General features: G+C 34.2%; 5 protein-coding genes and 1 long non-coding RNA gene across 23 annotated transcripts; 2 read left to right on the forward strand and 4 right to left on the reverse strand.

Moving 5' to 3' along the window:
* Positions 1-1889: 1889 nt before the first annotated feature.
* On the forward strand, positions 1890-8597 carry LOC117914584 (protein WHAT'S THIS FACTOR 9, mitochondrial). Of its 2 annotated transcripts, XR_004651293.1 has the most exons (3): positions 1890-3854; positions 7012-7163; positions 8112-8597. XR_004651293.1 is itself a non-coding variant. In XM_034829969.1 (2 exons), the coding sequence occupies exon 1, from the start codon at positions 1960-1962 to the stop codon at positions 3811-3813; it is 1854 nt and encodes a 617-aa protein (XP_034685860.1). In that variant the 5' UTR covers positions 1890-1959; the 3' UTR covers positions 3814-3854; positions 8112-8597. The 2 variants fall into 2 exon arrangements, 1 of the variants encoding a protein (XP_034685860.1); XM_034829969.1 differs by lacking the exon at positions 7012-7163.
* A 137-nt stretch (positions 8598-8734) lies between these two features.
* On the reverse strand, positions 8735-14113 carry LOC117914585 (protein FAR-RED IMPAIRED RESPONSE 1-like). Of its 2 annotated transcripts, none has more exons than XM_034829971.1 (4): positions 14028-14113; positions 10972-11396; positions 9709-9917; positions 8735-9157 (listed from the first exon to the last, which is right to left on the reverse strand). In XM_034829971.1, the coding sequence occupies exons 2-3, from the start codon at positions 11392-11394 to the stop codon at positions 9714-9716; spliced, it is 627 nt and encodes a 208-aa protein (XP_034685862.1). In that variant the 5' UTR covers positions 11395-11396; positions 14028-14113; the 3' UTR covers positions 8735-9157; positions 9709-9713. The 2 variants fall into 2 exon arrangements, with proteins under 2 accessions (XP_034685862.1, XP_034685861.1); XM_034829970.1 differs by having other exon boundaries at positions 9700-9917.
* A 3207-nt stretch (positions 14114-17320) lies between these two features.
* On the reverse strand, positions 17321-26905 carry LOC117914793 (DExH-box ATP-dependent RNA helicase DExH12-like). The gene is given in 5 exon segments (XM_034830266.1): positions 17321-20907; positions 21017-21406; positions 23423-24198; positions 24201-26405; positions 26797-26905. Coding segments are annotated over 4 exon segments (6531 nt in total). The 5' UTR covers positions 26383-26405; positions 26797-26905; the 3' UTR covers positions 17321-17724.
* A 2682-nt stretch (positions 26906-29587) lies between these two features.
* Positions 29588-43502, reverse strand: LOC117914933 (U11/U12 small nuclear ribonucleoprotein 65 kDa protein-like). 16 transcript variants are annotated; one of them, XR_004651336.1, is made up of 14 exons: positions 43235-43502; positions 38997-39068; positions 38666-38899; positions 37888-37969; positions 37555-37731; positions 36710-36901; positions 36452-36622; positions 35680-35767; positions 35387-35445; positions 33229-33294; positions 32229-32344; positions 31858-31899; positions 31471-31517; positions 29588-30100 (listed from the first exon to the last, which is right to left on the reverse strand). XR_004651336.1 is itself a non-coding variant. In XM_034830456.1 (12 exons), the coding sequence occupies exons 2-11, from the start codon at positions 39029-39031 to the stop codon at positions 31882-31884; spliced, it is 1122 nt and encodes a 373-aa protein (XP_034686347.1). In that variant the 5' UTR covers positions 39032-39068; positions 43235-43502; the 3' UTR covers positions 29588-31517; positions 31858-31881. The 16 variants fall into 16 exon arrangements, 5 of the variants coding, with proteins under 5 accessions (XP_034686347.1, XP_034686346.1, XP_034686344.1 ...); XR_004651335.1 differs by having other exon boundaries at positions 29588-30104; XR_004651340.1 differs by lacking the exon at positions 32229-32344 and having other exon boundaries at positions 29588-30357.
* A 1529-nt stretch (positions 43503-45031) lies between these two features.
* LOC117914005 lies at positions 45032-46131 on the reverse strand. The gene is made up of 3 exons (XR_004651196.1): positions 45633-46131; positions 45310-45465; positions 45032-45230 (listed from the first exon to the last, which is right to left on the reverse strand). It is a non-coding gene; the product is annotated as an uncharacterized LOC117914005 (long non-coding RNA).
* Positions 46132-46192: 61 nt separating this feature from the next.
* LOC117914004 lies at positions 46193-52352 on the forward strand. Its single transcript, XM_034829153.1, has 3 exons — positions 46193-46662; positions 47203-47922; positions 51955-52352. The coding sequence occupies exons 1-3, from the start codon at positions 46201-46203 to the stop codon at positions 52030-52032; spliced, it is 1260 nt and encodes a 419-aa protein (XP_034685044.1). The 5' UTR covers positions 46193-46200; the 3' UTR covers positions 52033-52352.
* The last annotated feature ends 4077 nt before the right edge of the window (positions 52353-56429 follow it).

Raw genomic sequence — 56429 nt, forward strand, 5'->3', positions numbered from 1 at the left:
TTGAGCTTTCAAAGTGGGATTGTCCATTCATATTTTATCAATTTAAAATTTAAAGATAAATAAAATCATTTTTTAATTTACAAAATATTAAGGAAAAATTTTAACTATTACATAAATGAATTTTAAAATTTCCTTTTTAAGGAAATAATATATTATTTTATTTATTTTTATAGTGAACTATTTTTCATACCGTATCAATAAAGTAATATAATATAACATAACAAAGATACTAATACTTCAATCATAAATTAGGACTTTTAAACTAATTACGTAAAAGCATTATAGATTAAAAATACTTTAATCATAATCATTCTCAAACGGGCTTTTAATAGTCGAAACTAAAAAAGTGAACTCTCATCTATATAAGTCACGATTGATTGTCATGCACTTTAGTATAAAAAAAGATGTTCACTCAATCTATCTCATGCGACGACTTCTTCAATCCGAAGATAGAAAATCTTTCTTTCAACCTACCATAGATAGACATTCACGATAGAAGCTTTGGAATCCATCAATTGGGTAAGTGTTTGCCCTAAATTTCCACCATGTCCTAATGTGAAAAAGTAGCCCTTCGATCTTGTTAGTATGGTAAATTTTTAGGGAAAAAAAAAGGAAACGAAAAAAAAAAAGTTGAAACTTCATGCAAATTGGGCTGAGCCTAGATTAGTGTTGTTACAGACCATTCAACATTCATTGGATATTAATTAGCACAGCCCAAGCCCAAATGCAGCCCACATAGCAAAATTCAACTCCTAACACCAGATCACTTTAATTGAATTTGGGTTGGATTGGCCCACTTAATCTACATATTTTATGAAGGTATCTCAAGTGGGCCCAACCCAAGGCCAGTCCACTAATTTTCGGTTGCATCGTTTGGGCTAGCCCATGTGAGGTTTGGCCCATTAAAAATAATCTACCTCATGCTTTCACTTTTCTTTTTATCTTTTTAATTAATCGGTGTAAGATATAAAACTTTAAACTTTTAATGAGACTAGTAAGCGTATATATGCCATGCACTTGAACCAATCACTATATAGGTCATGTTTGGTTAGTCGGATATAGAATAGGATAAGATAATAAATGAAATATTATATCATATCCCATATTTGATCAATGACGGGATATAAGTTATCCTTGATATGAAATATATTATTTATATTTTTTTTATCCCTTTCATATGAAATATATTAATCTTATACTAAGATATGTAACATGTATATCATATATATTATAAATTTATTTATTTTTATCAATTTTTTATTTTTTTATATACTTATTTTACAAAATAATTTTTTTTATTATAAATTAAATTTATGATTAAAAAAAACTAAAAAATATTTATAAAATAGAATAATATTAATATTTGATATATAAATAATTTTTATATATTGAATAATATAATATAAAAAAAATTATTCATAAAGTTTAAATATTTTAATCATGAATATTGTTAAATATAATAGAAATTTCATTTTAAAAAAATTGGAATATGATATAATTTTTATTTTAAACATTGAAAATATTGGATATATTATCTTATATGATCATGTCCATAATATATATATATATATATATATATATATATATATATATATATATATATATATATATAAATCATATGTCGTGATGTGGTAGATTATAAAACATTAAATTAATATTTATTAATGAGTTTGTGAGTAGATTTTCTTAGTTGATTAAGGGTATTTTGGGAAAGCAAAAGTTGACAAACATATTGTTATTAAACTTTTTATTATTAATTTTTAAAGATTTTAGTGAAATAAATAATAGAAAATTCTTTCAAATTTTAAATATATGTTTTTATAAATATTTCCTTGACACCCACTGACCCACCTTCGCTTAAACCCTCAAAAATCACTAAACCCTGAGGAGTCATGACTCTTACGGGGCTCTCCTCTCATCTCTGAAAAGTGAAAGCACAGTGCGAGCTCAGAAGCCCCCATGAAGTTCCTCCTCCGATCTCCGCTAAAACCCCACCACTACCACCGCCAAAGCCGCCGGAGCTTCGGTGACGCCACCATCAAACGGGTTCGAGACCGGGGTCTCGAGCACGCGGTGGAGAAAGAGAGGAGCCTCAAGCCCATGCTCAATATCAAGAACCTCATCAAATCTGAACCCTCCAATTCTGTGCCCATCTCCCTCATTTCTCAAAACAAAGAAGCGCTCGGCCTCTGGACCCGGCCCATCGATTTCATCCGCAGGTTTCCCTCCATTTTTGAGGAATTCCTTCCGGGAGGGATTAGGATACACCCACATGTCCGCCTCACACCGGAAGTTCTCAGCCTCGATGGCGAGGAGTTATCCATCTTCCAAACTGAAAATTATCGAAAACAAGCCGCGGACCGGCTTTTGAAGCTCTTGATGCTTTCAAGAATCAATAAAATTCCATTGACTATTGTTGATCGATTGAAATGGGATCTGGGTCTTCCTCAAGATTATGTGGAAACGTTGGTTCCGGAGTTTCCGGACTATTTTCAAGTCACTAGTGCGGAGGATCATTTTTCGGGTTCACGGGGGATGCGGGTTTTGGAATTGGTGTGTTGGAGTAATGAATTGGCAATTTCTGTGATGGAAAAGAAAGCCATGGCTGGCCAGGGGGGTTTTGAGAAGGGAATGGCTATTGCTTTCCCTTTGCATTTTTCCAGAGGTTTTGAGATGGATAAGAAGATGAAGAAGTGGGTTGATGAATGGCAGAAACTGGTCTATACTTCTCCATATGAAAATGCCTCACATCTTCCTCCCAAAAGTGATGAATCAGATAAGTGGGCTGTTGGGTTATTGCATGAGCTTCTTCACCTTTTTGTTCCTAAGAAGACAGATAAAGAGAATATATTGTGTCTTGGGGAGTATATGGGTCTTCGGTCGAGGTTCAAGAGGGCCTTGGTTAATCACCCGGGTATATTTTATTTATCGACTAAGACTGGGATGCATACTGTGTTGCTGAAGGAGGCATATAAGAGGGACTTGTTGATTGAGAAGCATCCACTGATGGAGATGAGGTATCAGTATATTCATCTTATGAACACTGTAAAGGAAGATAACAAGCCGATTAATGCTCCAGGAACTAGTCCTAAAAAAGAACAGAAAAATGCTAGTGATGCCAGTGGAGAAAAAAGTGAACAAGTGGAGGATGCTGAAAGTGGGGAAGAATATGAAGGTGAGCTACACAGTGATGTTGAGGAGGCTAGTGATGACGACTATGACGATGAGGATGAGGATGAGGATGATGAAATTGAGACTCACAGAGATGCGCACCAGAATGTTGCAGCCAATAGAAGAACAACTAGAAAAGTGAATTTTGATGCTAGAGGGCCTTTAAGAAATCCTGTCCAAGAAAGGTCAGGAGGAAGATTACCTGGTGCAAGAGAGGGACAAGGATACCCTGGTGCAAGAGAGGGACAAAGATACCCTGGTGCAAGAGAGGCACAAAGGTACCCTGGTGCAAGAGAGGGACAAAGATACCCTGGTGCAAGAGAGGGACAAAGGCACCCTGGTGCAAGAGAGGGTCAAAGATACCCTGGTACAAGAGAGGGACAAAGATACCCTGGTGCAAGAGAGGGACAAAGATACCCTGGTACAAGAGAGGGACAAAGATACCCTGGTGCAAGAGAGGGACAAAGATACCCTGGTGCAAGAGAGGGACAAAGATACCCTGGTACAAGAGAGGGACTTCGTTCTGGTAAAAGAGCAGAAATGTATAATGGCAATAAAGTCCATGGACGATCATCAGAGAAGTCAAATTTCCCAAGAAGCAGGGGGAGGTCATTGACAGACAAGAGGGCTTCTTTTCAGTAAAGATTAGATTCAGTTTATTTGCTGCAGACCATGTGGAATAGGTATGCTTCTAAGTCCAAGTCTCCCCTTGTTAGTTGTTATGATTTTTTCAGAATGACCATCTCTTAGGTGCAATGCATTTGACATTCATGTGCTTAAAATGCTGTAATGTTGTGATTGAGTTGTGGTAGTGTATTTAGGTTTACATCAGTGGCAGAGCCAGGGAATGATCTCAGAAGAGGCATGGTTGTGTAGTAACAAAATAATAAAATATTAAAATAGATAATAAATTAAATTTTTTTTAAATAATAATGAACAATGCATTTACTTCATATAGCTAACTATCATTTTCTTTGAAAAATTTTATATTTTGCAATATTTTTATAATAAGCTCATTATTAATGTATAATCAAGGAATCAAAAACTTTATGAAATTTTTTTTTTCACATATGATATACAAAATTAAATTATTTTAATGAAACATTAAAAAAAACAATCAAAAAAATCAAAATTGTCAAATTACACACAAAGTCACATGTTTTTGTAGTTGTCAATTCAAAGGCTTAAAAACATTTTTGTTTGTAGTTTGTGGTCATGGGCCAAGTTGTTTATAGATGATGGACCTTTACCTTTAATCAACTTTTTTGATTGTATGGGCTCTAGGTAAGGGCAAGTGAGGTTTTTTGTAGCCCCTCTTTTCTTTTGGTTCTGCCTTTATGTGTCTACTGCATACTTCCTGTATTCTTTGGGTGGTCCCTTGAGTGCCATTTTCTTTTTATTTATACTATCATGATTTTACCTATCAAAAAAAAAAAAAAAAACTTACCAACCATTGAATCTATGAAAATATCAAAAAATGTTAGTTAAAATAAAATTTAAAATTTCTAAAGCCTATTTTGAAGGATATTTTTTAAAAAATAATATTAAATTATTTTAAACCACGAATGTTAGCTATTAGTTAAGATTGACATGCATCCTAGGTTGCATCTCACTTCATTCAAGTGTGTGTGTTGTATTGTGCTTTGCGTTTAAGCTTTAGAAGACTTTTGCGCCTTAAGTGTGCCTTGCTCCTTTTAAAACTATGGAATAGGCTTGAAGTCTGAAAGCTCGTTCATATTAAATTAGAAATGAATTGCTTTTGCAAAATAGCTTTCAAGAAGGGGTTCTAGAACTTGAATTTTTTTAATTTAGATATAAAATGTATGTCTCTCCTTTTGATTAAAAAAAAAGGAAAAACTCTCCTTCTTAAGTCTTGGCTTGTGAAGCATATGTGTGGTCAAAAAATTTTGCTTAATTTTTTAAGTATTGAAGAATTTCAAGGTTGCTTACCTTGAGAACAACCCTAAAAACCCATTTTAACCATGGGTTTAGGCATAGAAATTGATACTAGAATTATTCTAGTGTTATGCAATACAGCTTCATGTTTGCATCCCCTTCTATGTGTAGATTTGACTGATGTTTGGTGTGTGTGTGTGTGTTTTGTCTTTAGGTGGAAGGATCGCTTTTTAGTGTCACTCAAAGCTGCATTTCTCCTTTGCTGTGTGGTTTGGTAGGATTAAATTGTTGATCTTGGTTTAACTGGGATTTTCCAAGCTAATGTTTTCCATGCAAGTTTCACTTGGAATTTATGGTTCATGACTTGGTCATTGCCCATCTTGTATTGTTAACTTCTGTTTATGGTGGCATCATTGTTAAGGGGGTTGTTGCTTGGTCATTGCTTTTGTAGACTTTGTGGAGTAGTTGGGGTCGGGTTAAGGGGGTTGTTGTTGGTGTCCCTCTTTGTTTTTTGTGTTGCCTTAAGGTGTTTCTTTTTATACATCCAGCGTACCTTGGAACGATTTTTTTTGGCTTTTCTTTTTACAAAATGATTCTGTTTACCTATCGGAAAAAAAAATGCATTTCTACTTGGATATCTCTCAAGCTGCATGTACATGGAACAACCTTCTGGTTTTCAGAATCCAAATTTACCCACACATGTTTGTTGCTTGAATCATGCACTTTATGATCTGAAGCAAGCATCGCATGTGTGGTTCACTAGCTTGCACATCTTTCTTCTTAAACTTGGATTCCTTGTAGTAGTTGGTCAATTGACATGTGGTATCATTTGCTCCTAGTCTATATGTTGATGACATGATTCTTATTGGGACCAATTTTTATGGCTTGTTAATGATCTAAGCTGCAAACTTGCCATTAAATATCACGAGAAACAACATTATCCTCTTGGAATTGAATTCCATTCTTCTGATTCCATCTAAATATGCGTGAGACATTCCATCTTGTGCCCTAATGTTAGGATGTAAGCCTTCATCTAGACCAATGGCTTTGACGCTCAATTTTCTACCTCAAGCACAGATCCTTTTCCTGATCCCACTCATTATAGAAACATTTTTGGGGCTCTAAAATATCTTACTTTCACTCGACTTGATTTCAGGTATGCAGTAAAATCCATGTGTCAATTTACGTATGCTCCTACTATTGGCCATTATCAAGTGGTCAAGAGGAGTGCTTGTGATGTTGGTTGCATGTTAGATTATGAAATACAAATCCTTAGATAAAAACCTTTGGATTTATATACATTTTTAGATGGTGATTGAGTCGGATGTCCTCTAACTCGATGTTCTACCTCTGGTTTTTGCATTTTTCTTGGTAGTAACTAAGAGACAACCCACTGTGCCTCAATCAAGCTGAGGCTAAATATCAATCTGTAGCTTGTGTTGCAGCTGAACTGACATAGCTACTGTCACTTCTTTGTGATATTGGTATTCATTCCATTGCAAAAAAGTCTTCTTTGTTGTGATAATCTTAGTGCTTTATGTATTATCATTAATCCAGTTTTTCCTGGTCAGCTAAACATGTTTAGCTTGATTACTATTTTGTGCGGGAAAAAGTTGCACTTAGTGATCTTATTACAAAATTGTTTGCTCAAATTCTGAACTTGCCAATATCTTCACAAAGCTGCTGTCACAAGCCTCACATTGATAACTTGGATTTTGTTGTCCACTCCAACCCAATTTTGTTGTCCTCATGATCCCATTCGAGAAGTTCAGAAGACAACATATTTTAGCCAAAACCCTGGAGATTGTGACATTTTCAATCAATTTATTAATGTATTGAAACTTGTATATTTTTCTTTGAAGGGTAATCCCTATCATTTGGATCCTTCCATACTTGTAACCATGGTTATATCATAATGAGGTTTTTTCTCCTCATTTTTTGCAGATAAAAACAAAACCTTTGCCCACTCTTAAATCCCAACTATGTGATTGGGGAGATTGGCCATCACAAGGTTCATCACATCCTGTTCTACCCTGGTTTGCTCAGCCTTCTGCCACTGTGGTCGCTCAAAGGGAGCCAACAGATTGAGTGACCATGTACGTGTTTCTTTTGTTCCTTTCCTTCGTTTCTGTGAAGGATCCTTGTATTTTCCTTCTCTCTTCTTAATAAAATTTCATTTCCTATAACTAAAAGATAAAATAATATGGGGGAAAAGAAACAAAAAGCAAAAACTGCCCCAAAGTCAAAGTCCAACATATATTTTCATGAGGAACACAGCGCCATTCTAGATATAGGATGAACACTCCTCTGGCATGAAGAATAATATGAAAATACTGCACCCCTCAAGTCTACAAATTCTACAAAAGTTTTTCTGCAAGTGGATGGTTTGTCTTGAAACTGCCAATAGACCAAGAGAACCAGTGTAAAAGCCGAAAGTCTTCCAGTAAAAAGTAGAGCGGATATGGGTGATATGAGTTGGCAGAGATAAGGGTTTAGACTAGGAACATGATTTAGGATCTGTTGCAGAGTGCTGAAATTCACTTGGTCAGAGCATCTTGAAAGATTATACTGGTGTGCTTGCTTATAATCCAAGTTGAAGGGGCTACAAGTAACCACAAGAACGATGATTTTCAGTTTGGAATCCCGGTGTGGTAGGGTTCATGTTCCTGGCTGCATGTACTGAGATGGATGTTGTATGCTAGCTACTAATCTTAAATGCGGAAACTCTACTGGCTTATTGTGCCTTCTGGGTGTTGTTTCTGGTGGCGTTTAGTAATATCTTTTGTCTGCTTCTTAACCGAAGGATTCCTCACCTCCTGGTTAAGATTCTTCTTTTCTTTAAAGGAAAATTCTTGTTCTTATGAGAGAGTTATGGGGAAATGCAGGTGCAGGCATCTCAATATAGGACACCAAAAAATGTGAAAAATTTACTAATTTTACAGTTCATGTAATCTGAGCAAACTTTATTACATCGGCTGACATGGTAGTTCATTTTTTGTTCCTGCTCTATTTATGCAACTTTGAAAAATTGCTTGATTCTGCAGGTTGGCGGGCTGTTCTGCAAAGTCTCATTTTTATCAGTTTAGCGATGCCACATCATGGTGACCTGATACACTCATGTGCACTGCCACTGTTGTTGACCGGGAAACAGACTTCATTTGTCTTTCTGGTTCTCCATCTTGTGGATGATGTGCTGCAATTCTCTGTGAAAGGCATCCCTCAGCTTCAATATCAAGAGACACAGCTTCTCTGGTTGTGGTGGGGAGGACTTTGAGAACCTTGGATAGTTTGTCTATGCACCACAGCAAACACAGTACTCAGGTCCCTCTGATCTCATACTCTCCATCCATTACTTAATGATATAATTCACAATACTAAATTTGTTGGACCTCTATTTTGTAATTTTGCCTGGGGATATCATAAACAGGTAGCTCAGCTGGAAGTCTTCCTTCTAACCCATTTCTTATTTCATGAATATTATGAGTAGTGTCTGTGTTTGAAGAGTGAACAAAGGAATGGATTTTAAGTTATTAAAAGTTTTCAACACCATAGAAAATGAATTTCAATGAAACCAAGCAGATCAGCAAGGAAGCATTCAGTTTGAATACAACCTTTACTATATGTTAATTGGCCGGTTTTACACGAGCCAGCAAAAGTAAAAGCAGAGTTCCATTGTAACATATTGCAATTTCTTTCCATATCAAACTAGGAGTTACAACATTTGAGTTTGTTCAGATTGATTAACAATATCTGTAAGTAGCAGAGAAGCTGCTGCATAATAAATAAACGGGACCATCAATCCTAAAAAGGGTAAAAGGCTGGGTTTGATATATAAGCTTTACGTAATAGTAATGGCCTGTGACATGATTCATAAAACTACATCAAGGCTTAGCAAACTTGTAGTTAATTTCAATACCCCAAACTCAGATCATCTTTGATACGCCCACTGAAATCAATTTGAAGCCAATTTGAAGATGTTGTGAGCTCTGATGTCACAAAAACCTCAGCCTCCACCTGCAGTAGCTTGTTGAAGCTTTACTTCCAACATAAATACAACTAGCTATCTAGTTCTGTGTCAGTGCTTTATGCTCTGCATTAGAATGAAAAATTTTGAACTCATGATCAGCATATTTGCAAATCTAACAGCAGTACTCACTCAGGCTCAGTGAGCACTGGTTTTGAAGGCTTTACCAAAATGGATAAACATAATACTAGTATAACTTCTTCTTGTGTGATTCTGATGCTTTTGTCAAGGTGGATGGTTTTGGGTTTTTCTAACTACATGTGCTATGTGTGAATATAGAGAAGATAGGCTAGGCTAGACGGTTTCTCAATACATGTGTTACATTAGAATACAAAGTTACGGAGATTCCATACTAATAGTTTTGGTGATGGCGTCAGTTTTAGTTAATGGCCCTATTTCAATCTTGAATTCGTATATTCAAACTCAATGTCAAAAACAATGGAGCAACTCCATTTACATGGGATGTCCAAACACGTCCTAATTTTCTACTGGGAAACTCCATGGAAATAAAAAGATCTCATAAACCAAAATAAAGACTACAGAGCTGAAATCAAACATAAACAAAACATGAATGACTGATCAATCTGAAGAAGAAAAGGCTTGCTTACCCTACTTACTGGTTCTATCTATGCTGTAAAAGCTCCTGCCTTTTAGCTTCAAGGTCTTTCAAATTGTCAACAACAACCTCAACTTTCTTTGATAAATGTTCATTATGGTTTTCAACGTCTTTCACAAACATTAGAAGCTGTTCTCTGTATGCTGATGTTAACCGTTTCTTAACCCGCAGTTCAGCAGTAAGCTCCTGGATTTTCTTATCCTTCTCATCCTACAGACATAGATGAAGAAATAAAAACTATTTGAAACAGAACTGATGTGGATGAAAGTTAGGTATGCATAAATGAAAAAAAAACTATGCCCATATACTGTGAATTTAACAAGGCATCCATGCAAGAGCACGTCTCCATGATTCAATTGATACCACTCATTAAATCTAAACCGAAATCATAATTAACTAGAAGAATCCACATATGATACATTAGATTGTAGCTTATTCTATCATATATTAGTACATTATGATAAACAAGATAATTATAGCTGGAGAAAAAAACGAAAATAAAGCATTTTAGACATTCCTCATTATATCCCCAACATTCTAAACTTCTTTGCTTCAGGTAACCATCTAAATGGGGATGCCCTCAGCACCCTGGAATAATACACAGTAAGTAGATTTTTACCCATGGAATCCCAATTCTTATGTACCACAGCAATCCATGTTCCATTACTCCATGGAGCATGCTGTAAATATGGGTCCTTTACATGGAGGTTTGACTTACTGAACATATCTGCTGAACCTGATCTTCATTTTTTAACCATTACTAGTTAATCATCCATAAAAATTCTCAACGGTTATTGGATCTTATACCCTGATGTTACCTATAAAAAAAAAAAAAAAATTCTTATACCCTGATGTCCTTGTTTTGACTCCCCTAGGCTGTCAAAAATGACTAGATATTTACCCAACACCTTTAGCATGCAAGTGATTGTGTGAATCTATGGTTGTGGGGTTTCCTCATGCCCAATGAAGGATTGGATTTATGCAGTTTCAACTATTCTTTTTTCTTTAAACTTGTGACATTTTGCTTTCTGTTTATTGGAAAGACTTCTTATTGTGTTCAATTTTTATGCAAATGATTTTTGTTTTTGCAATTGGCAGTCAGTTAATTGGTCACCTCTTTTATTGGAGATGGAATAAGAATTACCTTAACAGAATGAATGTACAAGGTTAACAGATCCTTTACACCAAAAAAAGGAAAGAACACGACTTCGCAATGATCCACTACAAGCAACAAATCCCTAACAGGAAAGTGAAGAAAGCTTACTAGAGTTGGACGACTCTTTTGCAACTGAACCACCAGAGGATGATTATGGTCCCTCACAAATTTCCTAACTATCCACTGCCCAGGCTTCTCTCTCTTCACCAAAATCATAGCTGTGCAGCCTTCTCGTCGTCTGTCTCGCTTCTGTGTTTGAAGGTGCCTTGCTTTTTTATTGTCAGAACCCCCTCTACATCCCAGTCCACGAGAGATAATTGACCCATCACGCTCTGATTTACGGGATGATAAAACTCTAGTCACAAATCCCACCCTTCTGGCATATTCATCATAGAATGCTTTGGCAGCTCCTTCTGATTCAAATAGCATGCCCTCATATGGTTCTTGAACTGTATCACCTTCAAATGAAATTAACTCCCCTCCAGCAGAAGTTTCCATTCTTCCAGTTTCATTATCTGCTGGACTTTGCATATCTATTATCACATAACAATGTTAGGCATCATCAGACAAATGCAAAAAAATTCTATGAATCAATATCATACCTTCTAACCAGACTATTTACCTATTAACATGCTACATATCAAGAGAAAAGTGCTTCATTTTCCAATAAATTCAATGGGGATAAGGATGAAATATTTTATGGTGCTTCATTTTCAAATAAATTCAATGGGGGCAAGGATGAAATCATGAAAGATAAAACTCATAATTTGCAATTCCAAAGGTCATCAGTTAAACTGCAGTGTTCATGCCACCTAGTAAATAGTCGGATTTATGCAAAACACCATCAAATTTTGTACAACCAAATAAGAAAGCAGCAAAACCTATAAAAAATAATCCATATTGAATATTTCAGTAGGATAACCACCTAACAGTAGGAAGGCAGTAAACTTCTCACCATTGAAATCACTAAATGTTTTGGAGTGTGCTGGGCAACATGATTATGTTTATTTACCAAAACAGTTGGATAATTATATTGTGGGTATCAATTAGAAGAAGATGATTGCAACTAAATTGGAATGGCAGTTGAACAAAATCAATACAAAATATAAAATATTATCATCCAAAGATTTCAGACCAATTAAAATAAGGTAAGCAATTAACATTAAATTTTGTATCAGGCTATTCGGTCATCATGAAACATTAAAATAATATTGAGAACAAGAGCTTAACCAAGGAAGGCTATGTTCCCTGCAATACCTATATTCCAATTCTTGAATTTCCTTTCAGTCTGTTAAGTTTGTCATTAGATCACAACCATGAAGTTTTTATGCCTAATTCAGCAAAGACGAAGAAAGGTGTTTTTCCATCATCTTTATGAGCCTCAGTCTCTATGGATTTCATTATCTCCATTTTGAATTGGATATTCGTTTCAAGGTCATTTGGGAGAAGCTGCTCTGGCCTATCCGAGTCAGTTGGACTCAGTCATCCTATCAAGGCCAAGGTTCTTACCCTCCAAGATATCTATTGAGATAAAGTAGTTAGTTTTGTAGTAGGGGTGATTCATTAAATGGATATTCTCTGATCCTCATGGCTCAGAGAATTATTCATCTCGCTAGAGCAGTTGTGCATCTTGCTTCTTTGGTTGAAGTGGAGGCTACTCATCATGGGGCAAATTTCAGGGTGAGGCCACTTCTCTCCACCTTAAGATGGTTAAAGCATTTTTGTGTGGCCCTTGTAATAATTCCACCCAAATCAATAACCTGATATCATGGATGTAGGAGGGAAATAATTGCATAGGATTTTTAACCCATAAATCAACAGAATTAAGCTTCTATTTGGCTGCTAGAAAACAGAAGAAAATCAAACCAAACTCCTAGTTTCACGTTTTTTATGTTGTTGTGGTCCCCACAGAGAAAAGGAAAAAAAAAAAAATCAATAATGAGAACTTCAAGATTCAAAATTTCCACTCTTCCATTCTTTTACATCTTCTCAGCAACCAACCAAGAGGATTCTAAACCTCGGAAAGTCAAATGAACAGTTTACATTCAGCCATTTCCAATAAATAACCCTAGAGAGTGATTATCTTACGTTAACAGCATCAAAATTCTTGAGTTCTTATAAATTTCAGCACAAGCCAACAGCCAAACATGGTATATTTGGGGAGAGATTCATAAAGGATTTAACTCCACAAATCAACAGGATTACCCCTTTGTTTGGATGCTGAGAAAACAGAGAAAAATCAAACATATCCCTACGCTTTTTCTACTTTTTGTTGTTTTGCTCCCCAGGAAATGGGGGAAAAAAATCAATATATCTCAGAAGTTTTATTCTTTTACTTCCAGTCTTCCATACATTTCCTCAACAACAAAATGGACCCAAAACCTCAAAAACCCCAACAGAGGTTTCTCATTCCCATGAAACTCACACATGCATAAAAATATCATCAAAAATCCAAATCTGGAAATAGTGATTTTTTCTCCATCAAGAGATAGAGAATTTTTACTCTTTTTCCTGCATTTTCTTATATATCAAATGAAAACAATTTTGTTGAGTAGTTAAAATTTCCATCCAAAAGCAACAGCTGGAAATGGCGATCTGTCATTCAGGACTAAGAAAACTTTTCATCCTTCTAATTTTCCCAGCATTTTCTCAGCAACCAAGCGGACCCAAAACTTCAGAAAGTCCAACCAGGGTCTCTCATCCTTGTGAAACAAAGAAAGAAACACACATGCAAAGAGATTCTCCCGATTTCAGAACATCGAAGCAAAACAATTTTATCGAGTTGTTGAAAGTTCCATCCAAAATCACGAGCAGGAAATAGTGATTCTTCTATTCAAAACACAGACACTTCTACTTTTTCCTGCAGTTTCTCAGTAAGCAAACGGATCCAAAACCTCAGAAACTCCAACAAAGGTCTCTCATTTCCATCAAAGAAACAAAACAAACGCACATGCAAAGCAATTCCCCCAAGTTCACACCACCAAATTCAAACAGATTCTTTTGAGTTATTAAACAAGTAATCCATGAGCTGGAGATAGTGGGTTAAGCCTAGGGTTTGAAAAATTGAATTGTGGGAGGAAAATAAAATACACTGATCCATGCAGACAATTGAATAGAGAAAGAACAACTTCAAGAAAAAAAATCAATAGTAGAAGGAGACTTACCCACTGGTTTGAAGCCTAGAAATCTTGAATTTTCTGGGGCGATTATGTCTAGAACTTCAGATAGGCCCTGTACGGAAATTTTAGCAGCAGCCTTTTCATAGTTGTGTTCATAACGTCACAACCTTCTTTATATACACCATAAGAAAAATATGAAAAATGATTTTTTTTTTTTTTTTTTTTTTTTTGTCCTTCTTGAATTTTCATGTTTTTAGAAAAGAACTAGAAAAATTATTTTTCAAATTATTGACAACAGCCACATTGGAATTCTCTATATCATATTAAGACCTGTTTTCAAAATAATTCGAAAAAATAGTTTTTGAAAACTATTATCTGATTTTAGAAAAAAATCTGGTTGAAAACCTAAAATATTTTTAACTTGTTTTAAATATTTTAAAATATATTTTAAAAATAATTTTTAAATCTAATATTTTATTTTTAATTATCCTATATGTTTGTGTAATTATTTCTTAGAACATCTTTAGAAAACAAGTAAAAACAATAAAAAATAACTAAATGATGTATTTTGAAAACACTTTGTTTTTTATTTTTAAAAACAAAAAACGAAAAGAAAAAATTTGTTGTCAAGGGGTTTTTGTTCTGTAAAAGGAAAAACTGTTCTCCAACAAGCATTAGGTTTTCATTTTTTGAAATATTGTGTGGAGTAAGTAAAAATCTAATTTGAGATTTTATTTTATTTTTCAAAAAATTTGAAAATTATTTTCTAAAAAATGATAAATAAAAGATGTCTACGAGTACAAATATGATAAAGTTCGGTGCAATTCACCGACATGATTGAGTGTAAGACTTATTTCACAGGATTGAGTATAATAGTATAATTTGCTTAATAAATAAAAATTTGATCCGACTTGGCCTGTTAATTAACTTGACTATAATTATAATTCATTTAAGTCATATTTACTTTATTTTAAAATTTAATTTTGAATAAATAAGATAATTAAATCATACCAAACTTATGGCTTATTTGGTCACATAAAAACTTTGCCTAATATAAAAAGGAACATATTTTACATATATATATATATATATATATATATATATATATTTTTGAGAATTATTATTATTATTATTTTCAAAAATTTTAAAAATAAACCCTTCTTTGATACATTTTCTTAAAAAAAAAAAAAAAGGAAAAAAAATTTACGACTTTATGGGTGTTTGATAAACCAACTTAATAGTTTAAAGTGATTTAATAACTTATTTTAAATTATTAAATAAATTAAATATGTTTGATAAAATAACTTAATGGTATCACTTAAAGTAAAAAAAAAACAACTTTTACGTAATAAGTAAAAATAATTAACTTATTCTTAAACCAACATTTTTATTTTATATTTATCTTCATTTGTCCTAATTACTTTGACCATTTTTTTATACTCGACCTCTTTTGCCTTAATTATATTTTATAAAGATAAATAAGTTAATTTGATGATTTAAAATAAATTTTAATTTAATTTTATCAAACAATATTAACACTTAAAGTAAAAATTAAATAATAAATTTTAAGTCAACAATTTAAATATAATTTAACTTAAAATAAATTTAAGTAATTAGGTAATAAAAATTAAGTTTTACTGAACAGCCCTTTTTGGAACTTTTTTTAAATAAAATAAATCAAGAAAGGACTTAAAAACTATTTTTAAAAATTTTAAATTTTGAAGTCTTAAAAAAAATCAATACCTTAATTTCTTTAAAAAAAAAAATTAGAAATTATTACCTTTTTAAGCTAAGTATTTAATAATTCTGGTACACAATTAGATTGCTAAAATTATTTTTCAAAACACTTCTTATTTCAAAAAAAAAAAAAAGTAAGGATTAACTTCATTCACATCTTTAATATAAATACATGAAACCATATTTGGTTTCAAATTTAGTAAAATAATAATCCTATAAATTTATTTTGTATTATAATTTTTTTAAAATATATTTTATGTAAAAAAAATAAAATTATGGAGGTATATTTAATAATTCTTTAAAAAACAAATTTTATAAATCAAATACATTCTACGAAACCATTCTTAAAATAATTTTAGATTTTTTATAACAAAAAACATGGTTGACAAAATTTATTTATTTTATTTTATTTTTAATATATATATATATATATATATATATATATATATATATATATATATATATATATATATATATATATTCTGAAAAAAAAATTATTTTTGAAATAAATTTAAAATATTTTCAATTATTTTAATATGGTGGAAAAAATAAAAATATAAAGTATAAAAAAAATATTTGTATTATATATAAGCTTATAATATATTTATCAAGAATAAGTAGGAAAACTATTTGTCATATTTGAAAATATATATAAACTTACAAAATATTTATTTGAAAACTATACTTTTATATTTGAGTTTTCAAATAAAATTTTATTCCTAAAAAAAAATAAAAAACCTATGTTTAATCAAGAATAATTCTATATAAAAAAAAAAGGTTCTCAAACAATTAGGTGGGGATCATAACCAGTTTAATAAATAAATAGGTAATTTTTATGTCAACCTAAGTAACATGAATTTGACCCATATTGACCTATTTAGTAATCTTGCTATTAACCTAATTATATTTTTAAACCATTTAGCCTATATTTGGCATATTTTAAAATTATTTTTAAATAAATAAATCAATTAATTCATAAACATACTTGGTTGAAACATGAATGATGTAGACATATACAAGTACTAACTTAACCTAATAATTAAGTTGATTAAATGGGTTACACGACGTACTACCTGTTTAGGTAATATACGAGTTTATGTTTTTTACATGATTATTTTGTGTCAGATTTGAATTGAGCTATGTAGTAGAATACCTAAATATTGACAAGATATAAACACTGACCCACCAACATGAATTGTCATCTCTACGATTTTGGAATAGAAAAAACAAAAGTCTATTTATGGTTGAAATGTTTTAAAAGTATTTTTTTATATCATTAAATATGTTTTGAAAATAACATTTCTTGAAGTGTCATATTTTTAATCCTTCTCCATATTCTTATAACTATTTTTTAAAACAATTAAAAAAAATATCCAAAAATATCTTCTTCTTTTCTTGTTTTGAGAACAATAAAACCATTTTCTATTTTTTAATAATCAAACATCTTTTTTTTTTTTTTTAAATTCTAGAGAATAAAAAACTGCTTTCTAAAACAATATACAAACAGGTCCTTAACGATGTTGTTTCTTATTGTCTCCCATAAAGTAATAAATTATGAATATATTTGACAAATTTTAAAAAGTGTTTCTCATTTCTAAAGATTTCCTCCAATCACTACCAAATGGACTTTATATATCAAGTGGTGCATGTAGACTTTGACATTAGCCCTGGACATCCTTGACAACAACCATATAAGAAAAATAACTTGTAAAATTTAACCAAGAAAATTTGCTTCAACCCCACAAATGGGTTTAGACTTGCACCACATCTTACAACTGCTTCTGAAACGTCTAGTTCTCGTTTACACTAACATACTGCTGCACTTCAAAATAACAACGTAACATTTTAGAGAGTCATGAGAATTTTAGGGGTAGCAGGAGCAAGAAACAATAAAAGTTAAAACTGGAATGCCATCAGATTTACTAAACAAGGTGATACCTTTTGTGTTTGGGTGCAATCGTCTCCACCAAGTTGAAAAATCCACAGCTTGTGTCACTCATTCTCTTCAACTGTCTTCTTCAGGGCCAGAAGCATCCATGACGTCGACAGAGAAGCTATATTCCTGGTCACAACCCAGATATGAGTCGCACATGAAATAGAGAGTATACGACTTCCTTCCAGCTTCTGCAGGCGCGGCAAATTCAAGTTTCACTTTCGACTTTCTCTGCAAGGCAACCCTCTTGATAGCCAGCAATTGGTTGCTTTTGGTATCACCCACGACAAGCCACCATCCTTCTTCTTTGGCTTTAGGATACCTGGGGGCATCCACTGATCCCACTTCTGTTCTCCCTTCAAGATCCCGTTCGAGCATGACTTGCAATGTGATATCATCCCCAGCCCTCAAGTTTTCACTGTCTAGCACCTCATATGTCATATCAATGTTGGGGAAGCGGTTGCAGAACCTTGCAATATCCAGCAACTGTGAATCTGACATCTGCAAGAGCTCCCGCCTCTCATCATCCTCCATCTCCACCAAATCAAAGACTGTTTCTATACTTTTGCCAGGGTTTTCCTGGCATCTTTTAGCCAAGTCCTTTGTGAAGTGTGGAAGCTGCAGAAGCATGGAATCACGCTCCCACATGCCCTGTGTCACCATTTGGCTCACCTCCATAGCAAGAAGAGCCAGGTTGAGCCACCCGTTGCTGGAAATGACATCAACCATTGCTTGAAGCAATCTACCAGCAGAAAGGAGCACCTCTCGCTGGTCCAATGCTAGATTCCCACCCACAATTTGCCGCGAGAAGTGAGCTTGAAGCAGCGCATTTGCCTTTATATGTGGATCTGTGCATTTAGGATTTTCAAAAGAGAACCTCTGATGATTAATCAACCTTCGAATCAAATCTTCCTCCCCTGGTCGTATTGGAATTTGTGCATACTCTGATGCAGAAGCGAGAATCTCAAGAAGACCCTTCATCTTTGTTTTGGAAGTCAAAGAAGAACTAAAACGCTCTATGGTAGTGTAGCTGATATAATAATATGATGCTATCATGCCAAGGTTCAACGGTGAGAGGTCCATGTCATCCTCGATTGCAACACATTTACTTGCTTCCAAATCACTCAATGTGTTCTCTACACTTTCTGAAAGGTGATCAGAAAGATGCCTGTGACTAACTCCCTGAAGATTGTAGTAGTTTGGATTTTGAGTGAGCCTCCTATACATGAATGTCCAAGTGAGATAATCCACAGCATCTTGCTTGTTCTCAATGACTCCAACAACTATTTCAGCATTCAAATTATCATGCAGGTAGTGCTGCAAATGACTTTCAACTGGGAATGCTTCATACAAGAACTTCTTGTAGTATTCTTTACGAGGGGCATGACAGAGGATGACACATTTCCCAGAATTATCTAATAGAGGTCGACTGGCATGGCCCATCATCTGTAACAGATCAGTAACTGGGTAATCAGTGTGAGCATTTTCGCGCCCATCATAATACTGGGTTCCCATTACGACCACCAAATGAGCTGACAATGGCACTCCCCAGCATAATGAACTACTCATAACACAAACCTGAATCCACCCAGCTTCAAACAGCTGTGACACAACTTCCTGATCCATACCAGTTAAGCCCTCATGCAAATAACCCACTCCATGACGTAGAGTGGCTCTCAACATTTCTTCTTGAATCTTGCCAACAAAAGGCTCTAGTTCTTCTGGAGACCGTAAGAGAAATGTAGGGTTCTCTCCACCATCTGCACTAGAGTATGTCGTCAAATCCACAGCAGTAAGTCGTACATGCTTCCTTGTAGGCACAAACACAATAGCAGGTTTTCTATTCTTGGCATGTTGCACAATTGCAGTATATGTTGGTTTTGTCATTGCTTGCATCCTCGCTTCAAAATTAGCTATATCAACTCCCTGAATGTGTATTTCCAGGGGCACAGGACGCACACCAGGAGGGAAGTTGAAAAGGCCATGAGATGTAGCCCCTATCCATTCCCCAAGATCCTTGGCATTTGCTAGAGAAGTTGACAGAGCCACAATACGGATCTTGTTCTCACCCTGACTCGCAATATATCTCATCCTAGAGACTATCACCTCCAAGACAGGACCACCTTGCCCCCCGATCAAGTGGAGCTCATCAATAATGAAGAGACTAACCTGTTGAACATGCTTCCGCTGTTTCCAGCGGCGAGATAAAGCATCCCACTTCTCAGGGGTGCTGATTATTACTTGACCTCTCTCAAGCAGTTTCAAGTCAGTTGCTGTTTCCCCCGTTAATTCAACCACTCGCATTCCAAGACCTCTTCCAAACTTCCTTTCCCAATCACGATACCGTTCCTTAGCGAGAGCTTCAATGGGAGCAATATAAACAGCACGCACTATACTCTCAGATCCTTTTTGATGGTTTCTCAAAATAGCAAACTCTGCGCATATTGTCTTCCCACTCCCTGTAGGTGCTGCAACTAAAACATTGTCATCCGTATTGTACAAGACAGTGAAAACCTGAGTTTGGATAGGATTAAAGTGCTTAAATTCTTGATAAAGGGCTTCATATGATGGATTTCTTAATGCAGTCACAGGCAGCGGTTGCAAATCCAACAGCTCTGTTGGTGGTGGATACTTTTCTGGTAAAATAAGGTGCCTAAAGGAAACAGGCAAAACAGACTGTGACCCAAGCCATCTGTCCGACACAACACGAATGAAATATTGAGGAGGCAATGGTTCATAGATCGGCACTGTGAAGTTCAGAGTGTGGACTTCATCAATATACTGCTTCTTCATCATAAAATACTCATGATGAAGAATATATTCCCCATCATTATCTTCCACAATAACCCAAAAAGGTTCCACAAACCCATGGACTTTATCCTCCCACTGAAAATCTGGTGTGATAGTGAGCTCCACCCTAAGAACAGTACGAGTAATTGGCTGAACATGTGCTGCAAGGTCAAGTTTTGGGAACTGGTGAATGAACTTGTGAAGGGTTCTGCCCATCTTAGGGTAACGTATAAGCTCTCCTAACTCCTGTGATGAAAGGTCATAATACCTCTCCCACGCAAGATCCTTCTTCTCCAATTTCATTAAAATTTCATTTGGAATTGCATTGAATTGGCGAAGTGGTGTCTGGACACTCCACATCCTCTTGTTAACCATTTTGCACAAGTTCAAAGCCTTCTCAGTCAATTGTGCCCATCCTCTTTTCAACACAATCTCAAAAAGAGCCCGTACAAGACGTCCCGCACTCTACCAAAGAGAGGGAAAAAAAAACACACAATGAACAAACAGAAGTAACACCATCCAACATTGAATAACAAATGGAAGGAAAAAAAATGTATCCATGATAACTACAAACCTGAGTTATGAACACCATGTCAGATGTTAGTGAAAGCCCTTCGAGCTTTAACTGTGAAATATATGCTTGGAGCAAAACATTAATCTTGGCACTAGGTTCTTCCAGGCTTTCCTTGATGGGAATAGGAACACGATCTAAGAGCTTTGCTAGTTCCATCTTCTCATCTTGTCTCACTGTTACATATTTAAATTCTTCACTCAACGAGAATAGCCGACAAAGCTCAATATCACCCATAGTTGGCTTTAAATGCTCGTTATATGTCGATATTGTCCCGTGGGTTATATAGTAGTAGCTAGCAATACGGCCAAGGTCTGTGACCTGGAAATATCCACTTTTTCTATCATATTTAACCAAGTTATTTCTATCCAAGATGATTGCAGCGGAATGAATCTGCAAAAACATTAGATCAATATCAACATATATAATAGGTATAATCACAAAACAATGGTAGAAAATTAAAAGAAACCACCATCACATGTTTAAACAAACAAAGAATAGAGTATCAGAAAGACAGAGCAGGAATACTTAAAAGCAACAAGAAAGTCATCATAAAATAAGTAAACTTGTTAAAAATGGGAACACTGAATAGAACCAAGTTGAATTCCCATGGGTCAAATAGTAATACAAAACAAAGCTTCTACAATAAACCTGGGTACAGCAGAAGCATTTTTGGTATAGTGGTAAGACCCTTCTCAAAACCTACAGGAGAAGGTTTCAGAATTCAAGTATAGATTCTGGCCCTTTTGGTAGAGTCGGTTGCAAGCTAAAGCTTTCGGAGTTTTTAATCTCTTTGTGAAGGAAGATTATGCCATTGTTACATCCGATGACTAAGACAGCAAGAGCTTCACAAAAATTTGATTGCTAAATGGTTGATAGTAGTTATTACTTACAGTTAGATTTTTCTTTGTGCCAGGACCCTCACTAAGCCAATCATGTAAGATGCTTTAGCAAAGCATCTTGTTTCTTTGGCAAGAGATTTTTTGCCTCCTTGTATCAAATCTTGATTTAACCATTTACTTTTTTTTTATAGCAGCAGCTGGAGTCACTTTTTCGGACTATCATAGACCTAATTTCCTTCTTTTGGTCAAATCATGGATAGTCTCACCCTTCTTTACACTTACTATTTCAATGCAATGAAATGGTTTGTTCTTTTTTACTTAAAAAAGGAAAAATGAAAAATGAAAACCTTGTCTAGGACAGCTGAATACCATTTCTCTATTTGTCACGAATATTCATCAAAGCCAACAAAAGTATAGAATGCATTTTATGAGCTGAAATGTCCCACACAAGAGCTAGAAGCAGTGTTAGAGACCTAGAAAAATATGATCCTTAACTAAGATTTCCATCCAGTTATTCAGTAACTACAGCATAGGTTTCAAGAAAGCAGAAAAGAACACAAACCTACAGAGGTGAAATAAATAATGACTTGAATAGATCTTATCTGTATATTTTTATTGAATGAGACAAATCCCTTGTTTCTCTATGCACTTCACATAGTCTACTAAACGCTAATCCTAATTTTTATTTTTTTGTTTGATAGGCAAACAATTATATATAAAATACGCCAATCAAAGAGCAGGAGGCGCACCCCAATTACAAGGGAGGTACACAAAGGATATCAAAACAAAAAACAGAAACACCTCAAAAAAGCACACAAAACACACTCTCTCACTAACACTAATCCTATATTTGAGTCAAACATTTTATTATTGTTAGCATTGCATCTTATAGCAGAGATATCATTTGGTATATTGTGCTTCTAATATAGGGTCACTGCACACCAAAAATAAATTAGCCTCCACGTGTTCTACAGAAAATTTTATCCCAGGAAAATTTCCCCTGAAGAAAAAAAAAAAAAAAAGAATTTTGTTTGCCAAGATTTTTGTTTTCCAAGGATAAGCTGAACATATGTTGTAATGTTTTTTAACCTTGCACTGTATAATATCCATAGAGATAAATGGATATCATAATTCCTGAAAAAAAAAATCGTAAAAGCTTTTTCTGTTAAAACCAATGGCGCCTCAGTTCATTATAATTCTAAACAATATTGCAGTGAGTGCACTCAGCCCAACCTTTAATATATTTTTAAGAGATGAGAGGGGTGAAATCATTCAAAATCTTTAACTTAAGGGCAGAACAACTGTTTCTTCATTTCTTTTCTGCATTAAAGTTGCTTCAACATGGCAATGGCAAATTTGTATTAATTGTTGTGATATCCCATGTTTGTCCTATATTTCCATTATCTTCATTTGGAAATAATAGAATAAATTCAATAAAATTTCCAACCTGATCTACCAGTAAATCTGGGAAGGTAAATGGTAACAAATGAAAGAATAAGCAGCAAAGAAAGTGACAGGAACAGAATAAAATAAAAACATAAATTGAAAAGATGCTAATGATGCTTACCAAATCAGCCCTCCTTTCCTCCAAGGTTATATCTCTTGTCAGAGCATCATGTGACAAACCATAGAGTGTAGGATTTCGTAACATGCGAACATACAGGTAGGTGTACCCAATCCAACTGCAGGCTTCTCTGGCATTTTGAACAGTTCCAAGAACAATTTCTGCATTCAACTGATCAGCCAGTTTAGAGACAAATTGACTTTCAATAGGAAGCTGTTGATTCATCAAAGAGAGATAGTATTGCAGTTCACTGTGGCCGGTAATGATTATTCCTTCTCCATAAGAATCATATTGAGGCCTTCCTGCACGACCTAGCATCTGCATAACATCCAGAGGGCTTAATTCAGTCCATGCTCCTTTTTCTGGATTGTAGATCTGGGTCCCTTTGATAATGACAGTGTGAGCAGGCAAATTGACACCCCAAGCAAGAGTTGCCGTGGAGACCAACACCTGCACATGTCCATCAGCAAAAAGTTCCTCAACAAGCTGACGATCTGCCCTAGCCATCCCAGCATGATGAATTGCAAAACCATATGGCAAAAGGTCTTTAAGGTCATTGTTCTTGACCAACTCAGTATGGCTATGGAGAATCTCTCGGCTTGCACTGTCCTCTTTCAAGAATCGCCCAAGAGTGTCATTAGCAAGTGCAGTATCTCGTATTGCACGAGCTGTTTTGGCTGTTTCTTTCCTTGAGTGGACAAAAATAAGAACTTGATGCTTTCCTGCCACACCCATAACTTTTTCATAACAGACGTCATTCATCAACTGGAATCTCTGCAGGGTTTCTTTACTGTGATTCCAATGTACTGCTGAGCAAGAGGGCAAGGTCTGTAACTATTGTCAAAGTGGAACAATCCCTTTTTAAGATCAACACGTAGAAACAGTGCCACATCTTCATAGTTAGGAAGTGTAGCTGATAAACCAACCAGCCGAATATGCTCTTTTGTAGTCTCAATTTGCCTAACGGTTCTTGCAACAATACTTTCCAGCACAGGACCTCTGTTATCATGAAGAAGATGGATCTCATCAACGATAAGAAGTTTCACAAGTTGTGTATAGGTGCGATCTCCTGACTTTCTAGTAATGATATCCCACTTCTCTGGGGTTGTGACAATTATTTGAGTTTCCTCAATTTGTTGACGGGTCAGTGACTGATCTCCACTAAGCTCTTTCACCTTGACATCATAATGCTGCAGGCGATTAGACAAATTGCCAACCACCTCGGCAACAAGAGCTTTCATTGGTGCCACATAGACAATCTTATAATTGCTGTGATTGAATGACCCATCTGCATTCCTATTCAATGCAATCTGCTGAAGTATGGTTAGCATTGCCACATTAGTTTTCCCTGCCCCGGTGGGAGCACATAATAGAACATTCTCGGCTGTAAAAAGAGCTGTCTCATAGACTTTACTCTGCACCCTGTTCAACTGGGTCATCCCTTTGAAAGCAGGTTGTGCCCAGTCTGGCATGGCTGATATCTTTACTAACTCTTCACCTGGTCCTAATGCTGCCGCCTTCAGTGCTGGCACGTGAACTTCTTCATATCCCTTACTATGATGTCGGTAAGACCCTGTTGGCAGCTCACACTTCTTATTTGCCATCAAAAAACCACCTTGATGAAATGCAATGCCGTCAAGATCAAGCAATTGACGCTGTCCCTTCAACCAACCACTCTCTGCATCTCTATCAACAGGCCCCCTCCTATCCCTGTCCCCATCGCCACCACTCTCATCCTTTAAACGTCGAGCCTCTTCTCGAATGCTCTTCTCCAAGATCTTTTGTCTCTCTTTAGCAGTTGCCCTTGTGGCATGCAACTGCTCCAGAATAGCAGCCAAATCGGAACCAGAACCCGTCATTTCTTCTTCGATCTTCTTCCTCTCTTCTTGGTCTTCAGCCCTTGCCAAACGGGTACACCACACAATCTTCAGCCGATTCCTCAAGAGAAACTTAATGAGACTGAACTTATCAAACTGGAGATGCACCAAAAGCTTAGTTTCTACTTCCCTGTCATCACCTTCAGCAAGTATCTTAAGTACCTCTTCTGCAAGCTTCTGGCACTGTTGCGGGTCAATCTGTTGTTCATAAGCCTGAGAGATCTTCCTCTGAAGCCAATATGCATCAATGTCCTGAACATTTAGAGTCATACCTTCATTCGCTTCTTGCATATCATCATCATCAATCCCACCACCCATCTGCATAGCCCCAGAACCATTTTGTTCCATCACATCATCATCCTCCTCTTCATCTTCCTGGACCATATCAAGATCACTCTCCTCTTCTTCGTCCTCGTTCTCCTCAAACTCAACAGCAACACCTACATCATCATCAAGAGCATCATCCCCATTAGCTGCAGTAGGTCCTGCAGCATCACCACCATCTTGAAAATCAGTAATAAGCCTCCCAATTGAAACCAACTGATCAAATATATGGTTTGGTATTGGGTTCAACAGTCTCTCGATCTCCTTTTTCTTGTCAGGGTTCTTAACCGTCTCATTTTTAAGGACAGCTAATATCTCGTCTGCAGCACCACTAACTATATTCAATGGCTGCCCACCCAGTTGCTGTTGAATAACACTGAGCATGGCCTCATAAGCAGCCCTAGTTTCCTTAGTCTTGGGCTGGTAAACACCTTCTTCTGTAGAAGATAGAACACTTTCTTCTTGAATGCGCCGCCTCTTGCTCTGCCGACTCAGCACAGGTTCAGATGCATTTTGTGGCTCACGTTCCTTTTTCCTCTTTGATTTCTTGAGCTTCTCATCCAACTCAGGTGGCCTTCCCCTGTAAGCCCGATCCCCAAATGTTTTAGGGTCTATTTTTCCATAAAGTGATTCGGGCTCACCAGTGGGCTCATGGGTGTCGCGAGGACGAGAGTCAGTAGTTAGAACAAGACTGGAGTTGGCTCGATATTCATACTGTTTGAACCTGGCATGTGCTTCCGCACCACCACCCAGATGTGCCATCTCGGTATCTCAAATTTAAAACCCTAAATCAAAGCAACAAGCAGATCCAGTGTTTAGATGAAAACCAGCTATTTCAAGCTTAGCATTTGTTTAACTAGATTTTATTCAATAGACTACTATAAAAACAAAACCCTCAGAAATTGAAAGAACATGTAAATGCCCTAGGGTTTTAACGAGGTTTCAGTCTATAAACTACTAAAACAAAATTCCCGTCAACTGAACTACAGCTTTTTTTAGAGGTCTTAGGGTTTATCTAGTTTTTATTCCAACATGATAACAAGATCAGTAGAAACCGAAAGAAGTATAAATATTCCTAGGGTTTAGCTAGGTTTTATTTTGCAAAAAAGGCTAAAACAAAATTCACACCAACTGAAACAACCAACCAGGAAATTGCAGATGGAATATAATACTCACAGCCACGGCGTCGACGTATTTGTGGCGGCGTTTAAGGTTGCAGTGGAAAGAACGAATGAAGAAGACGAGGGGTTAGGAATGTGGAGAAAATCTCTTCAGAATGAAGAGAAAAATTTAAGCCTCAGGTGCGGTCTTTCACTTTCCTTTTATATACGGTATAAGTATACCCCGAGACTTTTTCGTTTTCATTTTTATTTTTTATTTTTTATTTTTTACTTTATATTTTTTAAAATATTTTTAACTTCATTTGCTAGGTCACACTTTTATTTAAGGATTATTTAATTAATTGGCGAAATAATCTTAAATTTATAAATATAACCTTCCATATTTTTCAACCTAAAAAATATCTCATTTTTTACAATTAAAAAAAAAGTTGCATTTATATATTGTAAATGGGCTTAAGTTATTGATGAACAAATGGGCTTATCAAGGGCTTAGCCCGACAATCTTCCCCTCTAGCACATAAATGAGGAATATCGATTACAATTTCATCACATGTAGTTCGAATAAATCATTTTACTGTACAACCCTAACTTCTACTTATGATTCACCAGATACTTGATACTTTTTTATTGGTGTGAATCTTTTTTAGCTAAGTAGTTTTTTCTTCAGCTATATATCTTAATTAGTGATATCTCACATCAATGTGCTTAGCGCGGGAATGATATATAGTGTTCTTACTTAAATTCAAATCACTCTGGCTATCACAATACACCTTATATTGTTTCAAAGCCGTTTATATAATAAAACCCTTCAATCATAAGATTTCTTCCACTACTTTAGTAACAACTATATACTCATCTTCAACTATGGCAAGATGACACACTTCTACGACCTAGGCTGTCAAAATCATAAGATAATCTTACAACTAGTTGTGGAAAAATCTCTCCTATTAGTTAGTTTTCCTTTGGAGTTGGGGAGATGTATTTTAAAGGGCCATATTGAAATGACTTTAATTTATCAATCTTTAGTAATAAATCCACTAAGCTATCATTTAGCATTAGTGTGTGAGAAATAATGTCATGGATTAATGACTCAATTAGTGAATAGATTAGTGGCATTGTTAAGGAAAAGATTGTAGTTGGCAAAATATCCTAATTATGGTCCATGGAGATGGATGGGGATTATCGTAAGTTTTTCTAATTATGCTTTAAGGACATTTTTTGTATGTGGGAATGAGAAATAGAAAAAAAAAAAAACATTTTATTTATTTTGTCATTCATTTCCATGCATGGATGACTCAAATGGTGATGCAAATGAAATAAAAAACGATTTTGATGAAAATTTATCTTACTTGTAAGTGAGATTTCAATTAATCTCTAATATAAAATATTTTGTTTCTCTTTAATATAAATTGTTTTTAAAGTTACTTTCCAAAAAATAAAAATAAAAAACAAAAACTTATTTTGATGAGTTATTTTTTAAATTTGATTTTGTAAAAAAAAAATTATAAATTCAATTTATATAATATAAAATAAATTTAATTTAAGTTTTATTTAAAAAATAATTTTATAATAACAAATAAATTAAAAATAAATAGTTTTTAATAAAAAAAATGAATAGTAATACTATAATAAAATTATAAATTATATATTTTTTTGTAAATGTTATAAAAATACAAACATTAACATCCTCACAAAATCATAATTATTTTATTTTTTAAAAAAATAAATAATAATAATTTAAAATTAAAATTTTTTATATTATTTTATTTTGAATGAATTTTAAAAAAATCATTTTTTTAATATATAAATGAGTCAAAAATTTTGTCACATGTATAACAAAGTATTTTGAAAATTTTATTTAATTTATAATTATTTAATAAAAATTTTAATTCCAAATTATTCTTAAAAATTAGATTTAAAGTATTAATTACGTCTCACTTGATTATTTTTAATTATTTTTTATTCATTTTTAAAATCATTGAAAAAAAATTTTACTTATTAAAAATGATTTTCTTTTGTTTTTAAAACCTATTTTTAGAGAAAAACAACCAATATCGCTATAAAATTTTGAAAAATAATTTTTTGTTTTTTAAAGAAAAACATTGCAAGGATATGGTTCCGGCCAATGTGGGATTGCATTTAAAGGATGCAATGAAAAATAAATTGGGTGGGATTGAATCATTGAACCCATGAGTTCATGATTCAAAATTGGCCAACTCTGCCACCTGGCCAACATAATACATTTAACAAACATATTTATTTATATAAATTATAATATGTATTTATGTTATAAATATTATCTTTAATACATATTATAAATTAATTAAAATATCCATTATAATAAGTAAATTAATTTTAATTATTTAATTAAAATTTCAGATTGTAAATAAAAGAAAGTGGTATAGGATTAGGAAGGGTTTCTAGGTATGTCTAGAAGAATCAGTGAAGAAGAACGAGTAAAAGTCGATTATGGGGATCAACCCTGGATGATTTTTATGAGAAAGAGATTAAAAGAATAATGAGAAGTACAGAGATTTGTTGTTGTTTTCTATGAGGTTGCTGGCATCTATAGTAATAATAATAAAATAGTTTTCAATAAAATAAATTATAATATTTTAATTAATTTATTTTAATGTAATTAAAAAAAGCTACACGAATGGGTTGAGGTAGGGCGAGCATAGGAAATTCGCATACCCATCTCACCTTGCCCCACTCCATTAAATTTTTTTAGTCAGACGGTGATAAAAATTATTTTAAATAAACGAAATAAGGTTGGAATAAGGGCAACCCTTTCCGAACTTGCCCCATTATCATCCCTAATTTTATTTACTCAGGTTTTCTCGTTCTTTTCCACAAGTGTCTCCCATATATAACCACGATATAAAAGTATGTTTCGATCTTTAATATTATAACCACCAACTACATTTAGATAGAAGAACTGAACTGAACAGAACAGAGAGACTTATTAGAGTAAAATGACCATCTCAGCTCTACCTTACTCCTTTCAAACTCTAGTAACTTCACGTCTTGTTGGTTATGCGGTAGCAAATAGGCTTCAACAAGAACAAGTATGAGAGTCAGGCTGCTTACAGATTATACTCCAACAACTGGATCAACCCTTCAGCCAGGTCAAGAAACGTCTTCAGTTTTGGGCAATCAAACTTCATTTCAAGGCTGCTCCCAACCTCCAAAAATGGATCCACCAGCCCAACAAACCTCTCCAGCTTCCTCATCTCATCCAAAAGAGAACCCTCCTCAGGAAACCCCTCAATCACTAATTTCTTTTCAGACAAGTCGTCTAGCTTGGTGTTGTTCCCTGGAAGCATTTCTCTGAGTTTTTCACAGCAAGAGGTAACAAACTACCTGAGGCACAGAAGAGCTTTAGTGATGGATTCAGTGAAGAGCTTGAAGAGTGAATTTAATTTGGCTTTCATCCATGTGTAAGCTTCTACTATTTTGTTCCAGACACACACTACAATGCTCTGTTTTGCTGGGACTCCCTCTCCCTCCATTGCTAGTCACATACACACACACTTCTAACCTTCACTTTGTTTTCTCTCTCAGATTTGAGCTTGGTGAAGTTGATTGTGATGGCATCCAACCCTTTATATAAAGGCTGTTAATGAAAGTCTGGGAATGTCAAAAGGTGCCTTCAATTAATGGTCACACACATGGCACAACCAAAGGTTTGTGCTTCATTTTGTCCATGCAATTTGCTACAATTTTCTAGGCAAAGTTAGTGATTCCGAAAAAAATTGTCTAGGAAAAATGAAAGGATACAAGTATTGCAAACCCTGATGCAACCGAAAATTTATGATGATTTCATTATCTACTAGGTTAAAATTAATGTTTCTCAAACTTATTCTTTTAACCTAGGATTTTAGTTTTTTATTGTATCGTAATGAAAACTATTCTATAAACCATGGTGAAGTTTTAATGATGATTTTAGTTTCTCATTCTTTTCTGCAAACCTCTCCCGTTATATAACCATGGCATAAAACTAGGTTTCAATCTTACCTGCTAGGGTAGTCCAATTGATCAGGGCAAATACTGGGAAATGTGATCCCAATAAGTGACACATGGTTTTGAGTTCAAATCCTAGCATATTTACCTGGTGCTGGTTGTTATGAGACAGTCAATACCTCAAGTTTTGGGTTTCATGGAGAGTCATAAGGATTTGACCATGAAAAGTTCCTCGATTATTAAAAAAAATATATATTTCGATCTTTAGTATTTTTTTTCAGTTAGTCCAAACTTGTCTTGCATATAATTTTTGCATCTCCAAGTCAACTTGGAGATTTGTATTTTGTATTAATTTCTATAAATTTCTCTTAATTCTCGCTTGCTAATGCAAGTTTTACTTTTCCCCCTTACTAGGAATATTTCTAATTCACAGGTCTAATCCCACATCCTCATGTAAGGCGCCTTCTATCAGGAACTGGATCAAGCAAGGGCCTCATGTTGGACAAATCTTCTTGTCTTTGTGCTTAGCCATTCATTATTGCAATAAGTTCTTTTAGATCCTTTTAACTATTGGAATTAATTGATCTTTTGGCTATGATATATACTTTCAACTTGGGATTAAAACCTTGAAACTGAGCTATTGCAGGGTATGAGTTACACAAAATACAATTTCAGATGTATTTTTTTAAGAATGGGTTGAGCAAATAATACAGAAAATTAGATCAGGTAGAAATGAACATTTCATTGCTATGAGATTAATACTTACAGAGGATGAAAAATCCTTCTCAAGGTACACAATGTGTTGTACAAAATCTAATCAGAAGAAAGAAAGTCAGTCCACACAGCTCTAGAAATCAAAACTAACTGCACAAATGAAGATGGTTATGATGTCAATTCAAAAATCGCATTAGGGTTTAATGAAGGATATAGAAATGGAATAGTTGCCCTGAGCATGACAATTGAGAAGCCAAGGCCAACTGGGTTGGCCGGCTGAAAAAATTTTGGCCTAAAAATTTCCTTCACATCCTTCATTATGATTGATTCAGGAGTGTGCTTGTATTCAATACCCTCAAGCCCTCAATAAATGAAAGGATAAACTTAGCGAAGGCATAAGTGCCTGCATTTGGTGCAGCAGATCATCGTCAGAATTTACCTGGGCTTGGCCTCTTCAGTAGGTTCATTTGTCCTCATGCATCTGCCATGTAAACCAAATTAATCAAACTACAAAATGATTAAATGTACAGGAATATATGAGATTTAATAAACTAACAGAGTGATGTAGTTAATTTTTCTGAATTTAAGATCAGACCCGGTAACCATGTCAAACATCAAAGTATGAATCAACTGCTTGCATCCCAGTTCATGCATCAACGTAGTGAAGTTAAGACTGCTAATCTTGAGCTTTAAAGTACGGTCAAGCCGATTGCTTGGCCACTTGAAAACCCTCACTCTAAAAGTTGTGGGTTCCATGCCAAATTGCTTGCCTACCATAACAAAACAAGGTAAAATCAATTGGGAACTAACCATAATAGCTGTTCCTATTGCAGGATATCCATTTATTTCTCTTTTGCAGCAGCAGGGTTCCGACCAAACTGGATAATCATTGGCTTGCCTTTGAAAACGTATCCATTCACTACATTCTGAACCATAGATTAAAATTGCTAATAAATGAGCAGTTCACTACATTTTGAGACCAAAGATTGTAATTGCATGATAAATGAGTACTTTATAACCACTACAGTCAAACTGGCAAAAAAGTACAGGGAATAGAGACATCTACTTTAATGGTCAAGACTTCAAACAAAACTTCATAAACTGCTCTTATTTAGCAAAATCTCATATCATTTTTGCAATCACTCAATAAGAAGAGGTTGGCATCAACGAGATGGAGGTGGATTAAGATAAATATTACAAGGGTGGACATGCTAAAAATACTAAAGAAGGGTTTGAACCACCATATCTCTTATGAGATCAAGAACAGTGAGCGGGTTCTATTGCACAAATATATTGCAAACAAACCCAGGATGTTACTGATTGATTAGCCTTTCTATGGCTTGAGTTTGGAATCTGAGCTGGCAGTTGGATCCAAGTTTTATAGACAATAGGGATTCTGAGTACAGGGGAAGATCAGATAAGAAAGCTGTTAGCAAAGTAGAAAGAAGAAAAAAAATTCTGCTAAGAAAAGGGTAGTTTCACAGGTAAAAAGTTGCTAGCAAAGTCAGAGCAAAGATACTTAGTTGTCACTGCTTCTTAACTACATCAATCTGGTTGTCATTCATGTACGGGGGATATAAAGCAATGAAAACATGGAAAGACCAATGGAATAAAACAAAATTTGATTTATTTATCAATGATTGGACTAGCAAGATCCTCAGATGCAGTTTCCTGCTTGCAATTATAGTCAAGAATAAAGCACATAAGAATGGACTAAGTTACTAACCACAACAAAGTACAACACATGACAATTTGACATATTCTGAAAGATAGAATAGGCATATCAAGTTTCATTAGTGTAGACACATACCAAAGCATGATGAGCAAGTTCAACTGATGGAAATGTCACAAAAGCTTGGCCCCTCATTCTTCCCTCCTGAAATCCAAAAGGTGCAATTACTTCCAGATTCAAATATTACGCAGTTATAGTAGTTTGATTTGGCTGAAAATGTTGATCAACCAACAAATTGCAACTACTTGTCAATATGATCATATTTCATGCCCCAAGACTAGGTTTAATCAAATGAAATCTCTCAATGAAAAGGCTCTCTTAACATTGAATTCTTTTAATAGAGTCATATAGATGCTCAAGGTACTCATTCATACACAATGATAGCAAATGAAACCATTCATTAGCAACCTCTGTTGTCTCGGCCTGACATATACCAAGGCACTCCCATATATCCTCCCAGTAGCATTCACAAAGTTAAAATAAGAGATGTTTATTTTCCTTAGTTATAACACTGTAATTACAGAAGCCTACGTCTATGTATGACACTACTTGTAAATAATCACAATCTCCCCCGTCATACACTATCCATATAGGACTTTGATCACATCAAACTGTGTACAGAAAAAAAAGGCTTTCTTAACATGTACTCCTTTTGATGTTTTCATCCATATACACCCACATAAACACAGTGCTTGAAAATGAAAGCTTCAAAATGTAATCATGTAACAACTACCAGCATTCTTCTCTCATCCTAACATATTAAATAAAACCATATACTAAGGCACTCTCACATATCCTCTCAGTAGCATTCACTGAGTTAGATGTTTGTTAGCATGCTAGTTTTCCTCGATCCACAGTTACAGCACTGCTAGGACAGAAGCCTCATGTCTTATGTAGGAATCTATTCATGTAATCACAGTCTCTCATGGGCTTAGATGCATCTATATAGGATTTTTCTCAACTGTAATCATATCTAGAAAAGAAAAGCCCATCATTTGCAGGAAGACTTAACCTATCCCAATCCAGTACAATACTCTGTTTAGGCCTCCAAGGATGCTTACCTAACTGGAAAACACTTGCGATACAACCCAGGCTATATCCAGAGGAGTGAAAAAGTATTATTTCTGTACAAGATTCTAATACCTATTATCTAGTCACCCATCTTCACTATGTTTGCCGAATCCATGGCTCCACTTGGCTATAGACCTCTGTGAAGGATGGTGGATCATGACCAGGACTGCCAATGCCAACATCCTTAGGTGAGTAGCTCCCCTTGTGTGCTTCAGTGCTTATGGAAGGAGGGAAACCATAAAAACTTTTAGGACAAGGTGTCACAGTCAGTAAGTTATCTCCTTGGAAGGATTTCATATTGCATAGGGTTATCCTAGCTATTCTGGGGGAGAATTTTTGTTTTCTCATAATTCTCTCAATGTCCATCACCAACAACTTTTCTGGAATCACGCCATGCAATATTTTGAGGGACTGGATTTCAGCATCCCCCAATATAAAAGTGATAAGAGATTAGGGTGCAGCAGCCAACCCCTTTGAAGCTCAATTTCAACAGAGATTTGGATGCAGTAGACTCCCCTGCCTGAAGTACCCTGATGCTCGATTATGATGGCTGCTCCCTGGTTAACCCAAGTCAAATGGGGGACAGCAGCCTCATACAGGATCACCCTACCTTTTCTATCAAAGCAAGCACAGCTATCAATGAAAGATCCCTTCATAATCAGAGGGATTGAAAATTGCAAGAGCTAGGAGTTAAGGGAAACTCAGCCAGTCTTTACTTAGGTGGCTAATGGACGGAGAGAATCACAGCAATACATTATTGGGTGCATAGGATTGCAAATCTCACAAGCGTGTTAGGTTGTTCAGCCTTCTACCAGTCACCAGATTGGTTCATCAATAGGCTGACAGACTGGCCAAGAGAGGAGTCATCTCTCCTTTTGTCTCCATGGGGGATCCTGTACCCCCATTGGGTTTTCAGTTTAGGGACATGTGGGGATTGTACGTAACTACACTCTTTCTGAACAATATCTCATCCTTCTCTGCGAATCTATATAATATAATTACATTTATAATTTCCAACCAAGGATTAAAATAAAGAGCTTCAATGACATGACAGTGATACTTTTTTAAGTTTTAAATGTGATTTTAAGAATAAACTCAAACATCAATTTCAAACAAAGATATAAAAAGCTTGATCTATGGTTAGAAATTAATCAAGAGACTTCACCTGCATCAACTTCACACTAAGACCAGATTTAGCAGCATCCACACTTCCAAATAATGATCCTGAAGTACATTACATTCAAGACAAATCAACCAGAACCATCTTTGTACGAAAAAATATGCAAAGAATAAAAAAGGACTTCAAAATTACAGTTTCATAGAACTTTTGGTCTCTTTTATAAGGACCAAAAAGATTTAGCTAAAATGGTCATACAAGATTTAAAAAAAATAAAATAAAAATAAATAAATAAAAGAAGGGGTCAATCAGATTTAGCACAAGTCAATTTTGAAACTCACCAAATATGAAATAGAAGTCATCTACAATCACATCTTTTGCCAAGTTCTTTATGTACAACACAGGAGCAGGATTCCCAGCCATATAGTTCTGTATGGTCCAAGAAAACATCTTATAAATTACTCAACAAGTATGATATATGCACCTAAACTGAATCTTGCTTTTTTCAAATATGCTTCATTCATAATTAAAGATTCCTTAAAATGTTTTTTTTTTTAATAAGCAAGCAAAAAAAGGAATATTCACAATGCCTATCAAATTCCTTAAAATGCATATTTGTGAGGTGGTCAGGCATCTTTTTAAAATTCCTGCAGCCAACCCACCCTCAAACAGTACAGGCATTGTTGTGTGCAAAAAGTACTGACATCCGCTAAGATTAGAAAAATTGAAAACACCAGAATTCATATCAATTTAGGAAAATTATCAAACAGAATAAACTCATAAGAAAAATGAACTTGAGCCTTTCCAGATGATGCTAACAGAAAAGGAAATGGCAATGAATAACTACAATATTATGACAAAATCATGTAAAAGCTTCCAAAAACATGTCGAAAAAACTATGTTAAGATCTTGCCATACTATCTTCTTTTAGGAACTTTATATCAAGTAAAGCATAGATAAGTTTCCTGCAATTACTTTTTGAAAAATTAAGTTGACAAAGTTTTGATCTAGCAAGCAAATGGGTTAGGTTTCAGAAAATCAGTAAATTTGATTCATGCTTTGTACGTATTTCTTTCAAGGGATAATTGCATTTAAACTTTTCAATTCCAATACCTTAAACATTGGAAGTGATAAGATTTCCTCTGGAGGCAACTTTCCATTTTTTAATTCTTCCAAGGTTGCATAATGTTTGAGATCAAAATCCTCTTTCTCAGAATCCTCGGATTCTTTCATGATGCTACATTCATCTTTATGTTCAGTGATTACCTTGGGGGCAATTTTGATCTGCAACCAACCAAAGAGACATCAAAAAATGGTAAAGAGAAAAGACCATCTGGCAACTCACTTCTCCCAAAAGGGAAGGGTTATAACCTGCAACACAGGGTTCTTCTTTTTTATCATTGGAATCTCTTTAGGGACCAAGGTGGCAGGTTTCACTCCAACAGCCTCATGAGCCACATCTTTATCAACTCCAGGGCCTACAATAGCTTCTCGTTTGACACACTTTCGACCAGGTTTTGTTTCTCTTGGAGGCCCAGGAGAATAGGCTTTGCCATCAACCTCCTGAAAACATGTGGACAAGAAAGTATCAAAATCTGCTAGGATCTTGGAAGAGATCAAAAAACACTCAATTAATTTTTGTTTACTAGATAAATAATATCCTATACAAGCATGATGATCATGCAATAAGAATACAAAGGAGAAGTAAATTCAAACAGAACACCACCAGCCACTGAATCTCATAAAATGTGGCCAAGAAAAATAAACATGCTTCCAGTTCTAAAGCTCTAGTGTTTGGATGGAGTAATTTATTTTGTATACATACAAATATATATATATATATATATATATATATATATCTGTGTGTGTGTGTGTGTGTGCGAGTGTAACTAAGGCATGTCCTGAAGTGTAAGTGTGTGTGTGTGTGTGCGAGTGTAACTAAGGCATGTCCCTTGTGAATCTTAGCAATGAAGCAGGTGTGTGTGTGTGTGTGCGCGTGTAACTAAGGCATGTCCCTTGTGAATCTTAGCAATGAAGCAGGTGGGTGTGTGTGTGTGTGTGTGTAACTAAGGCATGTCCCTTGTGAATCTTAGCAATGAAGCAGCAAGAGATCACCCCATCTGATGATTCCGTCCGTGTGTGTGTGTGTGTGTGTGTACGAGTGTAACTAAGGCATGTCCCTTGTGAATCTTAGCAATGAAGCAGCAAGAGATCACCCCATCTGATGATTCCATTTCAGACTCGCCACTAGATAGGCCTTCCAAGTTAGGTCTTGCAGCTTCAGGGGGTGGAGGTGGTGGTGGTGGGGCAGGTACTGGAGGTGGTAAAGGTGGGGTGGGCAAGGCCATACGAAATGGAGCTGGAATGTTCATTTTGTTCATCAAGTGCAACACCTACAATTAAAAAGCTTGGTAATATAAAGAAAAAATAATTAATATATATATTTGTAGATGATTATATTAAAACCAACTAATGGATAATGATTATTTAACAAGGCAGAGAATTTTCATTCCATTTTTTAGTAGCTTTTGTGTGAGATTAGAGCCAACCTGTACATAGAAGCGAGGAACAGCAATTAGAGCATTTACAATATTGGTCAGAATATTTCCATCTGGTGGGGGGTAAGCGTACCTATAAGATAAGCATGTTACTTCATTTTTTTTATCAGATACAAGCAGGTTACTTAATGTAAACCAGACAGGAAATCTCTGTGCCAACGAAGAAGGAATTATTGCCAAACAAGAACGAGAAGATAAACAACACAGATAGTCTTTTATTTGTAAAAAATAAAAAAATAAAAAAATATATATATAGAAACACCGGATGGTAAATTTTGGCAACCCAAAAATTGAGGTAATTGAATTACAAAACAGCTCATACTTCAAAAGCCTAGGGCATCCCTCACCCACTCTCATGGATCACTCTTAGTAGAGCTTTTTCTTAATATGTAGAGGAAGAATTTAGAATATATATATATATATATATATAGAGAGAGAGAGAGAGAGAGAGAGATTACTCTCTTTTACTTTTTAACATAATCCCTCTGCTAATGGTGTTCATCAGTTATGCCCTTTTTTGTTGATTTTTTCATGTGATAAAATATACTTGCATTTGCATATGAAATTTCACATGAAGCACACACATGGGTCTCTACCAACCAGAAAGATGACGCCCCAGTTGATATCCTAAAAAGGTACATACAAGATGAAGAAAGAGCTCATGGAGAACATATAAGAATTCTCTATTTATAACCCCGTTTCACATACTATACATAAGGGTGCTAAAAAGAAATAGACACTAAAAATAGTGAGAGAAAAAAACACATACTCAAGGTGGGGAGGAAATGGGTAATCAATGCCAAGTCTTGCAGCGATGGGTTCACTAGCAGGTAAGGAGCTTGACTTCAATCCTTCACCGAGATCTCTGGCCATGGTAAAATCCTTTATTAAAGATGCAGGTTTAGTAAGATCCTTGCCAAATAGAGCTTCACTTTTTTGTTTATCATCCTCAGTTGGCTTATTTGCTCTCTCCACTAACAAAACTTTACCAAGAAACCTCAGCCTAGCCAAACATAAGAAGACAATACAAGATATACAAAATAAGGCTCTTGCGATTAAAGAACAAGGAAATCTAATAAAAAGAACTGTGAGATAAGTACCCATTTAATTGGCGTAGTGCTTGAGAAGCCAACATTTCACTCTTGAAATCCACAAATGCACAGTTCCTCAATCTGCACCAAAACAAGAAAGATTATGAAAGCTGCATATACTCTCTCTTTCCCTCTCTCTCTCGCATACACACACACGCACATACATGCAAACACACACAAAGAATACAAAACCAGAGCCTATTACTCACCACATAAAATAAATAAATAAATTACTTATAGTATGCTTGGCCCGAATCAGTAATTTTTTTTTTCTTTTTTTTTTTTTTGTTTTACACCACACAACTCTTCCTCAACCAGGTTTGGGCAGAATAGTAGAGCAAGAAAAATATTTGTAGGATAGCAAAAATTTGCTCCTTAGTCCTTATCATTAATTGACTAGTTGTAAATAGCTCTAAGGCTATGGAATAAAAGATTATCTCAAAGCTACACCAAGGTATTAACAGTGATTCTCAAATATTGCAAAATAGAATGCAATACAATGAGATAGAACGCAAGAGGAACTGAGACAGGAGGCAAGTTACCTAATGTTAACAGTCGAAGCAAGCCCTTTCAATCTAAACTAAAGAAATTAAAATAAATTAAATCTCCCCAAGTAGAACTCAAACCTACAACCAATTAATAGTAGACCACTAAGTTACCAAGAAACAACAAGAGATTAGATCTCATACAGTTCAATTCCAATTCTCAACCCCTGATGAATATCAGCATGAAGGTTCCTTCAGAACTTCTTTGTTGTGGCCCCATTCCATGTCGTATTTCATATGAAACCTCAAAGTGGCTCTAATTCATATATTCCAATCTCATTCATTTAATATCCCTTTGGTGTAATTGACATAAGAGATGTCATTTCTAGTTTCTAGAAATTGCAATAGAAAAGAAAAAAACGGGAAGGTTTGTGACGATTTTGAAATTTTTTTCCAATAGTTAAGTTGGTATCATGGTTCAAAGTCACGGTATCAGCCATCAACTTGGAGGGTCTCAAGACACATCGATCTCGACTTCTCGGCTCAGTATCGGGTGATATGCAAAATAAGATTGTTAAAAAGTTTTATAAATTATAAAAATACTATGAAAATTTTTAGAAAAAATAATATAATTAAATAAGCTTTTAAAAAGTAATAAAATAAAATTTTCTCATTTTTAACATTATTTAAACCGTTATAAAGTTTTCGTAGAATGTGATTTATGATAATGATAAGAATTGAAAATTAGTTTATTTCAAATACAATGATATTTTTACTAAAAGACATATAATTCAATTATTAATTCCATTTTTAGTTTTGATTAAATGATTACAACACTTTATATTTAAATATAAATAGAAAACTATATTTATCGAACAAAGTAGAATATATTATTAATTAAATGATTTTAATATATTATTATAATAATAAATTAAATGGTGTCAATATATTGTTAATGATAAATCAATACACCATATATGCCACCATTACCATATAAAATAATACATTACTTAAACTACTATAATTTATACCACACCATTAACATATAAAATAATTAAACTATTATCATATAAAATTATAGATTATAAAATATGATAATATATTACCTCAAATTAATGCAATTCATACTACACTTAATCACTTAATGATTCATACCACATTAACATATAAAATGATAAACAATTCATACAAAATGACACATCTCTACCCTTTCTTCAAATCACCAATTCACACAATGCACACCTACTCACCCACACCATAGGGGGAGAGACACACCACGGGAAGAGAGACGAGGGCAAATAAAAGAGAAAGAGAGAAAGGAGGAAATCACCATGACACCAAAGACCAAAAACAGAGAGAGGAGAGGGCAGATGCAGCAATTGCCATGCATGTTAATGGAGGAAATCAATATCATGTTGAGAAAGACTCAGTCATGGGTAAGGTCGATTTCTTTCCTCTTCATCATGAGTCAAGGGTCTTGAATCTTGAAAAGCTTTTATTTTTGAAGGGAATCTCTAATTTTTCAGAGATTTCTTAGCTTTGAATCCTATTTATTGTTCACTTGTTGGGATTTGAAGTGAGAAACAGTATTTTCAAAGGCATTGGTGAAGCTCGCTTCAGGGCGCGCCTTGAGGCAAAGCATTCCCAAAACAAGTTGAAATGTTCACAAAAGTGCTAGACTCCTAAAAAGTGCACACCTTTGGAGTCGAAGAGTATCTAAGGTGCGTTTCCAATGCCCCTTCAACGCATCAATGCTTGAAGCATAGGCCTCTGACGTGTTTTTGTTGCTGCGACAAGACCAAAAAAAAAAAAAAAATACAAAAAGGGTTGTCTTCAACCAAAAGAGCCTATGGAAAGTGCAATCAAAGGAGAAAACACAAAAAAAAAAAAAAAAAACCCTAATTCTTAATTCACTGTCGGTGAACTATGGCAATAGCTCAATCTCGCGTGGATAACTTCGACATCTCTCCATTGCTCCAATGAGATCTCCTGATATGGTCCTCGGCTCTTCCTCTCCTTCGTTCCCAGCTCTTCCTTCTTCTCCCTCTTCGTTCTCCATTCATTTCTTCTCTCCAGTACCAATATCTTTTCTTCTCCCAAATTAGTTTTATATTTTATTTTTCATTTTATATTGCACTTCTTTTTTTTTTCCTTCTTTTTCTTTGTTTTTTTGTTTCACACCTATTAGTTTTTTCCTTATCTTTTTGTTTTGCTTTGGTTTTTCAAAAAGCAATCTTGATCTCTTTGTTTAATGAAGTTGGCTTTTTTCCCCCATTTTCTATTTAAAAAATTAGAAAAATACTATTTTCTTTTTCTACAATTGATTTTATAGTAAATAGTCAAAAAATTTAGATAATTGATTTTTCGAAATAGTAAAAAAAATTAGATAATTGAATTTATTTTACTTTGTAATTTTCTTTAGTTATTAATTTTTTTCAAACAACAAAAAAATTAGCAAAAAAAATTAGACAATCAATTTAATATTTAAATTATTTAGGATATGAATTTGTAGACTTTGAACTTCATTATATAAGTGAAATTTTATTATTTTATATTCTAAAAAAGGATATGAAATTAATTTGAGATTTAATAGCAAAAATTTATATAATTCAATTATATTTTAAAATTTTTATACATTTTAAATTATATTTTAATATTTATTAATTCTAAAAATGATGGTCTCAAAAGGCTTACACCTTGCCTCAAGGATACGAAAACGCTTCTCCTTACATTTTCGCCTTTAAAAACTTTGGTCAAAAAAATAATTTATTTCGATAGCTCAGACAGTTCAACAAAGTCAACTTAGAATCTGGATTGAGTCAACCGAGTTTAAACGAGTCTTGATCGAGTTTGAGTTTGAGATGGTATGGGCATCGTACTCAACGCCGAAAGGGTTGAGGCAAATACGACTCAACCAAGTCTTACTTTGAGCCATGGCTAGTATCCTCGTGCATGAGATGCACAATTAGTCACTATGGTTGGACTCTATTCTATATTTTTTAGCACATTCTCAATAGGACCCTCTTATCTCTTCCTTCTCCATGTTCAACTTATGGAAGAAGGAGAAGAAGAAATGCAAGATGCAGTGACCAATATTTTACCACAGCTCAAGCTCTAGCATATCAATAGGGACCGATATACAACTGCAATGGTACAATACTATGCCCTGCTTGGGCTTTGTGTAAATTTTTACAAAATGATTGGAAACCACCCCCATCCAACTTAATTAAATCTATAAGTTCTAAATTGGTGCTACCCCATAAACCTGAAAATGAAAATAATCACAGGACTGTGGTTTTGTAGCAGAAATGAGAACTACTTTATCTGTCATTCTTGAGGCATTAAAAAAGGGCAAACACTTCAACAACTGAAATGATCCAAAACTAAAAGTTTCGTTGTTTTCATTTTCTAAAAAAAGAAAACTTCTCTGAATTTCAGTCTCCACTACCAAGTAACAACCCCGTACTTTCATATACACAAACCCATTAAATATTTCCCTAGAAATTTTAAAAACTCGAATATTTCACTAAAAACCCATCAATAATAAACTATAAAATAAAAAAAAATCATACTTGCTCATAATTTTTTTTCATTCTTTCCTTGTTTAAATTTTCAAATTCGAAGAAATGCTAAAAAGGAACTAGAAAATTAGCGGGAAACATACGAAAACTCATAAATAATGAGGAAAAAAACATACAGGTTTTTGCAAACAACAATGATAATTAAGGGAAACCATGATGATACATGGAAAACTATTCGTACCTTCCAGAAGTGCAAGGACGGACAGAAGAAGCGCCATAGCTGGAGAAGAGGCGAGACAGGGTGTCCTGAGGAATGGCTTCGGGGAGATGCCGAATCAAAAGCGTCGCCGCCGATTTTTCTGCTTCAAACTCTGCGTTCTAGGGCCTAACATGGGTTGCGAAGCCATTAGAGCTTCAATAGCACTTGCTTCCCTTCTTCAAACCTAGGGTTTCGGACTGGTGCTCAAAACGCTGCGTTTTGGACAATTTACAGATCTTGTGATGGAGCAACGGAGCAGACGAGTTATACCATATTTTCAGAAAAATAAATAAATAAATATCAAGAAATATTATGGAAAGAAAAAAAATATTAAAGAAAAATGATTTTTGTTTGATTGGTTTATGAAAAAAAAGTAAAAAAAAATTAAATATAAGTAAAATTAATTTGAAATTTATATCTTTTAAAATTATTTAATTTTTATATAATAAATAAAAATAATATAAAAATAATTTATTGACTTATTTTTTAAAATTTTATTTTTCTCTTTATTTTTCTTCCTCGTATTTTCTTGATTTCCCATTCCCCTTTTTTGAATGTTATTATTTTTATAACATTATTTTATTGAAATCGTAAAATAATCCCAAATTTGTAAAATATAACTTCTCAAATATTTAAACTCGAAAGTAATTTATTTTTCACATAAATATTCTTCAATATTCATATTATTTTCATATAAATTTTTTTAAAAGTATTTTTATAGAAAAAAAATGAGAAAGGGTATTTTTATTTATAAAAAAAAAAAGTCATTTTTTATGCTAAAATACAAGAATGAATCCATTTGTAATTTTTAAATTATTTCATCTCTTTTAATCAATTTACTCTTATTTATATCTAATTTCATTCTTTTATGTCTTAAATTATATTGATATATGCTATCATTCAATAATTTAGGACTTGTTTTGTTTTTTAGAACAGTATTTTGTTCTCAAGAACAAATAAACAACAAAACACGTTTGACAATAAAAAACTATTTTCTATTCATTATTTTCACTTTAAAAAATTATTATAATTATCCAAGCATCTAGAATGGTTAAAAATAAAACATTGAATATAAATTTTATTTTTAAAAATATTAAAAATAGATTAAAAATATTTCAAGTTCACTTTTATTTTATAAAACATTATAAAACAATTTTTTTAAAAACCATTCTCAAAAATTGATTTTCATAATTCTTTTCAAAAACAATTACTAAATACGACCTAAGACTTCACTAATGACTTGAATAAACCAAATTCAAAATTTGATATAATATTAAATTCAATGTCATTGTTCTTTAATGTTTTGTATGTAACAAAACACAATAAAACAATTTTTAAAAAATTATCATTAAAAACGGTTTTTTAGAACTGTTTTAAAAAACAGTTACCAAATAGGACCTTAAACTTCACCGATAAGTTGAATGAACCAAATTCAAAATTTTAAAGTTTAATTAGGAATTGAAAGTCAAGTAAAAACTATAATATTAAATTCAATATAATCTTTTCTCACCTATAAATTATTGTTTCTACTTGACTTTCAACATCTAACTAAACTTTAAAAACAAGGCTTCTTATGACAATGGTCTTTCCATTTTTTTGTAATTTGGAAAGTTCTTTTCCTCTCTTTGAAAATTTGAAATTTCCATGCTTGATGAAGAAAGTGTTTTGGCCATAAATTTCTTCTACTCCAAACATAATTGATTTAGGACTCATTCCCATGATTCCTTTGCTTATAAGACTTTTATCATAATTTTTTTTATATTAAAAAAATATGTTCTTAATAGTATCTTGACAGGTGACATAAAAATAGAAAAAGGAAGTTTCATTGTGTGACGTTAGAAGTCACCAATAAACCTAAAGAAGCAACATCCTCCACCATACCAAACCATGTGAGTCATGGGGCCAAGCCAATCAACATGCCCTCAACAAGAATCACCCATAGGAAGAACAGGGACAGGAACCCTGAATTTACACCATTCTGGAAAATAGAAAATAATTTAATCTCAAAGTATCAAATTATAATAAATAAATTAAAATTAAAGAGTTGCAGAAACAACCTACTACAACCAAGTCCCCTGATCAGGCAAGCCAGTTGAGGGGGAGGATCATCAGCCTTCATGGTCTTGTTCTGAGATGCAACCCAAAGCTCCATAGACTAAGTCTAAACCATATCAATTCTCTGCAGTTTCGTGTTTTCTTCTGGGTACACCAACCTCAAAAGTCAAAATGTATAATATTAAAGACTTCTTTAAGAAACCAACCAAAGCTCCAAAAAGAAATATAGAACCATATATATAAATTATGACTTGTTCAAGTATTTAACCAAAGCCCCAGAATCAAATCTCAAGTCTAAAAAAAAGCCTAAACTCCATTGTTGCACCTTTCATTGGTTTCTGCTGCTTGCTGTTCTCTGGAACTTCTGAATGGTGAGGATTTTGATCTTCATCTTTGAAGCTTTGATATACCTCTCATATGTCATTGCTCACAATACCGTTTATGGTTTGCTTAAGATCATAATTTGGTTTTCTGGTCCTGTTTTCCGTCTTCTCTTCTCCATAGTCACTAAGTACCCAAGCTTGGCGCTTCTCCTAGTCACATTTTGGATTCATCGAAAACCAGTGTGGATTTTTCTAGTTCAATCATGGGTTTCAGTTAAATCACTTATTAGGCAGCCATTGAGCTTCACATCTACGCGTCTTTCTAAACGGGTGGTTCCTTGCTTGATCTGGTTGTGGCATCTTTTTGTTTGTCTAAGCTTCTATCCACGTTTTGGTCAGGGAAGGAAGGTTCCCAAACAGATCAAGTTAAAGCTTGCAGTTGACAAGGAAAAGAACCGGGTTTTATTTGCAGAATCAGATAAAGATTTCGTAGACATTCTCTTTAGTTTTCTCACCTTGCCAATTGGGACTATCATAAGATTGGCTGAGAGAAGATCGGGTATTGGATGCATGGATTACTTGTATAAAAGTGTTGAGGCTCTAGATGAACAGTTTCTCGAAACAAAAGCATGCAAGACTATGCTGCTCAATCCCAGAAGTGCCTATGAAGTTCACTGTAGGAACTTGGCTCTGAAGATTGATGGTACAGAGCCTGCTAAGCACTACACATGCTCAAAGATGTTTTGCTCAACCAAAGCTCAGAAAATGGAAGGTTTCCGTTTGGCAAGTATGGTCAAGAATTCAGTATGCAGTTGCGGACGAGCAATGGATAAGGAAGTATTTCTAGAATACCAAGAGAATGTCACAGATGGAGATGGGGTATTCATGAAGGGAACAAGAAGGTTTACAATAACGGACAATTTGCACATCACACCCATTTCTATGTCACATAGCCTTGCCATGTTTCAGAAGCTCAGATTGGAAAGTGGAAATGGCATTGAAGCACTGACTGTGACTGTTGATGAGGAAGAGGTACTTCTAAAACTCAGCACCTAACTATATATCCTGAAAAAGAGTAAACTAATTGGCTTTTTAAACTATGTTTGGTTCCTGAAAAGTATTAAGGAAGCAAAAAAATGTTTTTCTTATATTTTGATGTCATTGAATAATGTGAGAAAAAAAAAATACTAAAAAAAGATGAGGGAAAATGTTAAAAGATTTCTCCCCATTTTCCTTAGATAAAGGTGGGGAAAGTTTGGAAAAAATTCATTCTTTTAACAATTTAATCTTCTTTCTTTCAACTTTTCCATAGAAAACCTAACAAGCTTACTGTTTTCTTTCCTTCCTTCAAAATTTTTGAAAACCAAACCTAGCCTTAATGTTCCAAACAGAACCTTAGAGGTTACTGAAGCTTAATCTACACTCAGATTCTAACTCATGGATGATTGAATTTTTCATTATCACTTATTCTAATGGATCTTTTTTCACCCAAGTCCTATAAATGAGATTTGATTGTAACTCTCTCTTATAATTGGTATGATATATGTTCTTTTGTTGTTTATCTTGAATTAGGTTTTGTATCTACTCAAGCGTTCACTAGTATCCAAGACCCCAATGACAGAGTCATTCTTGTCCAATGAAGAGAACACAGAAAATGCAGCATCATCCAGCAGATCTAACCACCATGAAACAAGATCACAAAGACCATCTCATAAGTTTAGGAAGATGAAGGTAAAGCTCCTTATAGACAAGTCCAGCAGGAGGGTATTATGCCTAGAAGCTAAAGAAGACTTTGTGAACCTGGTTCTGAGCTTCCTCACGTTCCCTCTAGGTTCTATAATTAAACTGTTAAGGGGACATTCTTCATTGGGTTGCATGGACAACTTGTATAGAAGTGTGGGAAGCTCAAAATTGGAGGATTGTTTCAAGTCTACCAAATGCAAGGAGATGCTTCTTAGTCCCAAGCTTCCAATGGATTTCAGTTTGAATCAATCACTACCAATCAGAGAGGAGGATCCAGCAACCTACAGAAGTTATAAGTGTTCTGATTGCTTCAGGAAAAATATGGTTTGTTTGTATCCTTGGCATGAAAAACTCTGCTTTATGAATCCTAAACTTCCTGGTCAGGCAGTAAGTGGAGGAGGATTCATAAAGAAGGAAACCTTACTACTGATCAACGATGACCTAACAATTCAACCACTATCACCTATCAATGGCATCCTTGATCTTGACAAGCTTAGAGTCCTTGTGAGCAACTCAGAGGAGCATGAGGTTGAAGTAGGAGAAGATGAGGTAAATCTAAATCTCTTTTCTCCACAAACATTCATATATACATATAAGCATCTCCATCAGGCCAAGTTGGGTCAGCCTGAAATCCTGAAGCCCAGGCCCTGGCCCAAATGGGCCAAGCAGCTTGTTGACTAATCAACAGGCCAGGTCAGGCTTCCTTTGAATTGAAAGCCCATGGGGCCAGCCTCCTTTCAAAATTCGTAATCTAAAACAAATTGTGCTTTGTGGGACTCAACCCATGCCTATCCCTTGGAAAGGTACGAATCAGCCTCTTTTTTTGTTTTTGTTTTATTTCTTCCATTAATTTATATCTATACATATTCTGTCTAGACTTTTTTTTTTTAAAAAAAAAGGCGCTTTTGCAGACCTAGGCTTACATGTAGGCTTGCATGCAGGCCTCAGTCTGTTTTTCTTCCTCAAGTCCAACATTCAAAAAAAATAGTTACTATTCACAATGGTAACTTGCCAATGTATATATATATATAGACACACACACACATCACTTTCTTCCAAAATTTTCACCAAAACATCCACAAATCAATTCTCATTACTTTGCTTTTGCATTAAATTTGTTGCCAATACAAGTAATGGAAAAAACTGGAAGAAATTGAATTATCGATGGTTTCAGAGCACCAAATTTGCTTGGAGCTTTTGCTTTGATTTAGGATTAGGTGTTGAATATAATATTGATAGCCGCCTTTTGAAGCTCCATCTAAATCACAACAAACAAGTCATACTTCTACATGTGGCTCAACTAATAAAATGCAACAAAATAGGAAGTTTACTTCAAATATAAGGAACTATATGAACAGGGTAGAGATTCCTCAAGAAAACAACAAAAAGGAAATGAAAGCAAAATGTAAAATTTGTAATAAGCTTCTTGGCGGTGCCTCATGATGATTGAATTAAATAAAATAAATAATGATGATTTTATTTCTTCTACAACTTTTTTAGTCTTTTTTCATTATTAAAATGAATAATAGCTAACCATTCATATATAGCTTCTAAGTTAATAGGCCAAAAAATTAAAGATATTTCACCCTGATATTTTGTCAATTTTTCTATCATCACAAATATTATATCATCGAATATTTCTCATTACACGAGATGAATATTAGTTATTTGGATAACGACTTGATGAAATGTTGGATAATATACACTACAAAAAAATACCCATTGAAATATGAAAAACTTCAAAAAGATCTCTTAAAAGGTTGGCAATGTACCAATCAAATTCAGATACTGCATCAATGACCTTCACAATCTTTGCTAACCAATTTGATTTCAAAAAAGTTCTACTACTTATATATTTTGTAATTACCTTTTAAAGTTTATACATGGAATTCCACATCATAGGCATGTCTAAGTTTACATTTTTTCTTCTCATATTTAACATTTTACAACATTCAAAGTATAATTCATGTCTTGCTTGAGAGCTATTAACACTTTCTATAATGCCTCTAATTTTTTTTGTAAAGAATCATCTACAATCACTTTTATTTCATCTTTCACATGTAAATTTAAAATACGCATACAATAGACATGAAATAATTTAGCATGGTCAACTAATAATTGCAAATAACGTTTCAGTCTTTCTACTGTCGTGTCATTATTAGCAGCTTTATTGAAGGTTATTGTAAATATAATAATTAAAATATAATAACTAAATAAAAAGAAAGATGTTCCAAAATTGTAGAAATCAAAGAAGAAATTCCAAGCAAATTCAATACTCTGAAACCACCGGTAATTCAATTTCTTCAATCACGCTACACTTGTAACACAAGCAAATTGAATATAAAAACAAAGCAATGAGAATTGATTTATGGATGTTTTAGTGAAAATTTTGGAAGAAAGTGATGTATGTGTGTGTGCATATGTATAGACAGAGAGAGATTTTTTCCTTCAATCGCATTACACTTGTATCATCGGCAAGTTGAATACAAAAACAAAGCGATGAGAATTGATTTGTGAATGTTTTTATGATAATTTGGGAAGAAAGTGATGTATGTATGCATATAAGTAGATGGATAGATTGACATAAGAATTTTTTAACATTGGCAAGCATCAACCATAAAAATATTTTTTGAATGTTAGACTTGAGGAAGAACAAGAAGTTGGGTCCTGCATTTAAGCCTGCATGTACACCTACAAAAGTAGGCCTTTTTTTTTTTTCTTAAAAGTCGAGACGGAATATGTGCATATATATATATATTTTGATAAAAAAAAAACATGTACATACATAGACTAATGGAAGACATATTAAAAAGGAAAAAAATCAAGCCATCTCTAGAAGATAGGCATGGGTTCAAGTCCCACAAAGCCAAAATTTTTGAAATGTTATAAATTTGGAAAGTGGGGCTAGGTTGAGGTTGGGATTGTCAATGAGCCCTACATCAAAGGAAGCCTGGTCCAACTCATTGACCATTGAACCTGGGATTCATGATTTCAAGCCGACCTAGCCTAATGGAGATGCTTATAGGTGATAGCCTGCTAACAAACATTCTACTGCTTATAATATTTTTAGCAAGACACTTTTACGATACTTGCTGTGGAAAGAAATATTTTAATGATATCAACTAATATTGAGTCATTCACTGTGAATGATAAAAAATAAGACTTAATATCTTAGTTTTAAAACTCTATTCATAATGAACCTTGGTCTTCTATCTTTACATTTATACATGTCAAAGAAAACCTCAAGATTACACCTAGACATCCTTTTATGGGCTTATTAAAATTATGCATTAAGCTAACTAAAACCTTTAAAATTTTAATTTTATCATGGATAGCCTAGTGTTTAATATCATAAAATGATTTTTTTGTTCTAATAGTATAAAGCAAAGTAATAACACAAAGCTCAACTTCTAAGTTTTAGGATCATTACTATTGATTATAGTAACAGATAGTAATAAACAATTAAATGATGGTTTTTGTAGTATTTACGAGGCTTTACCTGTTAGAACTAATTTTTGTGAATTCAAGAACCAATTTTTTTAGATGTCATTAATTTTTGGCATTGATAACTTAATAAACAGTTTATTCAACAAGAAACCAATGGATATAGTGGTAGAGCCAGGCCCTAGGAGGGATAGGTTGGATAGGGTTCCTACCTCCAACATTCTTGGACAAAATGGCTGCTTTGGAACATCAAGCCTATACATGCATAGTTTGATATAATAAATATAAATTTAAACAATAATTGTATGAAAAAAGATAATAAAACTACAAATCATTAAGCTTCTCTTTTATTCCAATAGTGTAAAACTAAAATCAAAGTTTAGTTTGATTCATAGCCCTTCTCAGGATCAAACCAGTGCATTCATTGGTACAATACATATAAATTTTTAAGAATTACATGTAAAAAGATTCATAATTAAAACAAAGATTACTAAATTCACCTTAATTCATAACATGCAAGGTTTGAACAATAATCACATAAAAAAGGGTCTAAGTTAAAATTATAAATCCATAACTTCACCTCAATTTATGTGTGTGTGTGCCCTTATTGTCGATCACAAAGTTGTGGTTAATGATAATATGCAAGGGTGCATTTACAGTCCAGAGTCCAAAAACTTCTATCAAATTTGCTACATAAACACCTACTACTCTAGCAGGTTACCATTGAAATAGTGTTTGCTACTATACTCCAACAATAAAATCCTAACAAACACTCTTGTTTTTTTGTCTGTGAGTGAGTCTTTAAGTTCTTCTTTGTTATAATATGAGTAATATTTTTAAAACAGAAAACCTTCCATTTCAAATCATAATACTTGACAACTATGAGCAATAAAATAATATAGTGATTATAGCAGCATATGTAGATATGTCCATAGCCCAAGAAAAGAAAGCAAGACAGAACAAAAGAAAACAAAAACATAAACACAAACATAAACCAAAAAAAAAAAAAAGGAAGAATTAGCCAAAAACACTAAATTTTGCATCCACTTAAAGAGAGGATCACTGGATTCCCCAATAAATCATGGTCCGTTAACATCATGTTCATTTTAAAGACTAATTTGAAGATTGGTTATGCAGGCTTTAATTCTCCTCAAGGCTGCTTTAATCTCCAAAAGTGTTCTGAATCATGTCTTCAAACCAAATGACCTGGAATAAATGGTAGGTTAATGCTACTCAAGTGTACCCCAGCATGGAAAAGGCCAGCATTATTTGGGATTGGCTGGGTGTCCTCAGCTCTGTCTGGTTGACAACCTAGAGAATAAAGATTGGGAGCTCATTTTTTGAACTTCATAGATAATTCCGGAGGTTGACCCTTGATCCTTGTTAAGGCTCTTGTTGGTTTTTAGCTGGGTTCTACTTGTTGGTTTTTCTCATTTTTTCTGCTTTTCCCTCAAGGCTTTTCTGTACATTTTTGGTGTTCTCAAATTGTGCCCTGACTTGATTAGACAAGTTCAAACTCATTATTTCTTACTAAATATTTTGTATTTTATTAATGTAATTGCGGACTCGCATTTTCACGTGCATCCCCACTCGTCGGCGAGACTCATTTTTATTGGTGAAAAATTAGATTTGGAAAAGTTGGAGTCGCCACTTATTTTATTTAATTTTAAAAGGGAAAATAAAACAAGAAAGAAAACCCTAAAGAAGTGACTTCATAGTTTTTGGAAAAGCGTGTCTTTGAAAAACCCGAGTCTAGGTCCGGGGATCAGGTTACCTATTGGGAAGGTACCTCTAAAAAGTAGTACCCCTCTAAGCCCTACAAAAGTCTCTATTAACTAAGTTGAGGGAAATGGGGCAATTAATTGGTTGATTATAGATACCTAGGTTGGCTAAGGTGATTTCAATACTGGCATACCGAAAAAAAGAAATCAGATCACAATTGCAAAGGAAAGTTTGAATGTGTACCTAGACTGCTTTTCAAGCGCTATCATAAAACATCAAAGTTAGTATAGAAATATAGTACAAACATGCATTTTATCCAAGCAAATCTAACATACATCTAAGCACCTAAGGATGGAATCAAATATAGATATAGCTCACAACAACATGCATGTTCATAAAATTCCGAAAAGCAAGTGATAGAGAGCGTACCTCAATAGCATGCATAATTTATAAGATTCCTCCAAAAATGTTAGAGTGGTTAGGATAAGCATAAAATATATAACATATTCATTATGTCTAATATACAGTACCAAAGTCAAAATTGAGCCAAGATAAGTCAAATGACCCAAAAAATAAATAACAAATTTAGGCAAAATACAAGATCATCAGCATACGGTTAGTAAAGACAGCATCATAAAACAATTTCTAAAAAAATATCTTGGAGTGGAATTTAATCACAAAAAATTTCAGGAAACAACTCCTACACATCTAGAACATGATACCAAAAGCCAAACACTCATTCGAATGACAAATTGCAGCAAAGACACCCAAAAGTTCCAGAAGGTCCAGATTAGGTAAAAAAAATAGTGACATGCATAAACGAATTTTAAAAAAATAATAAGTGATCACAAAAAATCATACAAAAACACACATATAGTTCAAAGTGTCTATATCACATAAAAAATGAATCCAGGGTCGGATAGTATTCAAAAACATTTTTAGAACACTCAAGCTAATCAGATGTCAAGAATCCAGCATGTACAGTAGGTACGAATTTGAAAAATCATATCTCCCTCAAAGAAGCATATTTTTTAATAGTTTATATATCTAAGATCAATTTCAAGAAGCCTAGAATTAAGGAAAAATATTGAATCAAATTTAAAAAGTCATCTGTTATTTTATTTCTGCAAAAAGATCTTGGGTGTCCAGAACTGGGTGAAAACAGAGCCCCCCTAAAGACTCATTTATATCTTCTATTCCGGAATTGTTTTCTAACTCAAACGAAACTTTAAATTCAAATTCAAAGATTGAGGAAAGTCATACAAGTTTTGAAAATTTTTTTAAAAATATTCTGAAGTTGCTGAAATGAATTTTGAAACTAAAGGGTCAGTGGTTGAGTGAAAACTGGCAACAAGGAAAAAAAAGTTTTGAATTTTTTTTTTGTGTGGGGGTTCCATCAAGTTTTTGTTCATGCAATGTAATCAAATTCCCCACTGCTATACCCCTTTGAGTATCTGAACCTGGAGAAGGGCAATGTCACTATAGATGGTGCTGAATCATCTTCAGTCTTTAACCAGTATCAATTCCAATCGAAACCATGAGATCTACTCGTGTAGTGCTTTCAAAATCATTTTCCGGCTCTCCTCTGCAAACTATTGTTTGACTATGGTAATGCTGCTTGTGTTCTAGAACCATCTGCATAGGCAAAAATAAAGCCTGATGCAGTTCCAGTGTACAAGTGGCTGATTCATCTCTAGTTTCTCACTCACTGTCGCCAACTTTCAGACAATGAATGAATGACAGCGAATGCATTTCATGATGCTCTGTACATCTGGACTATCAAAGGATGCCAGATCTGGGGATTCAAAATTGATAAAACTTGAAAGGAAGACCAATACGGACTGAGGAAACCAAACCTACAGCCAAGGAAATAGGGGCAAACCAGATAGATAATGCATGGTTTCCTGACTGAGCTGTGGATGCCATTGTGGGTGTCTTCCCAAGCATGCATGTTGTTTGTTTATCTCTCACCTGTTTTGACTGATAAAGATCCCGCCTTGCAAGAATAGAATGGGCGTCTGGGTGGAAAACAGAAAGAACACTCATTACGTTGACAAGTACACCCATTGGGTGAGCAGCATGGACCATGGTCTGTATGATATCTAAAATTACCCGTGGAACAGCTGAGAACTCTAAGAAGATGCAAAATGAAAGATCCCCTCTTTTCTCCTTCTCTTCTCCTCATGGCCCTCGCTTTCCTGTTCCCCTCTCTCTTTGTTCCCCTTCAATATGTGCTGAAAGTCCTTGCTTTGAAAACTTCTCCCTATATCTCTTAGCCTCCTGAAAAACCCATCTGCCCGTGCTTTTTGTAGCAATTGGCAGCCCTTCTACCTGAGGAGTCTTCCTCCTTCTCTGCCTCATCCGCCAAAAAATTCTTTTTAAATTTCAAAAAAAAAAAAACCAATTCATGCCTATCACGTAAAGAGTCCTACATTTTCCAAAAACTTCTCCATTGGTAGATTTTTCTATAAAAACTTCAAATTATTAAATTAAATAAATGATAAATAAAATAATAAATAAATCAGAGAATGATAAAATAATAATAATAGATAAATGAATAAATAACAAGATAATGAACAAAATAATAAAAAAAATAACTAAATAACTAAATAAATAAAAGTGATTTATAACAATAAAAATAAATAAATAAATAATATAATACTGATTAAATAAAAGTGATTGATAATAATAATAAAAACAAAAATAAATAAATAAGTAAATGAGATAAATGAGTGATGCAACCATACAAGTCACGTTAAGAATGTCTAATGAGTCAGGTGTGCCTAAGTGAACCTAGACGGGCCTAAGGTGTCTAAATGAGCCTAAGGTAGTGCCTAATGGGTCGGGTATACCTATACGGGCCTAGGGTGAGACTAGGTGGGCCTAACTAAATCTAACCTAAAGTGCACCTAAGTGAAGCCTAATCTAAACTTGAAGGGTAGCCAAGGTCATAATGTGGAGTCGGATAAACCCCTCAACCAAAGTCTCCAAAGTGGCTCAAAAAAGATAAGTTACATGAGTAGTATTGGGTCATCAAAGAACTACCGTGGAGCATTGGTAGTGAACTTAAAAAAAAAAAAAAAAAAGTACTAAAAGGACAAAATGGAGGGTCTACAGTAATTTATGTTATACCTTATACATCCTTCACTCATTAGCTTAGTAACTCTATATGTTAAATAATTTTTTGTCCATAAACCAAATAAATTGTGCTGTTCTGTGTTTGGGCTGAGCAAGAATTGCCTGACTCAAGATGACAAGGTTTAGATGATAAGCCCAGGACCAATAAAAACTCCATATTTTAAAATTAAACAGTTTATTTTATTTTATTTTATTATATACTGCATACACTTTACCTCCGATACAAATGACTTCATTGGCTTGATAAGATGTATGGTCTTTCGCGATTCAGAGAACCATTTTACAAGCTACTATTCTTAAAGACTATCATTTAGTTTCCTCTGAAGGAAAAGTTTTAGCAAAATGTGAAATTTGATCCAAAAGAAATTCAATGTCTACAAATTCACCAGCAGCAACTCTCTTTAACTAGGTTCCCGGTTCCACCTTGAGGACCTTGCTCTACTGATGAGGAATAAAACCCTGGGATTTATTCACAAAAATGAAAGACAATGGTAGGTGGTTTCATTGTTTTCTTCCTAAATGTGGTTCTATAAGAAACCCAAGGGATGATTACCAAGGATTTATCTTTTTCTTTTATCTTCATTGATCTCTCATATCATTATATAACACCCAAAAATAAAAACCTCTTACATAATGCTGGAAATCTAAAGGTCATCACCTTAAAACCCAATTAAGCATTTTACATATTGTCATTGCAGAATATGACCTCTAATTTGTCTTGATTTTGATGGTAAGGTCTAGGGTTGGAGTAA

Source organism: Vitis riparia, chromosome 5 (assembly GCF_004353265.1).
Source record: "Vitis riparia cultivar Riparia Gloire de Montpellier isolate 1030 chromosome 5, EGFV_Vit.rip_1.0, whole genome shotgun sequence".
Taxonomy (NCBI): domain Eukaryota; kingdom Viridiplantae; phylum Streptophyta; class Magnoliopsida; order Vitales; family Vitaceae; genus Vitis; species Vitis riparia.

Coding starts and splice junctions, on each gene's coding strand:
- LOC117914584 (XM_034829969.1), top strand. CDS start 1,960: ATGAAGTTCCTCCTCCGATCTCCGCTAAAACCCCACCACTACCACCGC.
- LOC117914004 (XM_034829153.1), top strand. CDS start 46,201: ATGGATTACTTGTATAAAAGTGTTGAGGCTCTAGATGAACAGTTTCTC. Junction 46,663..47,202: donor TGACTGTTGATGAGGAAGAG/GTACTTCTAAAA, acceptor ATCTTGAATTAG/GTTTTGTATCTACTCAAGCG. Junction 47,923..51,954: donor TTGAAGTAGGAGAAGATGAG/GTAAATCTAAAT, acceptor TTGGTTATGCAG/GCTTTAATTCTCCTCAAGGC.
- LOC117914933 (XM_034830453.1), bottom strand. CDS start 39,031: ATGTTGGCTTCTCAAGCACTACGCCAATTAAATGG. Junction 36,902..37,554: donor AAATGGAATCATCAGATGGG/GTGATCTCTTGC, acceptor ACATGTTTTCAG/GAGGTTGATGGCAAAGCCTA. Junction 35,446..35,679: donor TGACTTCTATTTCATATTTG/GTGAGTTTCAAA, acceptor AATGTACTTCAG/GATCATTATTTGGAAGTGTG.
- LOC117914585 (XM_034829971.1), bottom strand. CDS start 11,394: ATGCAAAGTCCAGCAGATAATGAAACTGGAAGAATGGAAACTTCTGCT. Junction 9,918..10,971: donor AAAAGAGTCGTCCAACTCTA/GTAAGCTTTCTT, acceptor CTATGTCTGTAG/GATGAGAAGGATAAGAAAAT.